At 38.6% G+C, this 72,089-nt stretch overlaps 3 protein-coding genes across 3 annotated transcripts; 2 read left to right on the top strand and 1 right to left on the bottom strand.

Moving 5' to 3' along the window:
- Positions 1-16,972: 16,972 nt before the first annotated feature.
- LOC145776372 (procathepsin L-like) lies at positions 16,973-23,944 on the top strand. Its single transcript, XM_082587770.1, has 8 exons — positions 16,973-17,145; positions 18,792-18,914; positions 20,191-20,355; positions 21,064-21,133; positions 21,490-21,644; positions 22,439-22,604; positions 22,880-22,985; positions 23,227-23,944. Exons 1-8 carry the CDS (start codon positions 17,029-17,031, stop codon positions 23,324-23,326), a joined length of 1,002 nt encoding a protein of 333 aa, XP_082443896.1. The 5' UTR covers positions 16,973-17,028; the 3' UTR covers positions 23,327-23,944.
- A 7,369-nt stretch (positions 23,945-31,313) lies between these two features.
- Positions 31,314-42,336, top strand: LOC145775571 (ELAV-like protein 1-B). The gene is made up of 9 exons (XM_082586875.1): positions 31,314-31,471; positions 38,087-38,187; positions 38,379-38,565; positions 39,920-40,128; positions 40,312-40,418; positions 40,725-40,826; positions 40,909-41,054; positions 41,620-41,818; positions 41,995-42,336. Exons 3-9 carry the CDS (start codon positions 38,420-38,422, stop codon positions 42,157-42,159), a joined length of 1,074 nt encoding a protein of 357 aa, XP_082443001.1. The 5' UTR covers positions 31,314-31,471; positions 38,087-38,187; positions 38,379-38,419; the 3' UTR covers positions 42,160-42,336.
- Positions 42,337-42,484: 148 nt separating this feature from the next.
- On the bottom strand, positions 42,485-56,861 carry LOC145775570 (uncharacterized). Its single transcript, XM_082586874.1, has 14 exons — positions 56,726-56,861; positions 53,644-53,683; positions 52,498-52,657; positions 51,380-51,504; positions 50,867-50,992; positions 49,901-50,017; positions 49,468-49,590; positions 48,915-49,019; positions 48,207-48,466; positions 47,460-47,953; positions 47,045-47,161; positions 46,580-46,676; positions 45,347-45,506; positions 42,485-44,543 (listed from the first exon to the last, which is right to left on the bottom strand). Exons 1-14 carry the CDS (start codon positions 56,834-56,836, stop codon positions 44,350-44,352), a joined length of 2,229 nt encoding a protein of 742 aa, XP_082443000.1. The 5' UTR covers positions 56,837-56,861; the 3' UTR covers positions 42,485-44,349.
- Between the last annotated feature and the right edge of the window lie 15,228 nt (positions 56,862-72,089).

Raw genomic sequence — 72,089 nt, 5'->3', positions numbered from 1 at the left:
TAGATGTAGCCTATAATTATTCCTGATGAGGACACTATGCGGTGTCGAAAACGTTGGATTTAGTAGTTTTTTCTTGTTTTTTTTTATGTGTTTAATGTTAAAATCCGTTAACATTATAGGCTACTGAGTGTTATATGTATCTGGTACAAAGCCAAGCTCTTGAGGGCCCAGGGCAGTGTTTGTTGGGGGGCCCGAAATTGTGGTTTTATAGTTTACGCGCAAAAATGTTTGGTTAAAACCATAAACGACTGATTTCAAGCATAAAAGTTGTTATTCTTTAGTTCTGGGGGGTCCGCAATCTAGCAAAAGGGCCCAGAAAGGTAATCGAGTGCCTTTCGAGGAAATTATAGGGTCCCAAAGTGGTAATTTAATGCTTTACATGCAAAAAGTGTTCTGCTAAAAACACCCTTAGAAATTAAATCATAAGAGTTAGTTATTCTCCTGTCCTGGGGGGGAGAGGCATAGTGTAGCAAAAGCAGGTTTGAGAAAAACCCAGGCAAAAAGCCTGAGTGTTCTTGTTTTTTTGTATTTTTAAAAAACTATTTGACAGAGGTAGTTTCACGCTTATTTCACTTCAAAATAAATTTCGGAGTTAGAGCAGGAGCCGGAAAATAATTTCGGAGCAGGACCGGAGCCGGAGTCAAAAAAAGTGACTTCTCTCGTTCACCTCTGCTAGTGCTGGGCATGCGGTGAATGCAAAAGTTAATGAAGAAAGGTTAGGATTGGTCAGATGATTAACTTGATTATGTTTTAACAAGATGTTATGTTTGAGCCTTGGTAGAGAGCTTGGCTATGTACCAGATAGGCTACATATAACACTCAGTAACATTAATGGATTAAACATTAAACACACAAAAAAAACATGAAAAAACTACTAAATCCAACGTTTTCGACATGACATAGCCTACCGGTAGTGTCCTCTTCAGAAATAATTATAAGCTACATTTAAGAGAAATAAAAAAATGAATTTAAAAATTTTACAATAAAGATGTACAATAAGCGACACCTCTCAACAGCAGTACAGCACCATCAATAACTGACACACGAATTCAATGCAGGATACAGAAATTGGTGAGGGTCAGATCACATGATATGCACAACACAAAGTAATAGTTTTATTGCAGCCTGATACTATAATTATTGCGCACAGATGTCCAATTCTGTTAGTTTGTTTTGTTTGTTTGTTTATCTTTATCCTGCATTGCGGGAAAGCGGACTTGAGCGCTATGCATCGGTGTACGCCTTCCGACGTACACCTGACCCACGCTGCAGCCGACGGCAATGTCTGTTTCAGGTTGTCTACTTTACTTATGACTTAAATTTGGTACTACCCATTACTTGAAATCGATCACTGGGTAGAGGCAATTATCGTAAAGTTTCTTGCCCAGAGAAACAACAGCAAGTGCGGGTGGCTGGAGTCGAACATGCAGGCTTTCGACTGCGAGCCCAACGCGCTAACCACTCGCCATTGCTGCAGTAAAGTGTTGTGTGATGTGCAATACGCCTAAGCAAACATCACACGTTTTGCCCAAGACAAAGGGGGCCCGGAGTGAGAGGGGGGCCGGGGATGACTCTTCGTACTCCTGGTGAAAAATTCTCTCAGAGGCCCTGATGACGATAGGTAGCCTATAGCTTATGAATCTCAATTTCTTTTATTTTCGTGAGTTCGGATTGTTGACAGACGATGAATGAACAGAAGAACCCGTGACACTTGAAGGCACAGACACAAGATTAAGAAGTCAAACGAGACTACGCTTGACAAACAAATCCTGATGCAAATTGACGAATGATGAGACCGAATGTCAGAACATAATAATAATAATAATCGGTATCTGATCGGAATGATGATCCGAATGATTGAAAGTCTGAATGCTGAATTACGAATGTAAAAATGATAATCTGGAATAATAATGAACTGGAATAGCTAACACTTGTTTGTCAGGATTATTTATTGTATCTCCAGATTAGAAAAAAACCATGCAGCTGTAGCAAAAATGTTCAAAAATAAAAATTGCAGTAAGTTAGAATTCAACAAGTGGTCAAAACAACTTGTTCAAAACAAAACTGAAACATAAGTTCGATAAGATCATACACAGCAAATTAGTTTTCTTCCACATTGACATTATTTACAATTCCGTGCAGACGTTGAATCTATGCAGTGATGAACGCGCATACAAAAAATATGACGCCGTCAGCGTAAACGCAAACGTTCGAAAAACCATACGCCGTATGCGTCAACGTAACTTGTAAAAAAAGTTGGCGGCGTCAGCGTCAGCGCATACACTAGCGTAAACTCATTTTGTTTGCTGGGTGCCAAACATTCACACGGTATAAACCACTCGAAACAAACAAGTTTTATTTTGAATTTCCACGAAGAAACACAAGCAACTGAAAGTGTTCATCCGACATTTTGCTGTGTTTTGATTCCATTATGTCTTTGCCCATTGAAAACATTCTTTCAACTGTTGCGTTGGAAGGTATTGGCGTGTTGTAGCGAAAAAAAGACGTTAAAAAGTTTACGTTGACGCTATGCGCTAAAAACCACGAAAACTTTACGGCGTAGCCGCGTAGCCTCAAGCGACAACTATCCAAAAAAATGTGGCCGTAAGCGTTAGCGTAAACAAAAAGTCTACGCCGCAAGTCTACGGCGTAGAATTTGCGGCGTATACGTACATCTCTGAATATATGTAAAAAGGAACCGATCCGTTGAAGCCACTTTTTTTGACTGACCAAAGTCCAAATCAGCAACAAGAAAAGTGGGTTATACGAATACCCAAAGCAAAGTAAAAATATTTTATATCCAGATGTTCAATAAAGTCGTACGTAGGTCATATACCTAGCACACTAGTCCTCTTCCACATTGACACAACGTGCGCCGACGTTGAATAAACGCAAAACGTGATAGTGATTATAGTGAGTAACTAAATATATTCCACGGTACCTCAAAGAGCTTTGGCTTATTAGGAATATGCAGGCATGGTTTTGTGATATATAGGCATGCATTTACGACCGTGCCAAAATACTTCTATTCAGTAAATTATTTTTCTCTCGAGCACGCTTTAATTTTAAAGTTTGCGTTTTGTCGCTTCGACCGTTTTCAGACCTCTGCTTTGTTATTGCAAGTAATATTTGGTTATTATTTTTATTTTGGTTATATAAATATTAAGTTATTATTTTTTGTTTTGATGGTCCAAAAAAAGCATGAATGAATTGATGAGATCATGGCGACCCTTGATCGAAATGCGTCCGACTTTGTCACGAACAAATCTCAAGATCAAGCGGCGTTGGTTCGGCTCTCGGAGTGTGCGATGGATTAATTCACAGGCAGCAACAAGAGGAAACTCCACTCTGCCAACCTCAGTAGCCGACCCTGCGTCAGTGGTTCAAAGCCTCATCAAGTATGCGAAACTGCCAGGAATAACTTATCAGAGACTTTGCTAGTGCGAGGATAAAGATTCAAACCAACCAATGCTCAATATTAAAATTTGATTGGGGGGCGATCTGCTGCGCTTGGTAGCATTCAGTGTTGCGATCATATAATGTTTTAAGGCGGGTTTTAGTATTTTTCACAGATTTTCTCGTTACCGGTACTTAGATATTGCTCTAGTTTTGTATCTTAGCAACGTCATCTTTGGATTTCCTGCCTTTGTTACCAACCGTGGCCGCGTTTGAAACACTTTATACTAGTCATCGTGACATCATACGACGACAAGTTTCTTCCTCGCCAGCTGTGACGTATATCATATTCATAGTGTTTCATTATTCAACGTAAATTGTGTGTATTTTGCGTAGATGTGTGTCACTGCATTTCAATCCTACAGCTGTCCGTCGAGCATGCTTTTAGTCCATAGTCCAAATTTATTTGACCAGCTTAGCAGCTTAATGTGGGCCTACAAGCGTGAAATCATACATTTCGTGAAATCGTACTATTCGAAATATCTCTCTCACTGCACGATATGGGCTCTCTAATTCTCTTTCAATCTTAATTTGATACTTACGTTGTTTATGTGTTGGAAACGAACTGTCTTATTGAGTGGAAACGTTGAATGTTTGAAATAAAAAATCACTTGAGAACATTTCGTTTGGCACCTGCAGACAAGAGGATCAGAGAACTAGCACGCGCCGAGGAAGCTTATCTTAGCTATTTGTGTTTGGCGAGCGACCTCAGTAGAATGAATAGATAAAATCGCTTGCTAGCTGTTGTATTCTTAGCTCATTCAATCAGAGTCATACTGGAATTCTGTTTTATTATAAAATTGCACAACCAAGATATAGTGTGAAACCTGCAAAGTAAGCCCAAAACGAGAAGTGCCAATTAACAAAAGCATGCGGATGAATACAAAGCAAAAGAGAAGACCTAAGGGAAACGAAAACAAAGTACATCGTTTCAATGCAAATAAACTAAAATACATAACACCTCCCCAATAAAATTTATGACCACCCATAACGAAGAGGTGGTTGGCGTCTTCTCTTTGATCGCCTTAATGTTTGTTCTTGATGCGATGACGATGATGGATCGTCGGTCGCTATCGGCGTCGATGAATCCTCGGTCGCATTCGGCGTCGATGAATCCTCGGTCGCTGTCGGCGTCGATGAATCCTCGGTCGCAATCGGCGTCGATGGAACCGGAAACTCGTCAGCTGTCGATGACGACGTGAAAGTAGTCTCCCCTGGGTCCCCGTCTTCCGGCGAGATGTAACGCGGACGTAGCTGGTTGATATGGCGTCTCCATATTGGACCTCGAGGGTCCACTCGAACCTGCAAACTACGACTCCCGTGTCGCTTCACCACGACGGCAGGAACCCAACGAGGGCTTCGGCTTTGCCTGGAACCAAAGTATAAGCATAACAAGGATCACCAACATCGAAGTTAATTGTTTTCCGGTTTTGTTTCCGAGGCGAAGGACTCGTCGATGGTTTCTTGATCTGAGCTGAGGAAGGAAGTAAAATATCTAATTTAGTACGTAGTTGTCGGTGGTTTAATAACTCACTGGGAGAGTAACCACTGGCATTAGGCGTACGCCGAAACTGCATTAAGAATTGAGTGGTCGCACTTTTAGGCGGTAACGACGATTTTCTCAACGCCTGTTTGAAAGTGCGCACCAAACGCTCGGCAGCACCATTCGTAGCTGGATGGTATGGTGCTCCAGTGATGTGGACTATACCCCTAGCTTTACAATAATTCTTGAAGTCTTCTGAAGAAAATGTAGTCGCATTGTCTGAGACAATGGAGTAGGGGTATCCAAAATGGGCAAAATCCTGCTCTAAAAGATCAATAGTAACAGACGTCGATACGGAAGAAGTTGGGTGAATAGAAGGATACTTACTATAAGCATCGGTAACAATAAGCCAATTAGAACCTAAAAAATTAATAGCGTGATCGACATGAATTCGACTCCAAGGCTTCTCTGGAGCTATCCATGGGTGGATAGGAGCCTTGCTTGGTGCAGCTTGATGCTCACCACATGTAGTACATGTTCGGCAGAGGTCGACAATGTCCGCATCGATATTGGGCCAGTAGACTGCTGTCCTGGCCAGCTGTTTCATTCGCTGCATGCCGAAATGACCTTCGTGTAAAAGAGAAAGAATATCATTGCGAAGTTTAAAAGGAATAACTACTCTAGAACCATATAATAAACAAAACCATAACATGTTGTTAGAGAATCAGCAACTCTTCTAAACTGTTCGATTGGATCGTTAGCATTTGATTTCGCAGGCCATCCTTCTTGTGTGAATCGAATGATTTTAGACAAGACCGGATCCTTAGAAGTTTCCTTGCGCAAAGTAGAAGAATCGGAATGACTAACCTGCGAATCCAACGGCTCAATTGCGCAGACAATATCAACATCATCTGCACTTTCCTCCCCATCAAAAATTGTGTCATCGTTGGACGGAAGACGGCTCAAGACGTCAGCATTTTGGTGATGCGTTGTTTTGCGATACTCTATAGTAGAACTAAATTGACTCAAAAACAACGCCCAGCGTGCTAACCGGTTAGCCGCCAGTGAAGGGGTAGGTTTATCTGGACCAAAAAGTGAAAGTAAAGGCTTATGGTCCGTTACCAAAATAAAATTCCTACCGTAGAGGTATTGGTAAAATTTCTTCAAAGCGAAGATGATAGATAAAGCCTCCTTTTGGATTTGGCTGTAGTTTCTTTGAGCCTTCGTCAAGATTTTCGACACATTTGCTATTGGCCTCTCGCTTCCGTCCGGGGAGCGGTGAAACAGTGTGGCGCCAATGCCCACGCTTGATGCGTCGCACGCAATTCCTAAAGGAAGCAACGGGTTAAAGTGTACGAGAACATCGTCTGCGGAAAGAAACGTTTTTAATTTTGCAAAAGCGCATTTTTCTTTATGTTCCCAGCTCCAAGGAACACCACTCTTGGTTAAATGATATAACGGTTGCGCTACCGTAGAAAAATTTGGGGGCAAAAACTTAGAATAAATTGAACCGACCCCAGAAAAGAACGTAAGGTACCAGCATTGGAAGGAGCAGGCATGTTCAGCACAGCATCGACTTTAGGACCCTTTGAAATCCCCTGTTTAGAAAGAACATGACCTAAGTACTTGACATTTGCCTGGGCAAATCTACATTTTTCCTTCCTACATCTAAGACCTTTCGAAGATAAACGATCGAGTAGTCGTTTAAGGTTCTGGAAATGCTCTTCCGCTGTAGCTCCACTTATCAAAATGTCATCCAGGTACACTGCTACACCTGGAAGGTCACTAGTTAAATCATCCATTATCTTTTGGAAATGGCCTGGGGCAGAAAAGATGCCAAACGGCATACCATTTTGCAATAAAACCCCTCTATGGGTACTTAATGCCAATATTTTTCGACTCTTTGGACCTAACCTAATCTGGTTATAAGCATCTGCCAGGTCAATCTTAGTGAATCCGTGGCCACCCCCTAGTTTACGCATTAAATCATCTGGAAGAGGCAAAGGGTGCCTGTGAGTTTTAAGTTGTGGATTAACCGTCGAGGAATAGTCACCACAAACTCTTAATTTGGATTTCTTACCTTCGGTAGAAGCCTTGCGAACTGGTACTACAGGAGTTCCCCAGTCGCAAAATTGTACAGGTGTCCAGATACCTTTTTCTATGCCGGCGTCATAGGCAAGAGCTAAGTCTTCTTGAATGGCGAAAGGCACTGGTCTGGGCTTTGAAAACACTGGTTTACAATCAGAGTTAAACTCAATCTCTAATTCGTAATCCTGAAGACAACCTAACTCAGGTTTAAATAAGTCTTCGTATTGGTCACATAACTCGGAACATGATTTTTGCAAGTTAAAATCTATGTCGTTGTGACGATGAATAGCATGTAAAGATGAAGAAAAGAACTTATCTACCGAAATATCTAGTGCTTGAATAGCATCACGCCCTAATAAGGTTAGGGATTTCACATAGCCTACCATAAATTGAACTGTGGTCGTCTTTCCCGATTTGTTGCAGCTCGCTTCGGCAGTGAAAGATCCAATAATAGGCATCGAGTGCTTACTTGCCGACTGAAAACGTAGCTGCGGAGTCTGCAAGATAGGTTTGCCTAGCTGCGACCAAACTTCAGAAGAGATGAAATTTCCCCCTGTAGCTGTATCAAGTTCCATTAAGACGGGAAAAGACTTAATAAAAATTCGAACCTCGAGTTTAGGAACTTTACACGATGAATTATGAACAGTATTTACCTCCTGTATGCAGTTGACCTTAGAAGAATGAACTTGTGCGGCTTTTTTACGACATGCGGATTGTACATGCCCTGTAAGTTTACAGAAATGACAGACCGCATTTTTAAATCTGCAGTTGTTAGCAAGGTGATTAGAATTACCACATCGATAGCACTTACTTTGCTTGTTCGCATTAGCACTGGCCACTGTAGCTTTCTTGAAAGAATATCGTCTATCGGTGCCTTTAACTTTATGTACCACCGACGGTTCAGTGCCAAACACCGTCTCCTTAGCCACTTTTGCAGCGTCTTCAGTTTCTATGGCTATTTCAAGAGCACGTGTAAAAGTAAGATCGTCAGGTTTAATTTTAAAGAGAGCTTTAAGAACTGCTTCGTTTCCTACCGAGCACATAAAACAAGTACGCAAAGCTTCATCTAAAGCAGTGTTTCCCAAACTTTTTTTTAATAGCGCCCCCCTGGACAACAAACAGAGTATCAAACGCCCCCTCGACAAAAAAGTAAAACCAAAGTTATTTTCCATTCAAGTCCAAGTCTAATGAGACAGATGAGGTTGGTGCAATGTCATCAGTCTCTTGACATCGGGCTTCAGTTGCATAGGAACAATCTTAAGTCTCCCTCTATCTAAGTATGACAAGACGGTTTCTTTTATTATCCAGAAGCGTTGTCACGGCACTGAAAGCACGCTCCACCAAGTATGAGCCGGGAAAGACTATGATAAAAAATTTGACCCGATTCCACACGTGAGGGTATTTCTCTTTGATTTGGTTCTGTAACCAGAACTATTGATGCGAGATATTGAACTTCGGTTTGAGTGCAAAATCGCCTTGCAATGTTATCAGTTCCTCCTCAAGAATTCCATGTTTGGAAATATCACAGAATGGGTCGATTATCTAGTCAGAGATTACCCAGTCAGACTCCGCAGCAGTGGCCGAGTGGTTAGCGTGTTGGGATCGCAGTCGAGAGCCTGCATGTTCGACTCCAGCCACCCGCACTTGATGTTGTTTCTCTGGGCAAGAAACTTTACGATAATTGCCTCTACCCAGTGATCGATTTCGAGTAATGGGTAGTACCAAATTTAAGTTATAAGTAGAGTAGACAACCGGAAACAGACATTGCCGTCGGCTGCAGCGTGGGTCAGGTGTACGTCGGAAGGAGTACACCGATGCATGGCGCTCAAGTCCGCTTTCCCGCAATGCAGGGTAAAGATAAAACAAACAAACAACTGAAATACATCATGGAATCGAACTCCCATGTCTTTGTGTACTTCTTGAAGATGATTGCTGTACGTCTCTTCATCAACATCAAATATGCCTCTGTCACTGGTATCAAGTTGATGCAAGCTTGAGATTTGGAAAAATTCTCGTCTAGCCAAATTTTGCTGATAGAACGCGAGCTTATCACTGAACCCAGACAGTGCCGATTTCACCTTGATTAGGTTTACTTCGTTACCGTGAAGGGATAGACTCATTAAATTTGGAAAATATGTCTGACAAGTAGGCGATATCATTTCTCACAACCAAGACGTCATTCGCAAGGCCAGGGTCACAACTCTATGGAAATTCCACGACCGTTTCAAACAGCGATTAAAATCGTGCAAGGCAATTTCCCTTGGAAAGCCATCGTACTTCGGTGTGGAGTAGTAAGCGCTCAAAAGATCGGGTTTGCATATTCGCAGTGCTTCAAAGTAAGTCATGCGTTACGACCTCAACAAACTTGTAGGGCACTGCGAAGCGACGTTGCCAACATAATTGCATGACAAAAATCCTTTGCAAACTTTTTCTTGTAACTGCCCTGGTTTACTCTCAGCGCCCCCCAATCGCCCACTTTATAGCCAGCGCCCCCTTCATGGTCGCAAACGCCCCCAGGGGGGCGCTGGCGCCCACTTTGGGAACCGCTGATCTAAAGGATTAGTAATAGAAGAAAAGTCGCACGTGGCAGCGGCTTGCCTTATTCGTGCACCCAATTCTGGAACAGTCTCACCTGGTTTCCGCTTCAAGTTGCTCCAGAAGCGAAATCGTTCACGAATAACGAAGCGCTTAGGGTCGAACTGTGCCTTCGTGTAATTAGAAATTTCCTCCATTGTAAGTTCATTGATTGGCTTTGCTGTAGACTCTTGTGCGGCCAGATTAAGGATCATCTTGTAGATGCTGGCTGACTGGTTAGTGAGGAAAACTTGAGCCTTCTTATCATCAGGAACGGATTGTGCTTTTACAAATGTGCAAAAACGTGACCAATAATCAGTCCAAAGTTCTAAAGCTGAATCAAACTCACAAAATTTAGGAATGGCTTGAGATAATCGATTTTGGTTTTCTGATTCGCATGGAATTTTGAGGGCTGAAATTAACTCCTTCAGTTGTTCTTCATGATGGCGTTCTTGCTGTTGCATTTGTTGTCGTGCCTGTTCTTCTTGTGTGAATCGAATGATTTTAGACAAGACCGGATCCTTAGAAGTTTCCTTGCGCAAAGTAGAAGAATCGGAATGACTAACCTGCGAATCCAACGTATCAATTGCGCAGACAATATCAACATCATCTGCACTTTGCTGTTGCATTTTTGAATCTGTTGCATGTTGCATCTGTTGCATGAAACTTCTTGCTGTTGCATCTGTTGTCGCATATGTTCCAGCTGCGACTGCATTAATTCCACGACTTTGTCCATATTGTAAATAATCGTAGAAACTAAAACTTGTAGAAATTAAAACTTGTATAGGAACTAAACTGAACGCTCTGCGTACCACTGTAAGTTTCTCGTTCAGACGTTCAGCATCCCATCCTCGTCGCCAAATAACTCTGTTGTGTTCTTAGCTCATTCAATCAGAGTCATACTGGAATTCTGCTTTATTATAAAATTGCACAACCAAGATATAGTGTGAAACCTGCAAAGTTAGCCCAAAACGAGAAGTGCCAATTAACAAAAGCATGCGGATGAATACAAAGCAAAAGAGAAGATCTGAGGGAAACGAAAACAAAGTACATCGTTTCAATGCAAATAAACTAAAATACATAACACTAGCCTACGTAGAAAGTAGGGATTAACATTTAAAACTGCTAGTGGGCTGTAAGTTGATAGTTTGAGTAGCCTAACAAGCTAGTTGATAAAAGTAGTCTTTGCTTAAATTTTGTAAGATTTTGTGATACTTTTGTGCTTCTTCTTCGTCGTGTAAGCCTCCTGGGCCGAGGGTCTATCCTGTTACCACCCCAGATTTACGATGTGATATTGTTAGGCTGCTTTACAAATGATAGAAAGATTTTAGCACTTGTGTTGAAAATCCGGAAAGCATCTTGCCCCCTTGGTAACAGGAAAAGATTTGTAATTTTTTGAAAGTGACACAAGGAGATTTGCAATGATCTGAAATTCAATAATCACACTTTGACGATTTGGATTCTTAAAACTGTCATTTCAACGGGATATGAAGTAGTTTAAATTTAACTTAGAGTTCAAAATCAAAATTGCTTCGGTATTTACGCTATCTGCTCAGCTCAGTTCTGATTAGGCCTAGAGCAGGGCTTCCCGATTCGTTTATCACCCCACACCCCATGGGATTGATGAAGCCAATCTCGCACCCCCTGTTTTGAAGCGGAGTGGTTCTGAGAAAAAAAAATTCAAAATGCGTACGAAAACAACGCAGTAAAGCAGCTCACCGGTCTTTATATGGCTAACGAATAGAAAAAAGGACAGCCTTCAACAGCGCAATCACACAAAATGCAACAGTGAATAAATAAAGAAATAACGCAAACTGAGAACATAATGGCGTTAATCAAGATCTTTGACTTTTCTCCTGCCTCTGCCATTCCTTTATTGCAAGGACCACCGGCGTGTAATGCCAGTTGCTACTTGCTAGTCAGGCCAATACCAGTTCTGTTTTTAGCCTGACTAGTAGCTGACACTTTCCTTTGCCTCAGTAAAAACTTCGTTCTCGCTTAAAACGCGTACTTTCCCAATGTGTACGATAAGAAATTGCCAACAACGAGCAAACAATTGCCAACAATGAGCAAATTGCTGACACAATATTATCACATTATCCGCCACCAATCGCGTGACGTTCGGACCACAGCCTTTTTGTTATCAGCAACTTGTTGGGTGGTAGGCCTACCAGTATTGTTGTTGTGCATTGTGCTGTATGGGCCAACATAGAATGCTCTGAGAGATAATCACCACCTCCCTCGTTAAACAAAATCCATCTCTATATATACGCGGTATAACTCTTCTTCGTCGGTGGATTCTCGCACCCCCAGCAACAGCTACTCGCACCCCCTGGGGGTGCGAGCACCCCCAATCGGGAAGCCCTGGCCTAGAGGTTTGCACGTTGACAAGTAAGGCCAGTGTCCTGTAGACCAAGCCCACTTCTAGACTAGGGTCTAGAAAGTAGACTACATATCTGTGTATCTAAGATGATGAATTTAATTTCCGAAAGATGATGATGTTGTTTTCGCTAGTTTGTTTTATTTGTTTTCGTCATTGTTTTCAGTGTCGTCAAGTTATAGCCTATCTATTTTGTGAGTCGTGCAAGGCCTATGGTGCGTTGCGCTTGAAATGGCTTTGCCCGTGGTAGGATTTCTTTGTGGGGTTTTCTTTGCCTGCCTTGCTCTTCTTGCTATGAGCTAAACGCATCAAGACGTGTTCCCCTTAAGACCATCAGCACTCTTGATAACGCACCATGGCCGATCTTCATAGCAACTGTCCATACAAATCTTCAATATATCAGCTAAAGTTATGTAGGCTAATAAAGTTGTAGCCTATATATGTTTATATGTTTTGTTACATTTTTTATTTTTTTTTTCCCTTTATATCTTAAATTTTTCTGAAGGTGTTGCGACCGTGCCAAATTTTTTTCAACTCAATAACTTACTTCGGTCACAAGCACGTTTTAACGTTCGCGTTTTGTCGCTTCTACCTTTTTCTCGACCTTTGCTATGTTGACGTGTATTGTTTTGATATGATGGTCAGAAATAAAAAAACAACTGAACTGAACTGATCTAGGTGGCTATAAATAAGGGGGGAGGGAGGTTAGGCCTATTTGGCAAAGTTTCTAAATTTTAGCCTACTTTAGTTTTGATTTTTGGATACAATAAGATATTGTAAGACTACTGGTATAATTTTATTTTAATTTCTATCCAAAACCCTAAAAGTTATTTTCTAAGGGCCGAAAACTTGAAGAAACCATCACGTACTCTTTGGATAGAGCCTAGTGCCTTTTTCTCAGAAGTGTCAATATGGGGCTAGAACATCTCATCGGTACCGAGTCCAAATTGTCCTATGTCTTGGCGGCACCAGGTAGATGTGAATGGAATAATTCACAGACAACAACACTTCCAATAATTGGAAACTTCAATCTGTCAAATTCGGTGGCCGGACATGTGTCAGTGGTTCAAAGCCTCCACTACAAGTATGCAAAACTGCCAAGATTTATCTCTCAATAAAGATTCAATCAATCAATATAGTTTGATGTTAAACATTGCCCTCAGCGGCATAGCAGGAAAGATTGGGAAAAATATTTAACCAAAAATTCTACTTTTGTTCAAGGAAGAATGCTAGTCTTTGATTCCAAGAATCGTGGACAGCAATTTTCAACGTATCTTGGTAACCTAATAGGCCTGCGTAATGGTGTCTTGATGTCATGCACCTATAACCGGAAACAAAAAAATAAAACGTTTTTTGTAAGCAATCAAAAAATTTTCAAGTGTCCAATCGTGCCGAAGCGACTAAATCCTCGTGCAGCAAAAAAAAAAAAAAAGAAATTTAAGACAACTGATCGGAGTCAGAAAAAACTGTTCTTGAAAAAAAGTAGGCTACATAAAATTGGGGCTCAGTCTTAACGTATAATTTCTATAGTAATTTAAGCTGTCACGCAGGAAGCCTGTTGGAATAGCGAATAGCACTGTTTCCAACTTGTGGTTAATTCGAAAAAGTTTATCTTATGACACTATTTACAAATGATATCTTTATCACTTTTGTTATGGTTTAACGTGTAAAACATATACACGGTAACCCAAATTTATCATATTACTGTGACATGCCACTACTACTTCCCAGCTAGCGATGCCTGTCGTTTTTGCATTAATTCAACGTTGGATCAGTGTGGAAGTGACGAGTTTAGCTGACTGGGGTTTAAAATTATCGCTTTATCAACGCAACTTTTATCAAAGCACGCTTGATATCTTCAAGACATAACTTCCCTGGGTATAATTGAATTTCCGAAAGATGATGATGTTGTTTAAATGCTAGTTTGTTTTATTTGTTTTCGTCATTGTTTTCAGTGTCGTCAAGTTATAGCCTATCTATTTTGTGAGTCGTGCAAGGCCTATGGTGCGTTGCGCTTGAAATGACTTTGCCCGTGGTAGGATTTCTTTGTGGGGTTTTCTTTGCCTGCCTTGCTCTTCTTGCTATGAGCTAAACGCATCAAGACGTGTTCCCCTTAAGACCATCAGCACTCTTGATAACGCACCATGGCCGATCTTCATAGCAACTGTCCATACAAATCTTAAATATATCAGCTAAAGCTATGTGGGCTAATAAAGCTATAGTCTAAATTTATTTGTTTTTTTTTTGTTTATTAACATTTTCTTTTTTTTATTTTCTTATATCTTAAATTTTTCTGAAGGTGTTGCGACCGTGCCAAATTTTTTTTTCAACTCAATAACTTACTTCTGTCACAAGCACGTTTTTAACGTTTGCGTTTTGTCGCTTCTACCTTTTTCTCGACCTTTGCTATGTTGACGTGTATTGTTTTGATATGATGGTCAGAAATAAAAACAACTGAACTGAACTGAACTATTTTCTAGTCTTTTTTCACTTCACTTTCACTTCAACTATGACGTTTGTCGTCAATCTAAAAGTCAATGCAATGACGTTTTTAATAGCCCGCTGAAAGTCGTCAACAATACTTGAACAGCTCTTTCTATGGCGTCTTTAAAAATAAGTTAATTTGAGCTTCACATATTGAAAGTCTAAACTTTATATCTAACTATAATCTACCAAACTCAGAAACTTGCCGAACAGGCATAGCGAGATGGACATCACAATTCACAATAATTCCCTCTTCTTGAATTACTCAGTTTATACGACGAAAGACAATAAAGTAGCCTATTTCACTTGCACTTACAGTATTGCAGTCGCTTTTGGCTACAAAGTAAAGGTCGTGATAAAGATTTGACGTTCATGTACGCTTTATTTCAAAAACGTTATTTTGGTTGAAGCTGATGTTTGCCTTGGAAGGAAATAGAAATGAATGTGTTGCTGTGGACAAGAGCGTAGTCAAGGGGCTAAGGGGGAAATTGCCCCCCGAAATGTTTTAAATAAAAATTCCACTCTCTTTTACAGCATCATTTAACAAAGTGTTACTATTGATTTAGGCTAAAAGTACTCTCAGAAAAGGCAATTTTAAAGTATTTTTTCAAAAAATGTTGTAGGAAGTCCCCAGATCCCCTATGGGTGCTTCCGTCTTCAGTGACTCATTATCGGCCTCACTTACATATGTAAAATACTTATTTGCTCCTTCCCCAAAATTTTGTGGTTAATTACAAAAAAAAGAATTCTGTTCAGCGGCAATCAGTTGTCATCGCGAGAAAGCTGATGTCATGTTGCATCATTGGTTTGCAGTGCAAGTTTGAGCGAGTGCAAACTTTGCACTAGCTCAAACGAAATTCGAAAGAAGGATGACGTCACATTGAAACAACTTGTCGAGGTCGTTAGCTTCCTGTACAGTGTACACTGTACATTGTCCATTGTACAAACCTACCATTGATGGTAGGCTACCAGTGCAGCCATTTAGGAGCTACTTTGTGACAAATTTTTCAATCATATATTTATTTTTTAATGCAAGGATACTAAGCCTATATTCCTTATCGATTAGTTTGTTGGTTTTTTAGAATTATTTTGAGGATATTATAAGCCACACACTACAATTGTACTGATGTTTGCAAATAAATAAAATTAAAATCTTCTTTGTAAAATGTAAATGATCTTGGATTATAGCTAACCATGGTTACGTATAGCCTAACAAACTTGGAGAGAGAAATCCCAATACTTTTTTTTGTAATTATAACCACACACAACTGTTTATATTTATACTTTGCTCGTGGGATGCTGATGATACACATTATGACGCAACAAGATCCGTTTTCTTTGCTCACGCCACGTTGCTTTGTTGTTTCTGGTTTTCCAGCTCTGTGATTCTAATAAACTACCGCTACCAGTACACATCATTGTGACATAATAAAATAACAAAATTTTGAAATTCTGTAAAACTGGAACAGATTTCTTTGGCTGCGTCAGCAACAACCCCAACAATAAAGAATTAAAACTACAGTATGTGTTGGTTGCGCCAGCAACATATCAACAATGAAAACTATCATGGGCATGAGTCTTGTGTTGGTTGCGCCAGAAACAAGAGGAAAAAACACAGTAGGCTAAGCAGTATAATATAGGCTACGGTAGCCTGTTCATAATTTTTGGTTACTCGAATCGATCGCACAAGACTTATTTGATAATAATCAAAACAAGCAAAATAACACAACGAAGTTGTCAAAATTTGGTTGTGAATTCTTGCAGTTTCCAAAATTTGCATTGCAATAACCTATAAAAGCTGTGTAGTCAGAAATTGCTGTTGCAAAGCTTCGAGTAACCGAACAGTTTGAAAACTACTTTTACAGCTCAAAGCTCACCAACAAAATCTGTAATCTGCAATCTTCGCGCTATTTACGTCGAACAAACCAACAATAAACCCGATTTGGTGAGGCATTGCCTGAGGGAATCACATGACATGTGACATCATCATGTGACTTGCGGGAACAAAGAAAAAAGAACATCTGTTTTGTCGAAATCAAACGAACTGCGTGTGCCAGAGCAGCCAGATTGCCAGTGCTTTGAGCCTTTGACAGTTTGACTTGAGTGTCTTTCTTCCTTGCTATTATGAAATTCACTGGCGAGTGGGATGGGTGTGTGAAGTTAAAGCCCGAAGATTAAAACTGAAAAATTGACGTCGGAACCAGGCCGATTAATTTTGTATTTTATTTTTAACCATCACAGTGAAATGATAATGCGTATAGCCGTGTACATTGTAAACGTGAAGAAGATGTACGATAAGAAACACCAGTTTAAAAACACAACAGGCCTAGTTGTGGGATGGTAAACTGTCGTTAGTTGATGTCGTAAGATACGCATAAGTAAAAAAAAAACTACTTGAGATATGCGATTCACTCGCTCTTTTCGCCACTATATTTGTAGCTGTCTGGTCATAGAAGTTTCTTGTAGCCAAAGAATTTGTTGGAGTGTAAGGTTTGTTAATATCTCTTGTTCCTTATACTTCCAGTCAATTTTGTACTAAGTTTTAAATATTTGTATTGTCAAGATGAAGTTGCAAGTTTTCATGTTTCTTTCATCTCTTGCGTTTGTAGCAGCATTTCAAGATGATTTGAGTTTGTTCAAAGAATGGAAGGATTTTTATAATAAAGTTTATGATGATCTGGTAAGACTATTTGTTTATTATTGTTTCTGAGCTTACAGTATTCTTACTACACTGGATATTGTTATTGTATACATATACAAAGAAGCCAAAGTACTTGATTTGTGACTCACTATTTGATTGGAGTGGTGTACCAACAACTTCTGATTGGAATTTGGCCTAGAGTGTGAAACATTGTTTATTATATTGTATGAAGTAGATATTAATTCAGCTAATAATGGTATATTCAGCATTGTTGTATTAGCCTATTGTAGATTTACCCAATTACATCATTTTAACAAAAGTTGGGCAGTAAGAGACTTTTTTGTTCTGCATAATGACAACCATGTTGCAATTATATTACTGCCATTATTGCGTTAATTTAATAAACTCCACGCTAAAATAATGCTTTTATAGTGATGACACATATCTCAACTCTTAGTATTGCAGCAGTGTATGCATGGTTAATGGCTAAAATTGCTTGGCATATATTTCTTTAATAGCCTGTTTCACCCTAAAAGGAGATCATCAAAAGTCCTTATTCGAATAGATTAATTGAATCTGGCATGGGCACTAAAATATATTCCATGCATTGTTTCATGAGACAACTGTTAAAGAATTAACACTTACAAAATTAACATATGAAAATGATTAACGCATATTGTCTGAAACTAAGCGATGTGAATATTTGTACCTATTGGTAAGAATTAAAAGATATACCGTAACAAAGTGGTTATATATTCAAAATAATGGGTGCAACCTAGTTCGTACCCTGAACAGTTCATACCCTCAGTTCGTACCCTGAAAAGATTGAGAAAAAAAAATAAAAAAAGCCGAAGTCGCTGATCACAGTTTAATAGCACAAAGCCGAAGTCGCTGATCGGAGTTTCCGCAAACAACTCGAGGGTTAGGGTTAGCGGAAACTGCGGAAAAAATATTTGCGAAAACTGCGATCAGCGAGGGTTAGGGTTAGAGATCATAGATTACTCGATGGTTAGAGTTAGGGTAAGCGGATACTACGGTTGGCGGAAACAGCGGAAAAATGTTTGCGGAAACTGTGATCAGCGAGGGTAAGGGTTAGAGCATAGATTACTCTATGGTTAGGGTAAGGGTTAGCGGAAACTGCGGAAAAATGTTTGGGAAACTGCAATCAGCGAGGGTTAGGGTTAGAGCATAGATTACTCTAAGGTTAGGGTAAGGGTTAGCGGAAACTGCGGTTAGCGGAAACTACGGAAAAATGTTTGCGAAAACTGCGATCAGCGAGGGTTAAGGCTAGAGCATAGGTGCATAGTTAGCGGAAAAAGCAGAAAAATGTTTGTGGAAACTGCGATCAGTGAGGGTTAGCGTTAGGGTGAGGGTTAGCGGAAACTGCAATCAGCGACTTCGGCTTTATGCTATTTTTCTCTCGATCTTTTCAGGGGGAAAGTTTTAAAATGTTTGCGGAAACTGCAATCAGCGACTTCCGCTTTTTTAAATTTTTTTTCTTGATTTTTTCAGGGTACGAACTGAGGGTGCGAACTGTTCAGGGTACGAACTAGGTTGCATCCCAAAATAATTGACTTCAGTTAGTTTTTTTAAAATGATGTTTCTCTTTGTCATGCAGCAATGATTTATTTTAAATCTTACTTTTTTTATTGGATATTTTGACTCGATAACATTTTGTCTTTCAGAAAGAGGAAGAGCATCGTTTTAAAACATGGCAAGCCAATTGGGAAATCATTAAGAAGCATAATTTTGAACATTCTTTGAAGAAGCATTCATACAGACTTGAAATGAACCATTATGGAGACTTGGTATATATTTGTCTTCGATTTATAATTTCAATTAACCACCATTGTTCAATGTTTGTTTAGTTTCTTTGTCATATTTTGCATGCAGTAACAACAATCAGTTGCTAAAATGTCAAAGCTATTGTTTTGTGCTAAACATATTTTAAATGCCTGCTTTCCTTTTAAGCCATTCCATAATTAAACCTTAATTACAAATATATATTATAAATTTGCTGTAAGATGAGATTGTTTACCAGGCGTTTAATTTTAAACTGTGTACATGTGAGTGTCCAGTAGGCTAAACTCCCATAATAGCTTGAAAAGATTAGTTAATGGCAACTGTTGGATGCTTTCAGTTGCATAAGCTCAGAGTTGAGAAATAGATGTAATGCAGCATTTAATTGCAGTTTTAATCCATTCTCTGAACAAGTTTACAATTGGAAATGGTTTGAAATGTAACACCCACCCCATGTGATCAAGCAGACTATAAATGTGATTTGTCCACATTTTCTTATTAATATATAATTCATAGTAACTTATTATAATATTCAATATATATAGTAAGTGATGTTTTACATCAAATAATATGAGTGTATTACAGGCCTCGAAATATCCGGCGGTCATGGCGGACATGACCGCCGGAATAACCTCGAATGTCTGCCGAAGCCGACTCATTGGTCGGTCATAAATGACCGCCGCAAAATTCTTGACAAAAATAGAGCTAATGCAGCAAAAATATATTTTAAATTTGAATTGTTACAATTGTTTGTTTAACGCGAACAAATACGGAGCTGAAACAATCACACAGTAGTACAGGCAATTGCTTTAAAGATCACATTAGAGTGGCGTGGTTAAACGAGCTGATGGCAAAAGTAGCCATTTTTACATCAACGCCTTGCAATGTTGCCTTGAAATAAAGTTGTCTGAACTTTTCGGCAGGATATGTATTCTAATTTTAACAATGAGGATTATTGCGTTACATTGATCGTTTGTTAAAAAGAAACGTCACAGAGAAGCAAGTCTCACCTGGGTTCCGCACGTGCTTAGGCCAATGTGGAGACCTTATTCACGCTGATACAGTTCACGCAAAAAATATGTCCGGTTGAGATATTAAATGTCCGCTGAAAGGGCCAGTCCGGTAGGACATGCTTGACCGCCGGAAAAAACTACAAATTTCGAGGCCTGTATTAATTATATAATGCAAAAGAATGGTTAGTTTTTTTATAAAAATCAACAAGTTTCTGCAAAATATTTATAGCAACTAACCAAATTTTTTTGCAATGGTACTTTTTTTATGCAGAACGGAACTGAATTCACCAAGACGATGAATGGTTACAGGAATGATATGCGTTCCAAGAGAAAACCTGGTCAACCTTATCTTACGCTTTTAAATATTGACAATGCTACATATCCTACTAAAGTTGATTGGAGAGATTCTGGCCTTGTCACCGGTGTTAAAAATCAGGTATCTCAATGTTTTTTAATGTAAGTAAATCAACATATCCTTCTGTTGCTACTGGCTGTTTGAGATATGAAATTATCGCGTTCATGCATTGCTTATTTTCAGGTTAGAAAGCTGCCAAAAATATGACAAGTTTGCTTGTCAATGTAAGTTTCAATGACAAAGCAAATCTTTTCAAAGAGGCGTTGCAAAATTTTTCATAGCATTTCCATTCATCAGCTGTCTTGTGACTAAGCCGTTTGGAATGTCAGTCTTCCTGTACGATTGTGCTTAAATGTTTATGCCAGTTCCAAAAATTGCTGACTCATGTTACGATGTTGCTGTCAGAAAAACATGTTTCAGCGTATTATAATTTATGGGCGGATCACATGATGGCATAGATGCATGTGGCTGTTGTGGCATAATGCATAAGCAAGCTCATTTGTAATTTTTAAAACTGCATCGTAACACGCAGCATTTTATGTCTGATGTAAATCCAAATAAGTACAGGATATGAAGCAGACGAAAACAGAGGTCTGCTTGAACGATCTTTGTGCAAACCAACCAATACAGCTGCCATCTAATGAGGATGTTTGACGAATTAGTTTGCCACTGAATTGGTTCGTCATCTGCTGATCGCATTATTCTTTCCACAGTCGACTTTGAAATTGTGAATGTCTGGTTAAGCATGTTAACAGATGAATTAGCTTAAAGTCTTTTTTTTTTCGACAGGGTCAGTGTGGGTCGTGTTGGTCCTTCAGTGCCACTGGTTCGTTGGAAGGTCAGCACAAACGAAAGACAGGTGCGCAACAACGGTGTTTCATGGTTTCAATATACTAATTGAGGTTTAAACTTTTCTCAAACTTGGGTTCAGTGCACTTGAATCTACTTTTGTGAAACGATTAACTTAAATATTTTTGCTGAATCTGGTGTTACAGATTTCATAGGCATGGCTTGTCTATACATTAGGAAAACTTTGAGGTACTAAATTTTAATTTTACGCTTCACGAATACGTTGCGTTGAAGATATGAGATTATGAGTGCGATCGTTTATTGGCTGCCTTATGGTTCAATGGTTATGGTTGTTGTGAATAATAACAAAGCATCTTTTCAACAACTGAATCACTTTTTTATATAGGTAACTTTTATGTTTTCCAGGAAAACTCGTAAGTTTGAGCGAACAGAATCTGATTGACTGCAGCACTCCAGAAGGCAACGAAGGGTGCGATGGCGGACTCATGGATCAGGCCTTTCGGTATATCAAAATTCAGGGAGGCATTGACACAGAGGAATCTTACCCATACGAAGGAATGGTTGGTGACTGTGTTGGCCGTATTTACGCGCTTCATCGAAAGTCGACTGATAAACATGTTTGTTGTGTGACAGCTTGTGTCATGTTTGCGGACGGTTGCGTTTCCAAGAATTGTATATTTGATGTACATATAGAAAACGTAAAGTTTGAGGAAATGGTTAAACGTTTTTCTTGTGAAGGCTATCAAATTGTGTGCTTTGTCATTGATCTATTATGACGAACGATTCGGAATAAGCGTTGGCGTCACAGAATCAAGTCCTATTATGCCATGTCATTATGCAACATGACATGTGATTTGTGAGAACCTATGCGTAGTCGTGGGCCCAACAGCATAAAAAAATATCTGGTAAACAAACGAGTGTGCACTGTTGAATTTTCCGGGTGGGTAGACTACCTCGAGTTCTCTTCAGATCACCTGATGCGTGGTAACTGTTTATTGATTGTGAGACCTGCGACCTACGCATTGTCATTGTGATGTAATTTCGCTGTGTTCTTTGTCTCAAAGGACGTTTGAACTTTGCGCTATTCAATTAGGTACCTTCCTTTGTCCGCTGTTATGAAAGCCGTAATTATTGCATAACTGTAGCACTGTTGAGGGATATTGTAATGTAACCTATTCACAAATAGCGAATTCGTGAATATGTCATATTTCCCTTGGTTAAGGTATCTGCCGTGTGAAGCTTAAAACCAAACATTATTTCTTAAATAAAAAAAGGGTGCACAATAGCGCTTACATAGCGGTTATTGCGAATAACGCTGCTTACAATCACAGTCAATTTATATGTTTGAAAACAGGACGACAGATGCCGATACAAGAAGTCGAAGGCCGGAGCGGAAGACAATGGCTACGTTGACATTCCCCATGAAGATGAACAGGCATTGAAAGAAGCGGTCGCCACTGTCGGACCTATTTCTGTTGCCATCGATGCCAGCCATCAGTCCTTTCAATTCTACTCCAGTGGTAATTGAGACTGACTGTTCTGTTTTACAGAATGTGTACTGAACTTTATCTCAAGCAGACGATTTTGGTGACCTTGTGGACAGGTTGTACCCTTTTTGTTCGTGTTGTGGTCTTGCATATCCAAAGTGATCAGGCGACTACCGTGAACTTCGTCGGTTTTGTTGGTTCAAGATATCGATTTGCGTGTTCACAAATCAAAAGTAAAGCTTTGCCAAATTATTATAATCATTATCCTAATAATTGTTAAGCTTTTTAATAGCCATTCACTAACTCAGGCGTGTACAACGAACCCGACTGCAGCCCTGTTCAATTGGACCACGGTGTGTTGGTGATTGGTTACGGGAGTGATGGTGGTCAAGATTACTGGCTTGTTAAGAACAGGTTGGTTGGTGCAGCTTGTTTCTGTTGTGCAAAACCGTATTGGCAGTAGCGCAACCAACGTTTAACAGAGCTTATGCAATGCATTTGGATATGGGAAGATATTGTGTCATTGCACTATACAAACGAAGAAAATTGTAACCAAAATTTTTAAAACAAATTTGCAGTTTAAATGTCCTGTGCTTATTTAATTTGTTTTATATTTCCATTTCATATTAACTAAAACCTTTTTCTCACTTTTCAGCTGGGGAACTCAATGGGGCGAAAAAGGCTACATCAAAATGGCCCGAAACAAAAACAACCAGTGCGGTATTGCTTCTCAAGCCAGCTACCCCACTCTTTAATGCTGTGCCTTTGTGGATGATGTTGCTTTCATAACCGGATGAGACATCATCACTGACAATGCAACGTTTATTGTCGATTTGAGCAGTATTCCCCTATAGCGTTGTGTGATTTGTTTGTACATGCGTTCTGTTTTATATGACACGTGTGTCTGGCAATATATTTTTGTTATACCTGAACGCTATGTATGTGCTGGTAGAGTTGTCATGATATGCGCATAATGCAAGTACGTGTACGTACATTCATCAATTTATAACGCTACATCAGTTTATTGTTTTTTCTTGTAAATGCGTGTTTTGAAAAAATTGTAGGCTACCACCGGTACGTCTTGTGATGTCGTGGATGTGGTGTCATATACTGTGTCTTTAACTTTCATTCCTACATCCAGTTAACTTTCACAAGCTTTCGCCATGTGTGTCAAAATGCTGCCGTTACACAAAGTAGATGAATTTTCGGTACACAAAACACTTTGACTGACACAGTTTTATCGCAAGTTTGTAGCGTGGTGACTTTGACTGAGTTTTCATTCTCTCATTCCAACTTGAAGTTATACGATGCCTCGGACTTGTTGTGATTCATAACCACCAGCCGCAACAATAAATTCGAGTTGGCCCAGCCTACTTGTTTGCACTGTCTTGCTGCTCTTGCTTGTTTTCCTCAGGCAAGTATCACTCCTGCGTGGGTAGCTTTGTGACAGAGGCCAGAGAGGTGGTGAAAGCAAGGGGGTCTAGATGGTACTTTTGGACCGGGACCGGAATATTTAAGGGGCCCGAATTTAAAAAATTTCCCGTGACTTCAAACATTATCAAGATCTTAATATAATCAGATCTAAAGGAATTGCCATCAGAGGTTAAAACAGCCATTTCAGCCGTCAGATGGTAAAGTACTGGGTACCGGGCCGTGCTATCCCTATTTCTACACTAAAAACTAGACCAAAACTGCTTTTCAGATTGCAGCAATCAGCAAATGTTTGACCTAGGCCCAAACACTTTTCTCACATCAAATTGAAAACTGTCTGCAGTGCTGTAAATTATCTTCTGGTGAGCCTAGAATGACAAGGGAAACATCAATGGAATTGAGAAGTAATACTCTAGCGCCATGTGACAAATAAAAGTTCAAAAAAGCAACCTCTAGATAGAGATAGTAGTCAACTGCCCTGGGTGAAAGAAGCCATTGTTACGTTGTCGTAGCGGTTATTTGCTGCCCCTTCACAACATCGCTTAAAAATACTTTCTCGCAGGTGAGAGTAGAGAACAAGATATACAATAGTGGTGAAATTCCGGATGACTTCACTAAGAGCATCTTGATCCCAATACCAAAAGTAACAAAAACAATGAAATGTGAAGAACACAGGACTATAAGTCTGATTTCACACGCCAGCAAAATTCTGCTACACCTTATCAAAAAAAGGATAACCCCAATAATACAACAACAAATTGATGAAAATCAAGCGGGATATAAAAAAGGATCCGGAACAAGAAATGCAATCTTCCTTCTAAGAACAATTGGCGAACGGAGAATAGAAAAAGGAAAACACACTTACATTGCATACCTAGATTACAGCAAAGCATTTGACAGGATAAAACATACCAAATTACTGCAATTGCTCGAAAAATTTAATGTCCCGTTCTTAGAAAGAAGACTTATAAAAAACATATATTTTAAACAAACAGCAGCAGTTCGAAGTGGTAGCAGTCTCACAGAATTTTTCCCGATATTCAAAGGAGTTCGGCAGGGATGCATACTCTCACCAATATTATTCAATTTGTACAGCGAAGCAATAATCAAGGAAACATTAACAACACTAAACAAAAACGGAGTAAAATTCAATGGTCAAATAGTAAGCAACATACGATACGCAGATGACACTGTCATACTCGCCGACACAGAAGAAAAACTACAAGAAAACATGGACAAAATCAATGAAATCAGTAAAAAATACGGAATGAAACTCAATTTGAAGAAAACAAAGACAATGCTCATCGAAAAAAGCAATGGAAATAATAAAATAAACATTAAGCTGGAAGGAGAACAATTGGATCAGGTCACCACATACACATACCTAGGGTCCCTCATTACACAAGATGGAAGATGCACCAATGATATAAAAAGAAGAATCGGTCAAGCAAAAGCGTCATTTTGGAAATGCAAGGAATTTTTAAGAGGAGAAATAAATTTACAATTAAAACTGAGACTTCTATCTTGTTACATCAAACCAGTCATGTCATATGGAAGTGAAAGTTGGACCTACAGCAAAGAAATTCACAAAAAAATTAATGCTTTTCAACTCTGGTGCTACAGAAGAATATTAAAAATATCATATAAAAAACATATTACAAACGAAGCAATTAGGAAAAGAATTGGAGTGCAAGACACATGGGCAAACGACTTGGCAAAACAAAAGATGAAATTCGCGGGACATATTTTGAGAGGATCGGCAGGACAGCTACATCAATTGGTTATTGAAGGTATGGTGGAAGGAAAGAGGTGCAGGGGAAGAAGGAGACGAACATGGGGAGATGACGTGATACAGTGGGCTGATTTGTCAAGCATTGGAGAAACAAAAAGAGTAGCGGAAGAACGTGACTTGTGGAAGAAAGTGACAGCCAACCTCCGGATCGGAGACGGCACGTGATGATGATGATGAGAGTAGAGAGGTCTATACAACGCCAGAGGAACTTTAATCTTGAACGTGGTGGAAAGACACCGAGCAAGCAAAATTGTTTTTCATGTTAAGGTAACAAGAACCTTGCGAGTTGAGTTTAGCCAAACTTCAAGCTAGATGCAAAGTTTGTCTTTCAATGTTGAGCGGAGTGTGGTTTTCGTTTGGTTTGAATCTTTGTCCTCGGAAGTATGTTATTCCTGGTAGTATCGCATACTTACAAAGGCTTTTGGCGCAAGGCCGGTCACCGAGATTAATAATCAATAATAGTGTTTTCACTTGTGCCCATTGCGATATGCTACAGTAGTACAGTACACTGCGATCACAGAGTTGTCGAGATTGACAGGGTAAAATTTCCGATTGTTCGTCTTGTTGCCGGGAAATTATTCCATCCATTAGGTGCCGCTGAATGGAGAGCAGTCCGTAGAATGCGTTGCTCAAGCGCACACCCCGAGAGTCGAACCAGCGCAGCTTGAATTTGAACGTTCACGAAGTTACGCACTCACCAACTGAGCTATCGGGGCAGACATGTTTTTGAAACTCCATGATATCTGACTTCAAAATGACAAAATTTCATCATGTTAGACTCAGAATCTATTCTAGCCAATGTACACAACACGAAATAGTTGAGGGGTAAAGAAATCTTTGACCAATTAGGTAGCAAGTAAATGTTTTTAGTAGCATTACGCTACATCGAAACTTATGGGGACTGTTTTCATTTTTTGCCTTTATGTACAGAGCTATGCGGCACTTATTTAATTCAATTAAACAGCAAAGTTGCTAAACTCCGAGTCCACTTCAAAACTTCTGAGAAAAATGGAACTCCGAACTCACTCCATTTTGTAAAAATCGGGCATACTCGAGATCCACTCCATATTCAACTCTAGCCTTTGGCACGAAAAAGTTTTTAAAATTGTATGTAGCACTTCTAGTGTTGAGGACAGACGAAGGCTTCTTATAATGACAAATTATGGCGTTTTATTCAGGGATATCTAAAGAAGGGGATACGAAGGCTTTTATTACGTCTGACAATAGAAGGGCTTTTGTTTATCGTAAAGAATCTGTGTTTATCGTTAAATGACAATTGGCACCGATAGTAGCTTGATAAATCTTGTTATGATAACTTGCATTACGCTATTAGCATCAGGCCTGGATATTCACAGCCAGGCCGGGATTTAGGGAGGGGCAGAGGGTGCAGGTGCCCCACCCCCCGACTTTTGAAGAGCCCCCCTATGTGGAAAAAATGTGATTTTGTGATTTTTTTTTTCTTTCAGCCTTTGAAGTTTCTGAAAAATGCTGTGCAGTACTGGATTAATGCTACTGTAGACGTAGAGGTGGGTTTTCGCGCCGCAGGCGCGAAAATTTTTTTTAGCACGGAAGCCCCCCGATTTAAAAGTGCCCCGGGCCCCCCATCAGCTAAATCCGGCCTTGTTCACAGCATGCTCATGGTTGCTTGTTAATTCAACTACTCATATATCTGCTTTACATCTAGCCTACTGCAAGGCTTTGTTAAAAAAAACAGCTAACTGGCAACTTTTCAACTAACTTTGTAGCAAGTAGGTAGGCTATTCGTTGAATATGGTCTAGCTACGTAACATTTGCTAACTGTCTTCTGTAGCTCATTGTACTAGCTGCACTACAAAACTTTCTACGATTTTAAAAAGAACCACATGTTTAAAGCACTACAAACTACCGCCCTGGTAGTGTCACGAGAATAAGGCAATCGCTGTGGGCCTTCATATCCCCTTTTCTAGATATCCCTGGTTTCATTAATGACCACAACCACTCTCTTCCTGGTAGCCGTGCTTAAATTTACTTCATCGACGTAGCCTACGGTATCCTTTGAATTTACATCGCATGCACGTTTTAAACTTCTGTGGTTTTGCCACCGTTTCCTTCCGGGACTACGGTTTCCTTTTGCTGGTTTTGTTCCTGTAAACTATTGCATTGGTAACTTTATCATTGCTGTTGTTTTCCGACAAAGAAAAATAAATTGATTTGAATTGTCAGACCAGTTTTTGGGAAGGTGACTTGGTTTTGCTCAGCAAACTCGAAAGCTAGCATTTTTACTTTATCTATAAATAAGCCATGGTTTTGTTGTAGGCTACTAAATTAATGCAGAGTCCCTTAAATCTTTCTCTATTTCATTCGTGAAAATTTTTCTGTGGTTTGCATAGGCTATCCCATTTTTTACGTTGCCTTGTGAGCCTTTGAAAACCTTTTTAAATAGCCTACCGTAGCCTGCCATCAAAACGTTGCTTGGTCTATTCCAAACTACTTTGCAGAAATCCGCCTAGTGTACCAACACACATGGCATTTGCAGTTTGTTCAAACACGTGTATTGGAATTTTTTTTATATTAGTTTTGCTTATCCTTTTTTTTCATAATTGAGTAGCAATACAATAGATTTACAGCATTAGAATATTAGATTTTGTTCACCCTAAAAAAGTTTTATGTAAGTTCAACATCCCGATGTGCTATCAGAGCCACTATATTAGTGCTATTACAAATGAATAAAAGCTATTTCGCTTTTAATTTCCACAAAAATATGCCATGTTCTGATGTTGCCTGCTGTAGAGTCAATTGACTCGCTGAGTCAACTAGGACGATCGCCAGTGAGTCAACTAACCTTTCGGTGCATTAATCAGAAAAAAAACTGAGAAGAGAGCAACTAAAATTATAGAGAATCATACTATACTTATGCAATAAATGCTAATAATACTACAAAAAGTGCTCAATGCTAAGCAAAAAAGCTAAGCAGAGCAAATTCTATTTGAATAAGAACCTTCTGATGATCCCCTTTTTAAGGTGAAGCATCGTGTCTAGCATGGCAAAACATTGAACCATGTTGCTGAAATCAACTAAACATGCAAAATAAAAACTCAACTTATAGACAAAAATTATCGCTCACAAACTTTGATCTAAAAAAAAAGAGGGTACTAAATGTTGACGATCAACAAGAGACTTAAATAACGGCAGAGAAGAGATTGAACGGTATGACCGTATGACTCATGATGAATCGAATTGTGTATACGCACTACTGCACAGTTTACAATCAGCATGAAACCAATTTAAGAACGTCAAATAGGCCTAAGCACTTGCAGTAGTTTTTTGTAGATAGCAGGAAAAGGGATGCCATCATTGCAATTCATTAGGCTACATGAGGCTTTTGTTTGATAAACCAACTTTCGGAAAACATTTGTTTTTTATAATCATTTTCAACTTTTAGAATTTTAGAATTGCTCTAAGTTATTTTATGATCTGAAGTTATGGCATCAGGCCCGTAGCCAGCCGGGGGCCAGGGGGGCCTGGCCCCCCTGAAAAAATTTCCCCCCCTGGCAAAATCCCAACATTCTCGAGCAACAGCTACAATTATAATGATTTTGCCCATCTTTCCCGTTGCAGAGCTCCAACCTAGGCCCAATTAACTACAATTGTTTTGTTTAGTTAACAGCTAAGATGATTAAACAATTTCGCCCCTCCGGCCCTATCCCCTCCTTTGGCAACCTCAACATGTTCAATTCAACCAAGGCCAACACGTGTTAGGTTGGTAGAAAAATTGTCAGATACTGTGCAAAATAAAAATGTTTTCGAAAAGAAAGATAACCTAACAAAGAGGGAATGGTTTTCCAGCAGGCCTACAAACCGATACAAATTAGGCTATTTGATATCAGCTGTCGCTATTCTCGGTACCATACCTAATTCTAAGGATCAGTGATAACCAATTTGTGCAGTGATAAATCGCAAAATGTGCAGTGCTAAAACAAGTGCAGTGGCCGAGTGGTTAGCGCGTTGGGCTCGCAGTCGAGAGCCTGCATGTTCGACTCCAGCCACCCGCACTTGCTGTTGTTTCTTTGGGCAAGAAACTTTACGATAATTGCCTCTACCCAGTGATCGATTGCGAGTAATGGGTAGTACCAAATTTAAGTCATAAATAGAGTAGGCAACCGGAAACAGACATTGCCGTCGGCTGCAGCGTGGGTCAGGGATACGTCGGAAGGCGTACACCGATGCATAGCGCTCAAGTCCGCTTTCCCGCAATGCAGGATAAAGATAATCAAACAAAACAAAGTGGTTTTTGAAGACAACGCATACAAAATATAAACCCGTAATCTTTTAAGCAATTTTTATTTTTTCTCTTCAATCCAATTAGTGTAAATAAATTTTGTTTCTAGTTTTCTGATCTGTGAAGTGTTCAACCTTGCAGCAGATATTGCTATATTTGGATCTAGCACTGCCGTTTGTGAGTGTGGATTCTCAGTGTTAACAAGGGTTGACGCTCCCACTAGACGGAACATGTTACAACCAAGACAGGCTAAATTGGTGCTTATGGCTTTTGAACATTCTGTATCGAAATCTATCGATTTACACTTGTGTGTGAGGCGGTTTGCATCCAAACATCCGCGACTGCAATTGCAATAGACTAGTTCACGGGTGTATAGGCGGAATGTAATCATATATATATCAAAATCCTCGGCACTAGCTTCTTCGAGCCAGTTTAAGTTTTTGCTCATAACAAGTAGCCTACCGCTATTTATACAACAAGTCAACAATTGCTGTGTTATGTTGGTCATTGTAATATGATTGCCGTGATTTAACTAGCGGATAAAATAAGAGACCAGTGTTGGTCTCTTATTTTACTACCAGATCCGCTAGTTTATCCGTACTACCAGATCCGCTAGTTTATCCGTTGGTTAAAATGCCAAAATAATTCAAATTTTTTCGGCTCTCCCCCTAACAAAAAGTTGCCCCCCCCTTGCTCTGCGGTCTGGCTACGGCCCTGTATGGTATGCATGCAAGGAGCAGATTATTCCGGGCGTTGATACTTGAAATCTCTTTTGTTATTATTATTGTGAGATTTAAGATCTCGTTTTGTTTGGCCAACATAAATTGAATTGCAATCATCACAACGTACTTGGTAGTTGGTACAGTACAGTAGCCTACACTAAACCTGAGATTTCGCTATCTTTAAAGGGATCTTTTGAATACATCAAAAATTTACTTATGGTCTTGGAAAGGTTTCAAAGCGACTTTTACACTAATTCCATTTGAGATACGCTGAAATTTCATGATACCCAAACAGGACAATCAGTTTAATATATAGCACGGTCTGTCAGCACACTATGTACAGAACGGTTAACAAAAAGATTTTTTTAATATTTGTGACTGTTTCAATAAACATTTTTGCATGAAATAAACGACTTTTCGTTATCACTGGCTCAGCCTTGAAATTTGAAAATTTTAAACAGCCTGCATTGAATTTTGTCCCCGGTGGAAAAGAGTTAATTTGTTTTTAAATTAAGGATTGGTAACTCTGACAAAAGTGGCCACCATTTTTAGCAAATGTTAGAGTAGAATTAAGAATAGTTGTTCCTAAAAGTCGAATTACTTTCGTGTTGGATGCGTCTTAGCTGCGTCGCAAAATTTTAGGTGCTATACTTATCTGCGAAAACACATCTTTTCTCTAATCTCGGCTAATCAAATGGTAAGAAAGTGTTTGTACTTTTTAGTTTTTTATTGGAAAATAGCCTAGTGTTTGTATTTTATGGGTTGCTCATGTTAGTGACAATGCCTTTATATGACTTCTGTGATAAATTTAAAGCATCAATGTTACCCAACAATACATTGGCTCTATTTGAATAAGATGCTGAAAAAGCCTCCTTCATGAGTCATGACGACGAAAGTTTTTTCAATAAATTGTACAAGTGTTTGAACCTAGCTAACATTATTTAGCGTACACTTATTGTCACTCGGTATTTATCAAGTGGTTATGAAACTGTCCCTATTTATATCTGAGAAAAATAATGCAAATTCTGATTTATTGAAAGAGCGAGAGGCTATAGTTACCATGCAAAGGAACTGTGTAGCTTCTGAGGCTGGGTTTTGTTTTTCGCTGAGACTTTTCGGCAGTGGCGTACTCTCCATGCATGCAAGCCAAGACATGCACTGCATGCCTTACAGAAATCAGAAATCTTTCAGGGACAACAAATTTATGCGTAGAAATAGAAAATGTTAATTGCAGAACCTCCTCTCTCTCTTAATTTCAATATTTGAAACAACTGTTTGTTTTCAAACTTTGGCAACTTTACTGACCCTGGCAACCCTGCATGCTGTGGAGAGCTCAGCATGCGTTGATAATACAGTTTGCCTATTTGCCGCTCTTTTATCAACACTGTGGCGTAAATGCGACCAAGGCATGCAGATTTGAAATTGCATGTAGGGTTGCCAGAGGTTAATATAAAAAAGAGCCCAAGCTTATGTAAAAAGTAGCCCAATTTTTTTGGGGGTTCTAAAATGGAGCCCAAGCAAAGAGATAGGCTATTATACAAAATTCTTCCAGAGCGTTTGATCATCAGTCCCAAATTATAAGTGTTTTACCAGTTCTTCACATCTTTCAGACAGATTGGCAACCATACATTCACTCAACTTTGTTAAAACAACTACAAACAAGTACGGTACCGGTACCTAAATACAAAAAATGCTTTAATTGCTTTTTGTGATGAGCTAACGCATCAAGAGTGTTCCTCTCAAGACCATCAACAGTTTTGATAACCCACCAAGGTCGATCAATGTAGAAACTATCTTTTCTTTTCTAGTAGAAACTATTGTCTTGTTTTTTTACTCATATAAATTGTTAAAAAAAATTTACTAGCCTTTTTTATCTTATCCTTCTACATTTGTAAAAACTATTTTCAGGTGTTGTGACCATGCCATAACTGATTGTCCTGCTTTGGCATCATGCACGTTATAGCGTCCGCGTTTTGTCGCTTCTACCTTTTTCTAGACCCCTGCTATGTTTGACATATATTGTTTTTCGTTGTGATGGTCAGAAATAAAAATAAACTGAACTGATGTCCACTGCGTTTTCATGAAAACCTGGATCACTTAAGTTGCCAGGATTGCCAGATATCAAAGCCTAAACATTAGGGTGAGTCAAAACTTGGACTTTTTCTCCGATTTTATTGCTACAAACTTTTTTTCTTGCGAATAGTCATAAAACGACATTCCTGAGAGTTTGAGCTTGATCGGACATCGTCTTCATTTCTAAGCGATTTTTCGAGGCTTGAAAATGCATTGTTTTAAATAGGAAGTTGTTTTCACGAGTTTTGAAAACGTCATAACTTACTTAATTCTTATTGTAAAAAGATGATCTATGCGTCAACAGATTCAATATAATTAGGAGAATCCAATTCATCATGTACTGATTCCAAAAAATGATGATGTCATCAATGACGTCATTAAACAGTCATTTGCAAATAGCGATAAAACTGATCATCCTACATGTAGGGATGGGCAATTCAGAATAATTCACTATTCCAGAATTATTCCGGAATACTAAATCAAATCCAGAATCGAATCCAGAATACCGAATCCTAATAACTTCCAGGCTCCAGTAACGCAAAAAGTAAAAAAAATTTATGCAATGTTTATTTGCAACTTTAGACACAAAAGCAACACAACCATAGTAAATGTTTGTTGCAGTGCAGAACATTAAGGCATTCTAAATGACTGCCAGTCAAACGGGAGCAGTGTTGCCAGATGCTGGAAGTTCCTTGGCAACAAAAAGTACAGTAACTAAAATTTCATCCAGGCCAGGGGGGCCTAGCCCCCCTGAAAAAAATTTTCCCCCCCTGGCAAAATCCCAATATTTTCGAGCAACAGCTACAATTATAATGATTTTGCCCATTTAAATTTTTTCGGCCTACCCTAAAAAAATGTGGCCCCCCTTGCTCTGCGGTCTGGCTACGGCCCTGATTTCACCAGATATTTAAAACACCTAAATAAAGCAATTTCGCCTAAAAAATAAAAATAGTTTTTAAGACATAAGACACTGCCATCACGCATACGCAAACCTTTTGCAAAACGTTTTTTATACGAGCACCGAGCAGGGATTATTTGCTAAAAAGTATAAAAAATTGTAAAGACTTTCTTGAAAAAAATAGAATGGGGAAAATTTCACCAAAAAGTTGTCTGGTTGCAAGGTCAAAAAGCTTGGCACCAAAGACCTCTAAATTTCACCAGAATTTTTTAATTTGGTGTTCTACTTCCCCATCTGGCAACGCTGAACAGGATCGCAGCTTAGTTGCCATCAAGACCGCACTGGAAAAGCATCGCTCGGAAGATGCTGATGTGGCAGGTATGCTGAGATATTTCAGAGCCAACTCCTTTAGCAGGGGCATCTGCTCAATGTTGCGCCACCAGTCAAACTATCGCGGAGTCGCATACGCACGACGCACGTGGATTGAAAAAAAGCATTGCACGATTGTGCATGTGTACAAAGCGTGAAGAAAATTGCGCGCTTAGTTTCTTTCATTGCTCTTGCGAGCGAGTGACGTAGAAGGCATGCGTCGTGCGCGCACAACGCATGCAAAATGTTTTGTAAGTGCGGATGATGTCAGTGGAAAGAAAAAAGTGAGTAAACCACACTTTTTTTCAGTTCACTGTTTCAAGTTGACAGCTTGCACATCACTTATGCATAGCTTTAAACCGAATCTTATTACCCGGTTTTATTGCCATTTTGGATTCGGATAGTTTAGGATCCGAATCCTTCTGGATTCGTTATTCTGAATTGCCCTTCCCTACCTACATGCGTCAACAGATTCAATACAATTAGGAGAATCCAATTCATTGTGTACTGATTCCGAAAAATGATGACATCATCAATGACATCATTAAACAGTCATTTGCAAATAGCGATAAAACTGATAATCCTACATGTTTCATCTCCAAGTTATTTCATAATGAATTAATGTACTTTCCAAACATAAACATCATGCTGGTACTTAATCATTGCAGTGCTGTTCACTTTTGCCTGATAAAATTCGAGACATTGCGTTGAAATATGTTAAAAAGAATGCCTATTTTGCACACCCGGAAAGGCAGTGTGGAACAAATCTTTGAAGAGCAATATTGTTATTTAAAATCAAGCGAATCATAACTAACTAATAACGATCCATTATTTATCACAAACACGCAATATTTTCCATAAGCCATCATACTGAAATGTAATTTAATAATGTGTATGACGTCATCAATTACGTCATCAAGTACCAGCATGATGTTTATGTTTTGAAAGCACATTAATTCATTATCAAATAACTTGGAGATGAAACATGTAGGATTATCAGTTTTATCGCTATTTGCAAATGACTGTTTAATGATGTCATTGATGACGTCATCATTTTTCGGAATCAGTACACAATGAATTGGATTCTCCTAATTGTATTGAATCTGTTGACGCATAAATCATCTTTTTACAACAAGAATTAAGTAAGTTATGACGTCTTCAAATCTCGTGAAAACAACTTCCTATTAAAAACAATGCATTTTCAAGCCTCGAAAAAATCGCTTCAGGTACCTTTACAAATCGCGATTTTTAGAAATGAAGACGATGTCCGATCAAGCTCAAACTTTCAGGAATGTCGTTTTATGACTATTCGTAGGAAAAAAAGTTTGTAGCAATGAAATCGGAGAAAAAGTCCAAATTTCGACCCACCCTACTAAACATGCACATTTTTGAAAGTTGGCATCTTTATGCCAAATTGGTGACCCTGCCTGACCGAGGGCTCCAAAAATGCTGCTCCTCAATGAAATAACTAAAAATTAGGTAAAGATTTTAAACATGATACAAATTTTACATAAAAAGTTATATTATATATATTTAAAAAAAGTAGCCCAATTGGGCGCCAGCCAAAAAAGCGCGCCCAACGCAAATTTATTGCGCCTGGAGAAATCAAAAGTAGCCCAACTGGGCGTAAAAGTGCCCAATCTGGCAACCCTAATTGCATGCAAAACAAAAATCACTATCTGTACTCTGTAGACAGGGTTGCCAGATTGGCGTTTTTATGACCTAATTTAAGAAATTTGAGTTTTTTGAAAAGTGTTTGGTCGGACAATTTTTGTTTGGCCACTGGGCCTTTTTTAGTTTCCCGATTGGCGTTTGTTTGCCTTTTTTTCTTTTGGTTTTCATAGTTTAAGTCCTTGCGGCTTTCTACTGTAGATACAGTAACTCTAGGCCTATACTGTATCAAAGTTTTCGGTCAGATTTAGGCATTGGCGATGTCACAGAGAACCAGGAATCTTTCGGTTGGTTGGTCGGTAATCTAATCCTATTTCAGCTGGTCAGGTTTAAACTTTAAACTGGTATTCGTTGTATTGCATTGCAAAAGCTTTAGCCTAACTGGTTTTGAATGTTAAACATGGTATATAAAATTCAGACATTGGATTCATGATGCGTTTCAAACCTCATTTTTTGCAAAACAACTTAAACAATTATCAGCTAAGTAAAGCTCAGATTGCAAGAAAAGCTATAAAACCTAAGGCAAATTTGCAGAATTTTCCTGGGGGAGCATGCCCCCAGACCCCCTACATTGGCTATGACCCTCCCTCCATTGCATGCCTACAAAAACCAACCAGGATACGCCACTGCTTTTCGGTCATTTGTCCGAAATGACTTCAAAAATTTCGGTCATTTTTTATTTATTTCGGTTATTTTTTTTGATGAAAATATTTTTTTTTCAAGTACCTGATACAAACCAAAATTTGCACTTCCCGACTAGCTACAACATTAAGTTTTGCTGAGAATCGTTTTTTTTTTCGGACATTTTAACCGAATTGACTATATATTTTTTCGGACATTTTAACCAAATTGACTATATTATATATTTTTTCGGACATTTTAACCGAATTGACTATGTATTTTTTCGGACATTTTGACCGAATTGACTATATTTTTTTTCAAACAGTTTGCTAAAAAATCGGTCAATGACTGCTAAATGACTGAAAAAAAAACCCCAGCTCTGAGGTAGTTATCCCTTTGTTACTTCCAAGAGCAGAACGTTTGTGTGCCCAAGCCATGGCCACAGCATATCGTTCTGAGATGCCAGTAAAAAATAACCTATGTAAAAGATAGTTGTGTGTATAGGTTGCTAAACTCGCTATCTGTTGCCACAATACACAAAATAATTTCATTGTTGCTTCATTTTACAATTTCTAAATTAACCTTTTTTACAATGCTCTTTCCAGTTGTGTTGAAAATTAAACAATGAAGGGTGCTATCTGCGCATGGCCACTCAATGTAAATAGTTTTATATCGATTCTCCTCAATTGAGCATGCACACAATCACATCGCCATGGTAGATTCACTGGGAAGGTGACGTCAAAATAAATATAACCAGGGCTGTGGAGTGGAAAAAATTTTGGCATGTCAGGAGTCGGCCAGTTATAAACCGAGAAGTCATACATTTTTACCTTGACTCCACAGCCATGGATATAACGGTTATATAGGCAAATTGTTCATAAAACAATTCTTTGTAAACAGTTGTTGGTAAAACAATTGTTTGTAAACAGTTGTTGGTGAAATGAAATCCGTAAAACAATTCTTCGTAAAGCATTTCATCGTATAACTTACATCAAATCTCAATTGCATGCACGAAGAAATGCTTAGGGAAGAATTGTTTTACAAAGAATTAATTTTACAAAGAATTATTTACGAAGAATTATTTACGAAGAATTGTTTTACGAAGAACTGTTTACGAAGAAAACGTCGGACACCGATATGACCACTTCCTACAGAATTTTTCTTGGGAAATTTTCGCTCCGCAAAATAGGTTCTAGCCACATTGTTTCAATGAAATTGGAAGCAATCTTTGTCATACAATTGCAAAATTCTTCACTCCGTTATTTCACTGGCCCAGTTTAAAAAATAACTAATTATATGCACTACATTTTTACTGTGAACAATTAGGTGTGTTTTCTTAATGTATATATTTAGCATTTTAGTTTTGCTATTTTTTTCTTTAATTGAACCAATGTTCAAGTGTTTGTGTTTCATGCGTGACCTTATGATTTGCAGATACTGTAATACGTCTGAGCGCATAATTTTATGTTTGTGTGATTCCGGTAATCATAGCTTCAGAAGCTATGGTCAGTGGTCACCATATAAGGTAACTATAGCCTCTGCTTAAAAAAATAAGCAGTGCAATCAGTCTTGTTTAGGTCTTTTTATTCAAGTTTTTTAGTTTATCTACTTAACATTCAGTTTTTAAAAAAATTGTTTATTCAACCTAACCATTTATCTTTTTCATTTTTCTTTTTACAGTAAAGATTTTCAAAGTCAAGTTAGGTTTTCAGCAGTTTTGAACATTCTTCAAGCCACTTTTTTTCATTCTCTGTTCGTTTAGTGGTTATCATTCATTTTTCGTGAGTTCCAATTTTTTTGATTTTTTTTATATTTGAAAGTTGTGTTTTCATAAGGATGAAAAATATGACTGAAGTTTTTTATTTAGTATAATTATGAGTAGCATCATGATTAATGAGTTGGTTTGGTTGTTAGACCACGAAAACAGTGCACTGCTGATTGCTGAAGTACTCTTTCAATTTGTTTTATATAGGCTGTCAATTGGATTGGCTCAGCTTTATTGGTCAATACACCATGGCAAATGAAGGTGTTAACAAATGCAACTTGATTATCAACTATCTTCCCCAAACTCTCACTGATCAAGAGTTTCATGATCTTTTTGAGTCAGTTGGTAAGACTGTTTCAACGCGAATTATTCGTGACAAGTCAACAAATTACAGGTAAATCACTTAGGTTTGTTACTGAAGTTTTCAATGCTTGTGCTGATAACCACACCTTGGGTAAAAACTTGGATTGATTATGTTATTTTAACTTAATAATTATAACTTATGCTGTTGTGAAAACTGTAAAAAAATGTTCACCAAGATTTTCTATTTTTTGATGATGTATCAAATTAAATTCACCTGAATGTTGTCACCAGGGTTGTCGGTATTTTACCCGACCCAAAAAAACCCGGGTGGGTTTTTTTTAAAAAACCCAAATAAAATAAGAACTGAGAAACCTCAGTTCTTATTTTATAATCTCTGTCACTTTTAGCTTACTTGGAAAATAAATTTGATATTTAAAGTATCTAACAACATTTTTTTAAAAAACCCACTTAAAAAAACCCAAAAAAACCCATAAAAAAACCCAGAGCATCATATTTGTCCAGTTTTTATTAGAAAATTAAAAAAATGGAACAAAAACACTGCAAGGAACTTAAAACAATCTTTAAATTAGGACTTAAGGATGTGATTGTGAAGTAAATTTCCAAGAATAAACTGAAAACGCAGTGGATATTGTACAGTATACAAAATCAAGTAATGCCACTTTGTGTATACCGTACTACACTAAAGCTTATTTATGCAAGAAGGCCTTATAGTTAAACTGGTGAAAGTACTACTCTACTGTAGTCTGTATATATGATGTGAAATGCAATTTAGGAGGCTATTTACCAATTACAGATTCTGGATTCTAACGCATGGCTGTTTCAGAGCATTTGCCTAAATGGCCATTGGCCACGCAATCACTCAATTGCTCATCCATTGCTATATATATAATATATTTATATAAATGATAAAAAATGTTTAAACATGATGGCATAAATGCTCCTTGCCTTCAAATCTAAAGCAAATGATGCAATAATGTGATTTCTACCACGGTAGCATCAACTTGGTATAGAAATCAGTGGATGATGCAACATCCAACTTGATCTTGAAATTAATGGATGATGCAACATTCAAGCAACAACAACCCTAGTGCATTATTTTATTGAGTTATGCAAGCATGTACTGTGCGTGAAAGGCACTTCATTCGTAAAAAGTAGTTTTGAGGTGAAATAAGCATGAATCTACCTTTTTTTGCGTCTTTTTTAAAAAAACCCAATAAAACCCAAAAAAACCCGGGCGGGTTGGGCTTTTTTAAAAAAACCCGGGTTTTTCTCAACCCTGGTTGTCACTGACTATTTTCTTTGAGGTGTAAAGTTTATCGAATTTGAAAATTATTGATTGAAAAAGCATTTTTTACTTCGTACATGAAAAAGGTTTTTACTGGCCTTATTTATAGTGCAAAATTGCTTTTTTCCATTCCTGCCAGCTTTGGATATGGATTTGTCAACTATGAGAATGAAGGGGACGCAGCAAAAGCTATAGAGCAACTCAATGGCCAAACTCTTCAACACAAAACTATTAAGGTTGCATACTCCCAACCATCTGGTGCCCAAACGAAAAATATCAATCTCCATGTCGCAGGACTACCTGATTACACCACTGATGAAATGCTGAGAACATTCTTTGAACCGTATGGTCAGTTCTTATTTTATAATCTCTGTCACTTTTAGCTTACTTGGAAAATAAATTTGATATTTAAAGTATCTAACAACATCTGTTATCCTCGTCTGCACGAAGTTGGCTTTAGTTAAGTTTTTAACAATTTTTCAAAAACTACCATCGTTGAGTTACCGTAACTTAATCTTTGGGATTTTTCAGGCAACGTGACACAGTGTAGAGCTGTGAAAGAAAAGGGATCCAGTAAATGCCAAGGATTTGGTTTTGTGCTGTTCTCCAGTCGCGATGAAGCACTTGGTGCTACCAAAGTGAGCGAATGATCATGATTTGCAACTTTGCGTAATGTGTGGGGAAATCGCTGGTGATTTACTTCACTTCACTATGCAATGAATGTGCATGTACGAATTCACATTGCATATGTATTTAGCGCATGAAAGCTATATTGGCAGTTAAATGGTTACAAACACCTTGGTTTATTGTAATTTTATGTTTAATCATTCCGTAGTGTTGAATGTTTCATATTGTAAATCAGCATACGTTCCAAAAACGTTCTACCACAATCATTTAAGGTTTCTTTTCACGCATCGTATTCAATGCTATTACAATCAATGCAGGAACTAAACGGAACCATTGTTCCTGGAACCGAAAATAAAGTCTTTTCGATCAAATTCGCCAAGACAGAGCAAAAAGGTCCACCTCCGTCATTCTTGAAAAAGGTATCTTGTTCTTTTTCCCGTCAAACGCTGTCATTCCAACTTGTTTTGAACCCCTTGTCAGCACGTATACGTTGTCTTGTAGACAGGAGGAATGAATAAACCGCAATATGGCTATGAAGCTGGTGGCTACGGTAGCAATGGCATGGCACCCAAGCGAGGAAGAGGTGGTGGTCCTATGAGGGGGCACTCATTTCGAGGCCGCTATTCTCCCATGACATCGCACAATAGGTAATTTGATTTTTTTTTAAAAAGCTTAATCGATTAATTAGGCGAGAACTTTTCTATTCTTTTTTTTCTGTTAATTTGAAATAGCATATCACAGCATCAACTTTAGCTTTTGCTCTCTGCACAATCATTGCTCGACTTGTAAGTAAACTTTAACATCAATTGAACGTCGTACGTTTTGAAAAGACTGTAAAATTGTGTAAATTTTTAGCCAGCCATTTTATAAACCGATCGGTTCCATCTTCGATGTGTTGCTGCTACTAGCTATTTTGCGCAAATAACAGCAACCTTTCAACGGACGTTTTATAATGAGGTGAATAATCAGCAAAGCTGTGTCCCAAGCTATTTGGTTGCAGTTGACGGTCGATGGCATGCATTAACCCAATTCTACTGCACTTAAGAAGTGGTGCCTTTTTGCGTTCATTAATTTTATAACGTGACACCGGAACGATGTGAAAGAAGTCCAGAGCTTGAGCAGTAATATTGTATGTATTGCCTGCTCAACCCGACTTGCTTTGAATGCGGGAAAGAATTTGTTTGCAACGACTTTAGTATACGTCATTTTCAGCGGTGCTCCCAGTTACAACGCGTATGGCTACAGCAATTATAACGCTTACAACACCAACAATTTCTATGGTGGTGGTGGCGGAGGTGGGGACTTCCAATTCCAAGAAGGGTCAGAGACGATTATTTTCGTGTATGGAATCGGCCCCCGCACTGATGAAGATGCGTTATGGAACATGTTTAGTCCTTTCGGAACTATCCTGGTAAGTTAACTTGCCAAGAAAGTGTTTTCAATCAACAAGTCATCTAGGTTCCCAGACAGAAAATCAATGCAAAAAACCACTGATTTGCTGTCTGGGGAGACGTTGATTAATTTACTGGAACATTGATTAACAATATGCACTAACTTAATATCGGTAATGTATTGCTGTTACCACAGAAAGTGAACGTCATCTACGACCAAGCCAAAGGCATCGGGAAAGGCTATGGCTTCATCACATTCTCTTCGTACAGTGAAGCCTCGTACGCCATCCACAATATGAACGGGACCAAGTTTCACGGCAAAGAGTTGCAAGTGTCAATCAAAACCGATGCATCCATGTAAATGCTCACGGTGGCATCGCGTGACAACTCTTGCGTGACTGCAATGGAATCCATTTTCATGAACTGTTGGTCCTTCGTACGTCGATTTTAAACGAGGGTTGTGGACGATTCGTTTTTAATGTAACCGTAATGCATTTGTCGGATTCGTAACAACGATAAAAACCAAGAAGCATCAGTAGCATTGTTTGCGTTTTAGTTTGCTGTCACACGGCACTGTACGGATTCGTGTGCGGGATGGCCTTGCAGTACGAGTAGATCTTTCGTTATAGCCAACTTCCAAGCTGTCATGTCAAACAGCCCTCAATCGGATCTGCAACAGCCGCCAGTGTGTGTGTGATTCCATGTATTGGAAGATGGGAACATATTTTTACAACTACATTGCAAGAAGGCACTTCATACAGAAATTGCAATGAAACAAAGATAAATACGAGAAAACTGCATTAATTGTAGACGCATTCCATCAATCTCTTCGCATAAAGATCTAGCAGCTTTAACTGCCAATCAGGCACAAAAAGTGTCATTGTTAGCATCACAACACCACCATCTAACAATATCAATAAACAACGCAAAACAGTCTCATTCTAAGGGGGTATCCCGATTCTTGTTATGAAGTTGTGCGAATCTGTTGTGGAGAGGTGAAGCGTTATACCTCTCGAATGAAGAATTAGGAGTTTCGATAATTGATGAGTCTGCATAAATGCGAGCGCCACTTGCATGACGCGCACACCTTTTGCCCAATCTGCAGTTGGGCAAAAGGCATGCATTCCGCAGACAAAATTTGTCATTTTTACATTGATTCAACGTCTGTAGAGTCGTGGTCTGAAACATTTGAAAAGCAAAGGGAAGATTAGTTTTATTCGAAAAATGATCTTAAATGCGATTATCGGGGAACGTAAACCTCTTGTGTACAACTGATAACGACGCACAATAGAGCTCAAAAGCAAAAGAAACATTAAAAGTATATTATGTCATGATGAGTAGGTAAAGCGGCGACAATGAAGTGCAGAATGGCCTGGGTAGGAATCATATAATGGCATAATCAAAGACAGGAATGCAATATCAATAGATTGAACTTTGTACGTCTGTGCTTATTGGTCATTCGAACAAACGGCGGAAAAGACACATTAACGAAATGGAATGATTTGTTCTTACAAACATCACAACACTGGTGCAAGAACAACCCAGGCAGTAAAATCAATCATGTTTACATTGATTCGACGTTGCATCAAAGTCTGATCAAACGTCTGTAGACGTTGAATCAATGTAAAAATGACTAATTTTGCTGTCTGGGAAGAAGTTATGCTTGCGACAGCACACTTTGAGACAAGCTTCCATCATTGCAACAGATGGACCATTTTTACCGCACAGTGCGAGAAGCCAGAGAGGAACAGATTTCTGCACATGATGAGTGTTGAAAATGTTTCTCTACGTTTTTACAGTCCATTCTGTGCTTGGTTTGCACGACAATACCGGTTCAGAGCAAGCTCCAAAGTAAACCGTACCTAAATATTGATAATACTGAACTTGATAAAGTCACACAATGATGCATTGTTTTAACCGCCACCCTGGACACAGCAAATAAAATTCACGAAACGTACTGGTATTAGGTGGCAAACTTGAAAAAAAACTACGGTACTTCAATCTGACTTCAATAGGGACAGCGTGCTTTGAAACTTTTAACTGCAAACAAGCAAAAACCTTTGCAATATAATCTTAGATTGCCACAAGAAAACAAAATTCACATAATAAAACAAAATTTGCGAGTTATTTATAAAATGATCGATATGTGCAATCTATGTTACAAGGTACCATTAAGATTGTTTTAAACTTTTCTGCAGTTAAAAAACACGAGAATGTGCTTCAGCTATTAGGTAATATAAAATGTATCAGTTCAAGCAGCATGAAATATGAAAACATGGCAATACATCAAAGAGAAATCTAGCAAAGGATGTCCAGGGCAATCGCCTAAAAAATCGATATGCAGTTGTTTTGTTGGAAGAACTCCCTAAGACAAACTGCTGGTTGCAACAATCGCAAAATCATGGATACAGCTGAGATGCATGCACACATTGAATGCGAGTCGTGGTATCAACGTTTCACTAGTACAATGGCACTGCGACAAACTTATCATTAGTACAACAGCATTAAATGCAAATTCAACACAAGCGTGGCAGTGTTTTGTTTCGAGCCTCTACTGTTTTGGTGGAATGATGTGTGCGAGGTCATCCCTTCCTATCATGATGAGCATCTCTTGCAAGTTCTCTCGGCTGAAGGTAACTGGTGATTGGGTTCGACTCCAGTGAAGCAAGAGCACATTCAGCGCACGCAAAGTGGGATGAGTGCGCATCAAGCCGGCCAGTTGCTGGATGTGATGAAAAGTCAAACCTATAAGAAAAAGTCATGATGAGCAACAAGAACATTGCTTCTTTGAACGGGCACCTACTGTAGAGTCTTATTGAAATGAATGCAATGCGATCACATGCACTTCCATTAATTGTGAGATTCTTTATCTGAAAACTGGCAAGTCTTTCCGTGAAACAAATTCCTGGCGCTTCTGTATACTATACAAGCATGGGCTTTGAGTAACTAAGCTAAACCGGATCACCGATATTGGCAGCAAATTTTCCGCCCTTTGTCGTTCCAGTAAATTGTTCGATTCGATTTATTAGGTTCCGCTCAACGGAGATCTGTCTTTGAAGTGTGTTGGTCAAATGCACACACCCAGTGTTGATTAGTTGTGAAAATCTTTATCCTCACACTAAGAAAGCGTCTTTCAGAGCTCAATTATGGCAGTTTCGCATACTTGAGGACTGAGGAGGCTTTCAACCACTGACGCAGGATCGGTCACCGAGTTTTACAGAGTGAAGTTTCCGATTGTTGAAATGTTGTCTGAATTATTCCGTCTGTTGAACCGTCGTTGCTTGGTATTGTTGTTTTATTGTTTGCTGACGACGTCTATTCAGTTTAGCCTATTGGGTAACAGCAGGTGTTTGAGAAAAAAGCTTTTAACTGCAGCGTGTTCTCGTTTACATAATAGCGTGTAAGACAAAAACACGTATCCAGTGCACACGTGATCAACCTCACGTCAACACAGCTTTTGTCGTGCGAAAAATATTTCTATCGACTGCTTCGGTTTTGCTGTACAAAAACAACGCGTTTTTCAGCAAGTGATGACGTTTGAAACATACCCAGTTTTTCTGCAAACGCTTTCCAGTCCCCGACCGTAATTCCATCTTTCTCGAGGGCCAGAGCGATGCGGATGAATACGGAGTGGGGCAAGTCAAGCCATCGGCCACCGGAGTTGGTCAGTTGGTTTCCCTGCAGGACCTCGTCGATGGAGATCTCAAACTGCACAAACAAGTTCGCTTTAGTACACAACGTTACACGATCGAACTCATTGCCCAACAAAATTACCATCTCGTTAAGGTTGGAACCCAAAATGACGTTTCAATAAAATCGTGGAAAATGAGTCAACAAGTGATTCGATAAACCAAGACGCTTGAACACAACATTGGTGACATGAATGGGCAGGTTAGTGTAGTTACAGCATCACAGCCCTCTCTGTGATGAAAACCACAAGAGGTGTCACCAACAATGCTCCGATACTGCGTAATAAACAATGAACAGTTTTTAGAAAAAACGGTCATTTAGGTTCCACATTCCACAACATACGTCACCTAATTCGAACTGATATACAGTGCTTTTGCTAAACGTTTTTGTATATCCAGTCCACGCTTATGCCTTAAGATTTCGATTAAGTAGACAAGAACAAAAAGTCAATCTCTGTGTTCCTATTTAAGGATATCATACGCCTGGCCACCTCACAGTCGCATTCCTTTGATAGGTTTCACACTGGCGTCCTTGGGTTTACATTATTAGCCCGGGCAGTCGTCTAATCTAGGGATGGTAGAAGTAGGGGATTGCTCACTCAAAAAGAAGCTGGACAACTGGAGGGTCATAGTGTTATGACAAAATTTGGTGCAACTACATCTTGAGGTCTACCGCCATATGTCGCATACCCAGGTGCAGCGTGTTTGACCTGTCTACGAGTGTACAAAGTGTGTATTGTCAAAATAAACGTATGAAAATATGTGATATCATGCTTATGTAATGCTATACTAGTTATACTAATGCAGCAATAGATTTCACGCTACAGTGGTAACAGTAGTTAACCTCACACTGCTGTAGCAAGGTTCTGTCGATGTTCTAGCATCCTAAACCTCACGCTAAATATAGCATTTCATTTGTTAAAAATGAATTTGCGTAAAAGCAAAAAAACTATTCGCAGTTTTGCCAATTTTTAATTTTTGCAGTGACCCTCCAGCTGTCCATATCGCAAGAAAAATCAATAAAGCGAGTCATCCCTTTATTCCACTGTCCCTAGTCTAATCATTGGCTTCATGCAAACATAGGCAACTTACAGCAAGGCTGTTCTCGTAAGGACGCTGTTCGTCCCCAGTGTTGAGAGGCGGAAGCGTCCCCTGCTGGATGGACGACGCGACTCGATCAACACGAGACCTGCAAAATTACGGCGACGTTTACAATAAGGTACAACAAATCACACATTCCACAGAGATAGTGTGGTTGTTGCCTATTTGAAGTCCAGCTATAACTTATTAGATATTGCGTGTGAAGAAAAAGATTAAAATCAATTCTCAATCATTAGCAATTCTAGTATTGCGACAAATATAGACTCGATCGCCGAATAGCATATTTTTTTATTTTTCAAAAGCACTGTTGTGGTACTGCTAATAATTTTTTTAAATTTCGCTCATCAAATAACACAGTCGTCAAAAGTCGAGTAATTTGAGCACCAGACAATGTATCCTAACCTTGTTGCCGTAAAACTACAATTAATATATACACTGACCATCAAGCATACTTACCTTGGGATATCTTCATCACTAGCAGTTTTTCTTCCAGGTACAGGTGGTGCGCGTTCACCGCCGTCTTTACTTCGACCCATCACCTGATTGGTAGTTGAGTCGATGCTTGGTGGACGACTAGAAACACGTGACAATGACTCAGCTTTGTCACATCAGTAAATAAAAGTCAAACTTTATCATGTGATGGACAAAAGTAACTTTTCAAATAATATTTACGGCACTAGTGTCGCCAGATAAGAAATTCTGCACATACTTGAGAAAATTTGAAAGCCGAGAAAAAAACTTGTGATTTGGAAAAATTTAAAGTCTCGGGCAGACAACAACACGTAGTCCTAACAACACTTGCCATGAAAAAATCCTTTTTCATCGCAACAAGTAGCTCAATATAGCCACTTCAAATAAAGAAATGTCATACCTGAGCGGCTTGGGGGGTCGAGGAGGGGCCGTGTTGGCAGAAGGAGTCGGAGGTTGTGAGCTTGTGCGGTTAGCAATGTTCATGTAGTGTTGAGAAGTGATCTGCTGGTCCCGTGCAGGTATAGCGGGCGGTTGCTCTTCTTCTGCTTCTTGTACGAGGTTCTGATACACGAGACTTTTCAAGGTAGTAGGGCGCCGTGGAAGGCTGCCGTTCGAAGGAGACTCGGAGTCGGAATTGTTGCGTTGCACATTTACATAGCGGCCTTGCGCAAAGTCGCTTTCCGTGAGCAGGGTTGACATGTCGCCAGTCTGATAATCGGAATCGAAACTTTGCTGAGTTGCCAAGCCCGGCGCCTTTTTCAGGTCGTTGTCGTCAAGCCCCACTGACGGGAGCCGTGGGGGAGACTGCGGCGGCGCAGCGGGAGAGTTCCATCCGTTTGAAGGCAGCAGTGAGCGCGGCATGGGTCGAGTAAACTCGGGTTCAAAGCTTTGAGTCTTTGTAAAAAAAATCACGATATGAATATCACATGTGAATATCACACATGAATATCACGATATAAAAATCACATGTGAATACATTCAAATTTGCACACAGCTTACGGTTAGATGGTTTTCGAAGCAAATTACAAAAGAGAAAATAAGTATATGCCAGTTTTACAATCGTCTTTGCTCTTAACAAAATTAAAAAATTTACGTGGCTCAACAAAAACACATTATGGAGTCAGCGACAACTACATTTTACACTCACTGGAGAATAATTGGCAAGACTCGGCGCAACGCGAATGCGTGGGTCCGGATTATGAAGACACGGTGCTCCTTTGCGTGAGGTTGATGGCTCGTCCACATCGCCGTTATATGAAGCAAGTGGGTTTTCACTCGGCGGGGGCTCGGTAGGAGTGAGTACGTTGTAATAGGAAGGAGGGTTCGATTCCTCTCGTTCCAACTTCACGTATAAGTTTCCCTGGCTGTGACGGTCCTGCTTCTTCGCTTGGTGCATGTCGAGGTTCTCTGCAGAGCAAACAGAGAGTTTGTGGTCAGTTATATCATTGGGTCTATTCTTTAAAACTCTAAAATGTCAATGTTTGCAAAAAATAAAACTGAAAGATGACGGTAATTAGGACAACGATTGAAATCGTTTTGTCATTTTACAAATTCTTTTTTTTTAATTAAACATACAAGTTATGCTAGGCTTACAATATAATTGTAGATATACGTGAGATACAGTAAGTCTGCATTTGTTTGGCGATTATAATTCGCTCAGTGGAGACTTAACAGACGCATCATACTTTAAAAAAGAGCCGGATATCTACCGCAAATGAATCCATACTGAATTTGAAAGCTGCTTTTTAAGTCACTCATATGTCGTTCAATAATGGTCGTGGCTGCTACAGACTTGTCGTTTCAACTACGGAAACAACCCTCAATCTTTCATACCTACGTTTTCGCCAGCACTGACCTTGTGAGGATTTCGAATTACTTAATGTTTTATTAAGAATTTTCCTGATTCCTTTAGGCTGGCTTTGCTTTGGTAGTCGAACTAGATTCGGATGACAATTGAGATCTGACCACAAAGAAGGAGAAAATTAGGGCACCTCTCAAGATGGCGTGAAAACAAAAAATCACCTATCGCAGATTTACTTTTATAATAACATGATGTTTTGGTGTGATAATTTGCTTAAAGCTAGTGAGTAGTGAGGCGTAAAACTTGCAGAGTATGTAGGCTACCTCAAAATCACTGCGTGATTATTTTAACACAAATGACTACAAAAAATATTGCTATTTTGTCGTTTCGATTTAGTTGTGTTGATGAGCTCTAATGGACGAAAACCGGTTCTGCAACACAAACTATAACTTTTTTTTTATGAGAGTATGGATTTATCGGAGTCGTATCCCAATTAATCAATAATCATTTTGTGTAGCGTCCGCAGACGTTATGCAAGGCAAAAAATGACTAATTTGATAGCTGGTGTAGTAAAACGAAGCAGATACGAACGATATCTAATAGTTACCATCAAATCCTGGACACACTGTGGTTGTTTTTCGCGCCTCTCCGTTGCTGCGTTTAAATTGGTTAATAATTTGTTGAAATGTCGGAGTTCCTTCGACTGTGATGTTCACCGTTTCCAGGTTCCCTAATAAGATGAATAATAATTGAATATAGTCATAGAACTGTGACAACCATGCAGAGTATATTGTACAAGCGAAAAATAAATACTCTAAAAACTTTCCAAGTTTTGCCAGTGCCCAGTCACATCAAAACTTCTTTCATGGAGGTTAGTATTAAAACATTTTTCTGACAAGTCAGAAAATTGAATTCCGCACAAAAAAGTAACAGTTTTCAAAGAATTTAATTCAAAACAAAAAAGAGAGTCGAAGAGTAACAACCGAATCTCCTGATAAAAACGCCTGTGGTTTGCACAAAAGCAAAATAGCAATAAGCACCGAAGTTGTCGTGGATGCGAAACGATATGTCTGTGATTGGTTCATTGTCTCCCGTCTGTGTCGTGTGTTCTGTGATGTCACTGATGTCCTGCAGTTTCCACGACCGCAAGACCAAACCTGTCAATCAAACACCTTTGAATTGTTCAGAACAGTAAAGTACTAATGGAACATCGCATGGGTAGTGGGTACTAGGTAGGCAACATCCAGTGTGCAAAGTTTAACTAACTTATTATTTTAAGAACTATCGTGGCTAAGTGGATAAAGTGTCTGCTTCTGGGTGGGTAAACGTAGGTTCGATACCCTGTTAGACCATACTAAAAACGGAATGGCCCGTTTCGGTGAGTCCGATTCGGTGATTCCGATTCGGTGAGTCCGATCCCTTAACGGGGGATTTTTTCAATTTTTTTTTTTTAATTATCGGGTACCGTAGCCTAATTATCATTGCCGTTTTAGGGTTAGGGGTTAGAGGTTAGGAACTCACCAAATCGGACTCACCGAATAGTAGCAGACCCTACTAAAACGTTATAGAGATTTTGCTAATTTTTATTGCCAATAAGAGAGTCAGCATAAAGGATTAGATTTGGGATAAAATATATCTGACAGCAATGAAACTGTATGTCTTGAGAATAAAACATATCTGCATTTCACAAAAGATACAACGGTACATAAAAAAAAAAAACCCATTACAGTATTAGTAATTTACACATCCACATCAAGTAAAAAACTAAACTACCTTAAAACCATTTCAAATTATGGTGAAGAGTTGTAATACGTCTAAAACTTAGCAGCCCAAAATAGTAACATTTTTGCAATAAGAATGGTTGCATGTCAGATTTTCGTAAAATTGTTCTGGTCGGCAATTGTGATCACGTGATGACTGTTGAGAAGCCGCGTCTTGTCATTCACGCATTGGACAATTGGTGCATGCGCTTACGAATGGAAAAGCAATAAACACAATCCACTTACAGTTTCGGTTCTCCCTTGTCTTATCTTCAAGGCTGTGGCATTCAGAGACGTTCTCAGAACTGACGTGAAAATAGCAAACTTTCATAGCAAGCTTCGGGTTACACTCAACAACTTTCCAACGATTGACTGCAAAAAGCAAAGGAAACGGTGACAATTACTAGTCAAGGGCAGCACCATAGTTGAATTTCAGAAAAGCTGGCAACTCCTGTAGACATTCTTTGCATCACAGAAGGGTTTCTATAGTTTTTGCAACTTCAACAGAGAAAGCTCTAGCAACATGTTCTTTGCACGTTCTTGCCTTGAAATGCAACAGTGTTCACGAAAGTAATTTAATCAGCGTGTTGTAAGTTGGTGTTCTTTCTCTGTCTTTCACAGAAACTAAATTGCTCTCAAAGCTATTTGATATAAATTTTTCATCTGTGAAGTAAAGATATCAATAAGATAAAACAAAACGAATAATTACAAATCAAACTAGTATAGTAAATTCTAAGCAAGCGAAAGACTTGGACTCACCATAGTTCATTACTTGTGAGATCAGCTGATACCACGTTCCAAGTACGTTGTGGTTTATACCAGCAGCCGTCATGACTGCATCTTCTATGATTAAATGTTTTTCTCGAGTGATTATGCAAAGGTATCTAGAAAAACACAGCAACGGTTAAGAGAATAAATCCTTGCGCGACATTGGACGTATTTCCATGCAAAATGTATACAAGTTTTATCTTTGCATTGGTTTAACTTAGAAATTCTGGAAACATAACTGTTTCATTTGAACCTTGTGCAGAACAGTGCACTGAACATGTTGGTATTGTTATTACAGAAAAAAACTGCATGAATGGGGGTAATGGCGCATCCAAGCAATTGACAAAACTTCGGTTCGACGCCTATAAAAATCCGAGTACACGTTGTACCTTGGCAAGACAATTAATGACATGCTTGGCAGACACAATGTTTCACTTCCTTTTCTTCTAGCCCAATTAACCCAAACAATCAACGATTAGGCTAACAGTTTGAATAAAAAAAATAACATAGAAAAATAAAGTTAATTAGCGACTGTGTGAAAATACGGTGAGATATTCATCTGGAGAGGAAAATACAACACATTTGTTTCTCAGCATAACAAAAATAAAAGTTGCTTGAAGATTTCATGAAAGAATGAGCTACCATTCAGTTGCAAGTTGTTACAAAATCATGACTTTAATAGCGAAGTCTGCAAATAATGCACGTGTTTAAGAACTCACTAAATAACAACAAAACTGCTTAAATACAGAAATCGTGCACAGACATCAGGTCGGGTAGACTCTCTCCATACATCCTGCTCTTGCTCAACTTCATCTCATTTAGCTGAAATTTTACGTTGAAACGACGTGATCTAGCCGAATAATATGAATCACGAAACAACGCAACAGTCTGTTCGATTTCCATTTGCTTCAAAAAGCGATGAGTCACCAAAAGTTTCATAACAAATCCATTGAACGGCTAATCAACCCTGTGTTGCATTGATTCAACGTCTGCAGGATGTTCATGTGCATACATCTTTTCAAAGTACGAAGTTTACTACCACAAAAAAACTAACAACAACTAAAGTTCGAGTCCTTGTCATGTACAAACACTACAGTATCCTAGTGTACCTTCTCATTCCATATCGATCAAAATGTTCGCCCTTTTCCAAACCACAGAAGTCTTCTCTTGAAAATTCAATTTCAAATTTAAGTTTTGGCTCTTTCGACTTGCCAGTGTCTTGGCTCACATTTGCAATGTCATGTTTGTAAAGTCGAATGACACAACGACCTGAAAACGTCAAATAAATATGAAGTTTGAGTACAACCATAACACAACCAACACTTGTCACAAAATTTAAGCATACCGGCATAAAAGACTAAAATTGATGTTCTATTAAAGATTAAGCAACATCAAACAACATTTAAAAATTTAGATGGTCGTGACAGGTTGTTGTATGAATGGTATGCATGTGAACGTGAAACTTGTATTCGAATGTCTTCACTTGTTTGCAGAATGAAGTGCGAGCATCTACTGCACACAGCTGAAAGCTGACAAAACTATTTCCAAAATTATTGCACATGAAAGTCTATCAACACAGTACACATGCACATTGTTTTTTTTTTTGTTCTAGCGAGAAATTTACAGAAAACATGGACTGTATGAAGTGAGGCAATATTCCAATCAACGTATTTAAATTAAAACGTGTCACAAAAGAAGCACAGTTTCACATTTGAACATAATTGCATGTTTTAGTTGGATGATTGTCAGAAGTCTTGGTTATAAGGTTGGTAGAAAAATTTTGTGTGGAAAAAGTAAGTACATATTACGGCATATCATTGGTGAAAATATCAATAAACTTATACAAATAATAGACATAGATATTTTAACATGAACTTCAATCATAAGTTGGATATTTATGGATTTATCAATAACATTTGGGTAAAGGAAATGTGACAAAAATCTGCTGCACTGTAAACCGGTCACACTTTTCTGAGAAATTATCTTGTATCTTCACGATCAAATATTGAAAGGAGTGCAGCAACAGAAAAAAATAAAAATAACTTTTTTTGTGTACATTGTCAACATACCCGCTTTGTGCTTTACATATACTATGCACCACAAGAGAGTCATTATCATAGCAAACTAGTTTAATATATACCGTACAACTGATGCTTACTGTGTATGATGATTAATCAAAAAATAAATCACCTTGTATGTTTTGTAACCTCTGCAAAAACCCTATAATGTCAACTACCAATCTGACAAAAACTCACCCGTCTTGTTTTTTGCTTCCACTCTTAACTGTCCCCATCTCTAAAATACACAAAGGTTGGGTTTGGTTTAATTGCAACTTATACAGTATTTACATCATAAAAAATTCTTATCAACATGTTTTTTTGTGAAACACATTATAATAGTGTAAAATACAAACGGGCTTGTGTCTTGGGTGATGATACTAAATATTGGATGCTCTCTGGTAGCCTCGCTCTGTAATCTGAGCAAACTTCAACAGTCAGGGGTGGTTAAAAGAGAGACCCTTGCCTCTGGTCCCTTAAAGTCAATAAAAAAAAACTCCTGCTGTTAGTTCCCATACCATACCAAAAGCAAGGTAAGATTTTGGTAGGGCATGAGGGCAAGACATAATGAACCAATCTATTAACCCGTCTAATAGCTATCAGTATCATGACAATTGATTTCAATTGGGAATTAAAACTGCAAACGCACTTGTTCCGCATCAACTGATTGGTAAAAATATCAAGCCTATTTGCTTGTTTTATTAAATTGTGTAGATAGAGTACTGCTGTTGAAAATAAAAAATAAAACTACAATACTGTGCTTTGTATTGTATGATATTTGCAACTTGCAGACCAATGTATATAATTCGTTGCTTGGCCGGTAGACCCAAATTATCTGCTTCATTCCAAACCATTTAATATTCTAGATGTGCATCCACACCAATTGGAATCAAAATTCTCAATTGTGCCAGTGCCTAAACTTCTACTTAGTGGAGCTGATAAATATGACATCATTGGGACAAATTTGGTGAGCTGTTATAAAATGCAGAAGGGGGACCAAAAGCAAGCAGCCTCTATTCCTTTATTCTTGACCTACCAAATACATAGACATCAGCAGGAATTGTGACATAGAGTATGTTGAACTAGCCTTTCCAGTGGCGCGGGAACTATTTTTCTTTAGGGGGGCTGAAGCTGTCGTACTGTTGTCAGCTTCTGGGGGGCAAAGCCCAAAGGGCAAAGCCCCCCAGACCCCCCTTATGTGGGACTGCATTTAAAACTAGTAGTAAGCATTTGGTCAGCCTACTGAGTAAATCATGACGCCGCCGAACAAACACACATTGTAAATTGTAACAAATGAACAACAGCAACAACAAAGCAGCTGTTCAGGAAATTAAAATGGATACGAACAAATTAGAAAGTGATATGAAAACGACAGTTTGGGGAAATGAGTTCTCACAATCTCACACGCTTCCGAACATTGCTTTACGCTGAGGTGTTTTCTCTATGAACTGTGTCATGAGTTCTTTGACATCGACAGTGTCCAAAATGTTTTGGTGGACATGCATCAACGCAGGATGAGTAAGTCTTTTTCTGTGTCATTGAGCTTCTCAACCACGTTTTCAGGCGTCTTGGAGCAGAAAAAGAACGTTCTGATGATGTAGCTAAAACCTGGAGGCAAAGGCAGAGCTCCACTTTTCGCGTTTCTTTGAAAAGATCTAGTTTTTGAGGGTTTAGTTGCGATAGTATCTCAGCAACCTTTGAACGGAGTTTGCGGTTTTTCCACTTACAACATTGCTGGGCAAGGTAAGTTCCGTTTTTAGGCAATCTTTTCTGATGGCATCGGGTGAGTTGATCTTAGTATCAGATCTTTCCTCACTGTTTGCTCAGCTCAGAAGGGCCTTCTCTCTGTTACTGTTGTAAGCAGATCCGCCTGGTTGAATCTTCGATCAAGCTCAGCTTGAACCAAATCAAGGGCTTCGATGTATTGTCGTTTCCACGCTCCTCCCGCAGACGACAAAGCATCCGATTCTTCTCTGTTTCGAACTCTTGCTGGAGTTTTGCTCACTCAGGGATCCTTTGGCGTCTTTAGGTTATTGGCAGACGCAAAGACGTTTGCTGCTTCCATAATCTTGGAAACGGATCTATGTTTTCTGAGTTTTTGATGCGTTCACGGAGAATGGTGATGGATTCCAAAGCTGAAGCAGAGATGTTCTTGTTTTGGAGCTGTCTTGCGACGGCTTCTGCAGGCTGAAAAACTTCACCGCTGTAGGTAACTGCAAAATAAAGCCGCATCGTGCGTGCTTGTCTTACCAAGCCGAATATCTTTTCCCATGCGTCTCCTCTCATTGCACTAACGAACAAAACAAGACGAAAAAGCAATATCATGTATTATTGTAATGTTCAGAAGTACAGTGTGAAATGTAGATATTGCAGAATGGTGTCCAATAAACGATGGACCACAGTGTTAGTAGGGAGGGTGGCTAGTACCGCTACTGCGAGGTATGATTCCTTGCGATCGACAACTCTCTATTGCGAATGGTGAGCGTGACCACACGTAACAGGAACTCAATTCTTTGAAGCATTTATTGTTCAAATAATTTTCTGAAAATATGTTCCGTACCTTAAATTGTCAGAATTTTCTAGGGGGGCAAAACAATTTTCGAAAATTCCAGGGGGGGCTGAATTAGCTCTAGGGGGCGCTGCAGCCCCTTGAGCACCGCTACTTCCCGCGCCCTTGAGCCTTTCCACAATCAATTTCCATCATTTAGCACATTAGCAGTCTAGTGCAAAAGCATCTTTTTTAACTTGCAAAATTGTGTAATAGATATATACTCATTCAAATAGAAGTGGAGAAATTTTACACGGTTTGTTACAAGTATGCATAGACGCAACTTTTGTGCAAATCCAGTTAATGTTACAAAATGGTAATTCGGCCTATAGTTTTCTTTTTAGTTTTAGCCAGCTCTTTCATCTAGTATGAGAATCAAAAGTCTTCAATTTGAATAATGTGAGAAAATGTATACAACTAACAAAAGTTGAAAATGTGCATTTTCCATGTCTGGTCTACATTAATAATGTTGCCAGATGCTTCTCAAATGTTGTCTTAAAAATTGCCAAAATGTACCTGCAATAAAGTAATGAAGTGAGGATGAGGTCTACATAAAAAGGTCTACATGAAAATTGAATTCTTCAATAGTTTAGCATTGAAATTTATTCATCTTCAGTATATTTTAAGTTTCCATTCCGAGGTACTTTCAATTGTAAATTGACTAGTGATGCAAATAAGGCAAGAAAACCATTTTTCACAAAGCATGTGACAGTTTTTAGATACAGTACTCACTCTTTTCCGTTTATAACCCTTATACCGGTGCATAACACATCCCCCAGAAACATCTTCAATTGTATCATTGGCTGTGGAAAATGTAGATTGTAGTTTGGGACGGAATTCCATTTAGGCAGAGTATAATTAAATATTTTACAATTAATTGAAAAAGTATGCAGCATATATAGTTAAAATACAAGTCAATTGAGACATCCTGAAAAAATAGATGAAAGAAAAGTGGCTATTTAATCAGAATATATATTTAAAACAATCTTCTACACCCTTTTAAATGTTGGGCATTTCAAAACAGGAAAATGCTTGGCCTCAACAGTCTGGTCTAGACATCGAAGCGAAATGTCAAAAGTTCATCTTAAAAACACATTCAAAGCATAATCTGCTTCAACTCATAGACAGGTTGCTCAATATCTCACACAAAATTTGATGTATAAAAGCAAAAAATAAATAAACCAGAAGATAGACACATGCGATCAATAGAATAAACAGGTGACTGAAATTGCATGTGCATTTGTGCAATGCCTTTTATATCTTGTGCAAAAATCCATTCTTTGCACTGCTGGGCTTGATTAAGGGGAAAGAATGAACAAATGGAACATCACATTCATGCTTTCAGAGTTTGCATTTTGCAATGAGAGACAATGAAGACCATTGTCGATAAAAAGAAGTATGATTACTGCACTTTGCGAAAAAATGCTTTAATTGTACTACATGAGGAGAATGATTGTTGATAAACTCAGTACTGTACTAATAAACACTCTCAAGTTTAACCAAACGTTATACATATATATTATATATCTGTAAACTACAGTACGGTATAACAACACAAAAATTAAATGGAAGTAAATGTAAGCTGTGTTAATTTATATTTGACTAGTTTGTAGCTGCTCTAAATACTGCAGTACCATAATTATTCTGTAATATAATTATCATAGCAGATTTTAAAAAACATTAAAGTAAGTTTTGTCATAGATTTCACATGTTATTGGAACAACCAAGTGCAAGTAGGTGTGAGACCATCTTAATGTAGCAGTGCCATTGTGCGCAAACGGGCTACTTCTCCTTCCTTTCTTTGGTCTAAGTTTTTGACGCCATGAAAATAAATAGAAACAATTGCGCACTTTTCGTTTTATTTCTTCCTTTTTTCAACTCTCGTAATAAGCAAAATAAACGACCATTCGGTACCTCAACCAAACTAAAAACTGGTGAATTTTGCTCAATGTGGTCAAAAAATGAAACGTGTAACTTACAAAAAATGTGAGATCATCTGAAGGCAAGCACGATACTAATTTAGTTTCTCGCGCGAGCTTAAGGTGATCGAAGCCAAACGTCACACCATTACCATCTTAATATGTTTACCAAAATCATAGCCGTACGAGCCAGGGGGGCAGCCGCCCCCCCTGTTGTTTCAGAACGTCGTGAATTCGGGCAAAATTTTGCAATTGTTCGGGCAAAAATTGCTATATGAAAAGCTACAAAATTGCATGAATTAAGAAAAACTATAAATTAATATCTTTTACCTATCAAACTAAGTACAGCCTCTTATTTGCACAAGAAATGTGCCGAAAAATTTTCATTTGGCACACCCGTATTGATGTATTGTATTGCATGGTGATCAAACTGTAGTAGCCTACGAAATGCATTTAACCAACCGCATCATGCCAATTTGGGCAGCCACCAAAATATGTCTGTAATACTTTTGTGAAACTGCCTAAATCAAAACGCAAAATTTGCTATATAGCTAATTTTATTAATTTTCACAAATGCATCGTGTCGATTTGGGCAGCTGAAAACATGAAATTATTTGATGAAACTGATTAGTCTATTTATGCAAAGTTCTGCCCAAATTACCGTGAGGCAGTTTCCCCAAAATGAACAAATTGATTAATTTTTCCCATTTACATAACTGTATCATTTAGATTTGGGCAACAAAAAAATATGAAATTATCTGATCATAGTCTATTTATAAAACTGCCCAAATTGACATGATGCAGTTGTCTCGCATCAAAACTTACAAAGTCTTTAATTTTTGTCATAATATCCATAAATGCATCATCTTGATTCTGGGCAACTACAAAATATGAATTTATATAAATCTGGTGAATACTTTTATAAAACAATTTGGGTGGAGAGGTTACAGTACTTTTTCAACCATAAACAGACATAGCTAAGCAACACCACAACATTTAACAAAAAAATGTTATACCTGTTAAAAGTAATGCTTAAGGTGTTGCTTAGCTTTGTTTGGTTACTTTTATGAAAGGGTCTGCTGCTATTCGGCGAGAGCCTTTTTCGGCGAGTTCCATATTCGGCGATTTTTGGAAAATCCAACAACGCCTTCTGCAAATCCGACGATTGAATATTATTCAATATTCAGACATTGAATCAATGTAAATATGAACCGTTAGACTAATTGGGTTCTTTGAATCCTACGTCACCGTCTGTATGCAACCTTAGAATAATTAGTTATTTTTGTCATCAAATTACCTAGCCTAGCCTAACTATATTTTTAGAAGTAGTGCTGCCAGACCTTTTTTTTTTGTACTAAAATTTGTATCATCAAAACTACTTTAATTGATTGAACCACAGTCTACAAAGTTTATTTGAACAGAAGTAGTATGTTTGTGTTTTATTACATTAATTATAATTTCTCTATTGTTATGTACTTTTTTTCTGAATCCGCATGGTCACCCTGAGCCGGTTTCCTGCAATGTTTATTTTTCTGAGTCTTTTATGACATCTCAACTGAATATTTAAGTGGGGTTGTTTTTTATTTGTGGTGTGTAAAACAATATTTGTTACTCCTACCTACCATGCCAAAGTGCAGAAGCATCGAGCAATGCACAAGCAAGGTATCTTCAAAGATGAATTCAGTTGTTCTATTTTGATTCCTTTGGTAAGATATTCTAGCTAGCTGGTGATCAGTGGCGTAGCCAAGGGGGGTGGTTGGGGTTGCACCCCCCCCCCCCCCCTTTGGCAAGCGTGTGACGCCACGATATTGAGAATGATGCTTTCAGTCTATGCCTCTAAAACAAAGTTTGCCTTATTTTAAATGAAACATGCAAAGAGCGAGTTTTGCCATTACCAAACATTCAAATATCTCAGCCAGAAATTAGCAACAAGAAAACATAGAGACTTGTAGCTTTATTTCTGAAAAATGCCGAAGAAAACATGATCTTATCCTTTTGCTATGCCACCGGACAGCACCATTTTACAGGAATACTCATACCCACATTTTTGTTGAAAATACTCTCAGAATGCACCAAATTCAAAGTAATTTTTCAAAATTTTCTGGGGGATGCCCCCCAGACCCCCCACCGCTTGGTGTCGTCATGAGCGAAACACGCCGTTAACCTTCCCCCCCTTTCAAAATTCCTGGCTACGCCACTGCTGGTGATCTTGTTATGTTAGTTTTTTGTTGATATCATACACCGCATATAATACATTATATTTGGGCAATTTCTATAAAAGCGTGCACATTTGGGAAAATTTACGTTCTGCCCTCCAAAATGGTTTGGTCTCGTACGGCTATGACCAGAATTGTTTATTATGATAAATGTATGCCACCAAATATTGCTTTACATTTATGTTGAGTGCAGCACTAGCGGGATCTCTCAGGTCAGATGTGTCAACATTGCAGCACAGCCGGGTCAACGTAGACCTACCTTTCTTGTAAAAAAATTGTTAAGTGTGACTTTTAAACTCTGAACATGGACTCTGCCAATCCAACAGACAGCGGGGTGTGGAGAGGAAGGCTTCACTCTGGACAGACGGGCCACACCCTCAACACGAGGATTAATTCATGAAATGTATAATCAAAATTGGTTGATGATGATTGTGTGGGTCAAAAGTTAAATAACCGTTGATGAAACATACATCATGCACTTTTTGTTGTAAGGAAAAAATTGACTTAAAAAGCTAGTGAGCAACTACACCAATATCAATGTACATTTACATATATATCATATATATAATATATACTGTATTTACTCGATTGTGAACTGGGCCTTGTAAAGTTGATTTTTCCATCATTTGTGCAGTTTACATTAGTGCACATGTTACATTTTTCGATCAGTAAACATAAACTTTGTTACCGTACAACATTATATGATATACAAGCATATTAGGTATTAGCATAACCATACCTGTACTGGATTTAGAAGCTTTAAGATTACTCAGTTGCCGTTTTGAAAATAGGTTAACAGAGGTTCAAGGTTCGAGTTAAACAAGGCACGGTTTGTTATGATTAGGAAGCATTAATTAGATTAATTGGAGCTGGTATTATATACAAGTCCCCCCCCCCTTTTGGTAACTCATGACAAATACAGGACTCGACCAAACATATAGGGTGAAACTACTTTACCTTTGCTTTATTGTTCACACACTTCAATTCACATGTTTTGGTCAATTCCTCTTTGTCATAAGTTACCAAGGGGGGGGGGGGGGACTTGTATACCAGCTCTGATTAATTAAATCAACAAAAAGTCTAGAGATTGAATGATGCTATTCACTAGGCCAGTGCTACTCAAGCGCCAGCCGGTACGCGAGCACTTGGCTGCTGGTACGCGGTCAATTAGGAAGTGCAGTTAATTCAAGACTATTTGCCCTCTCATGCGACGATATGCAAGCAGATCACAGGCAACTATTATTTCATTCTAGTGTGCGTTGGCTGTCGAGGGGAAAAGTTGTATATGAGCTCCGAAACAAACTGGCAGTATTTTTGCGTGACAGAAAACCAGATTGGGCGAAGCTATTTCTAGATGAACAATGGCTTGCTTTGCTAGCTTACATAACTGACATTTTCGTTATTATGAATGGCCTTAACACTTCAATGCAAGGAAAAAAGGCTTCACTTTTTGCAACAGCAGATAAAATTGATGGCATGCAACGAAAGCTGAAAGCATGGAAGATTCAAGTCTCAAACAATTGTTACAACATGTTTCCTAAGTTAGCTACTGTTATTGACAATGCTGGAGACAATTTGGACGTAAAATGCGTTCAAGATACTGCCACAGAACATTTGTCAAATTTGGTGGAACGTATTCAACATTATTTTCCGGAACAATAGGATCCACGAAGAGGAAATGAATGGATTCGAAACCCATTTGCACCAACTGTAAATGTAGAAAAGTTAAATATAAATGTCAATTTAAAAGATAAATTATTTATTGGATCTATCTGCTGATGAAGGTTTGCGAAAATCTTTTGAATCAAACTCCCTTGCAAGCTTCTGGGTCAAAATAAAAGCAGAATATCCGAGACTGTGTACCAACTGTACCATGGCTATTAAAACACTGCTGCCATTCCCTTCTACATATCTATGTGAAGCCGGATTTTCTATCATGAGCTGTTTAAAGGAAAAACACAGAAACGCATTGGATATCCAATCCCATGCTCCTCTTCGAGTAGCATTGTCTTCCATTGAACTGCAATTGGATAAGCTGGTTGCAAATAAGCAAGCGCACACTTCGCATCAAAATTCGAAAGACCATTAATAAAAGTGTTGTTTATTTTTTATTTTTTTGTGTATTTGTTACAAAAGTAATAATGACTTTGCTCTTGTCTTTTTTTCACAAATTGACCGGGACGCCAAGTGATGGAAGGTGCTAAGCCGGTACACGGCATAAAAAAGTTTGAGTAGCACTGCACTAGGCAATTAGTTAAATAACAATAACATGATACGTTCTGCTGGTGCAAACTAAGCTGAACTGTCACAAGGTGGGTGATGATCTGCTAGGGTGGAGTGAAAAAAAGTTTTTCTGTCATATTAATGAAGAGGGCTGATAAAAAGGTGTCATAAGGTCTAATATTGACTTTAAAAAATTTTTTTGATGTGGCACCCAAAAGCGAGCGTTTTGACCTTTGCGAGCCCCATGGGTCACGCAAAGGTCAAAATCCATAAAAACAGCGTAAGTTTTTTTTATAGTGCTCCTAGAAATCTGGGAGTAGGCATAAAAGTTGCAGAACAGCTATGTTCCTATATGCTCTAAAAGAACATTTTGTTCTAAATGCATCTATTGGGCAGATATTCCAAGGAGTCAGTCTACATATTTGGACAGATGGGAACCTTGGCTATTTTAATTGAATGCTTATGGTTGGTTACCAATAGTTTGTTGGTAGGTAGGCCTACTATACCATACCGTCCTTAGCATTAGCATATTGTAGCAGACTTAAAAGCAAGCAAATACTATCTTTTAATTTGACATTGTTATATATTCATCAATATTATAGAGAGTTACTTCCTCATTGAACAGGATATTTAGAAGAGCACATATCTAGGTATTTAAATCGAAAATGCACATCAAACCATAGCTAAGCCACAAGGTTTAAAGATGTCAGCCACGTTTAAATTGACCATTTTAAAATGTTTTTTTGCTTTAAAGTTTAGCTTTGGCACCAAGAATCGTCGCACATCAACATTATCGTTGCTTAATTCGTCTTCACCATCTGATTGATCAACAAATCCACCTTCAAAATCACCAATATCTATATTTTGAGTTGCCACTACGTCATGTTTGTATAGCTTTGGATGGAATGACAAAAAGCCTGGATACCTTTGCTGGAAAAACTGGAAAGGAGTCAAATGGAAGTGTATCTGATTGGCCAGTTATTAAGTTTAAGCTCATTTTAAACCAAAATTTTCCGTTGCTCACAAATGAAATTGTTGATAATCTCAGCACTGATCAGCAATTTCATTTGTGTACAAAATGCCTACAAAATATGTTGGGCGGTTATTCTAGGGCAGGGTTTCCCGAACTATGGTCCGTGGACCATTAGTGGTCCGCGACGACTGCACAGGTGGTCCGTGGCGATATGACAAGATATTAAAAAGTCACACATATAGCCTACGTTGTACAGTACATACCCTGTCAAGAATAATTGCCGCAGTTCTTTACAACTTAAATGATTTCGAAAGCTTTTGCTATCCAGTAGGCCTATTGTAAATTTTACTTGTTGCACCTTCGTTGCAGTTAAAAAGTAAAAAAAAAATTAAAAAATGTTGTGGATATGTTTCCTATTCTGTGTGAATACATTACCAACAAACCCTTAATTAATACAGAAATGGTTTTCTCTGACGTTACACAACATTTGGAATTGCTTTCTGCACATTCTAAGAAGTACTTTTTAAAAGAGACTTATGAGAATTTTGACTAGATTTTAAACCCTTTTGTTGTTACCAAGACATCTGTCAGGACGAGAAGAAGAAGAATTAGCCGAATTATCATCTGATCGAACTTTAATGCTTAGTTTCAATTGAACAGCTATTGCATGTTTCTGGTTGAGTGTTGTGGAGGAATACCCATTTCTATCGCAAAAGGCAACTAAAATTTTATTGTCTTTTGCCACGACCTACATGTGTGAAACAGCATTTTCAGCTCTTACCAACATGAAGACAAAATACAGGTCCAGAATTTCAACTCCGAGAATTGATGACTAATGCAATAAGAAGCAATCCCATCCGTTCCATTGATGTTGTCAGTTTTTTAAATAAATAAAATTCGGTTTGTTCATTTTTACCTTTGTATTGGGGGTCCGCGAATAAACAGATTTACAAATAATGGTCCGCGGCCCAAAAAAGTTTGGGAAACCTTGTTCTAGGGCATGTGGACTATGATTTAGAACTTCTGGAAATAGGGCCTGGTGATTTTGAAATTTGGGTGATTTTGGAGATGGATTTGTTGATCAATCAGATGGTGAAGATGGATCAAGCAATGATAATGTTGATGTACGACGATTCTTGGTGCCAAAGCTAAACTTTAAAGCACAGAAATATTTTAAAATGATCAATTTAAACGTGGCTGACATCTCTGAACCTCCAGCAATCACACATTGTTGGCAGCAGTGGCCGAGTGGTTAGCGCGTTGGGCTCGCAGTCGAGAGCCTGCTTGCTCGACTCCAGCCACCCACACTTGCTGTTGTTTCTCTGGGCAAGAAACTTTACGATAATTGCCTCTACCCAGTGATCGATTTCGAGTAATGGGTAGTACCAAATTTAATATCATGAGTAGACAACCGGAAACAGACATTGCCGTCGGCTGCAGCGTGGGTCACGTGTACGTCAGAAGGCGTACAGTCGTACACCGATGCATAGCGCTCAAGTCCGCTTTCCCGCAATGCAGGGTAAAGATATAACAAACAAACTTGAATAATGTTCAGCTTTTAAGATCCACCCCATCGTGTCTTCAATATCCATGTCATAGTCAAGCTGTTGAAAGGCACATTAAACTTGTTATCGAGGCATCGTCTTCAGTTGCTGGCTATGAAAGACGTGACGGATTAATCAGGCAAAAAATTAACTTTCGGTGTTTAATGAAACGTTTCGACACCAAAAAACATTTTGCTTCTTAATGGACTAATATTATGATGATTTAAATACCTACTATTCTTGTAACACTTTTTTATGATTTTACTGTACAATAGTTTTATATGCATGTATTTGCTCGATGCTGGCTACTGTTGCTTTAAATTAAACTTCCTGCAGATTGAACAATTATGGACTGGGGATGGTGGCAGGTCAGTCGAATTGTGGCTTATCTATGATTTGATGTACATTTTCTATTTTAATTTAAATACCTAGTCCTAGATATGCGCTCTTCTAAATATCCTGTTCAATGAGGAAGTAACTCTCTATAATATTGATGAATATATAACAATGTCAAATTAAAAGATAGTATTTGCTTGCTTCATTAAGTCCGCTACAATATGCTAATGCTAAGGACGGTATGGTATAGTAGGCCTACCTACCAACAAACTATTGGTAACCAACCATAAGCATTCAATTAAAATAACCAAGGTTCCCATCTGTCCAAATATGTAGACTGACTCCATAATAACACCCAAAATAATTGAACAAAGTGTAGTAAAAAAAATGTATTTAAGCATCAAATAAATGCAATTTTATCTAAATTTGCCCCCGAAAAAGGAAAAAATCCGTTTTTTTGAAATATCTGCCCAATAGATGCATTTAGAACAAAATGTTCTTTTAGAGCATATAGGAACACAGCTGTTCTGCAACTTTTAAGCCTACTCCCAGCTTTCTAGGAGCATTATAAAAAAAGTTACGCTGTTTTCATGGATTTTGACCTAAGGTTGCTTGACCCATAGGGCTGGGTGGCACGCTCGATTTTGGGTGCCACGTCAAAAAAATATTTTTAAAGTCAATATTAGACCTTATGACACCTTTTTATCAGCCCTCTTCATTAATATGACAGAAAAACTTTTTTTCACTCCACCCTAATGATCTGCTTTTATTTCAATGTTTTGTCAATCCGACACAACTGACTTCCTCAGGGGGGATAATCAAGTAGTGACAACCTGTCTAGCATGGCAACGCATTGGCAATTTTTCCATGCTAGACAGGTAGTCACTAAGTGATCTAGCCTTTTGAGAAGTCAGCTGTGTCTGATGGACGAAGCATCTGAGTTTCTTAGTGTTTTCTTTTTTAAGTCTTCTGCTTTAAAACCAAATAGCTTTGGCTTTTTGTAGGATTTTCATACTCTGTGCTGCAACTATCTTCGTAATCCTTGCCAAGTCTACTTACCACATGAGTTTTTAGCAAACATACAGCTTTTTATTTTTCAACATCTTCAATCCAGCTGTTTTTAAACAGTGGAGCAAGTAGGAGATGCGAGTTTGTTTTCTGGAAAATTCAAAAATGGCAACAATCTTTTGGAAACAGAATCGTTGAGATATGCTGCCACTTTTCGGCATAGTAGAGATCTGAGTTTTTCAGTTGCGCTATTGCGTTTAATAAGCCAAGGACCACCGGAAAAATACAAGAGCAAGAGGTATGAGTTCGATACTACCCAGAAGCATTTCACTTCAAACTAAATTGCCTGCTAAAAAACACTGCCTAAAAGTAAACTTGACATTGATGAAAACATTTTTTTTAAAGAAGTATTGTATATAACTGTTTACAGCCACCAAACTAACTTGTTGAGAGCAAAAATGTAATGCGTCGTTCGGCAAACACGGTCACATCCTCTTATGACGAACGAAAATTACCCAGGGAAATTCTCAAATTCCAACAAATTAAAAAAACTTTAACTTTATTACTCATATTTGAAAAGACATAAAAAATTGGGCTGTAGGCTACTCAAATTAAAGATTGACCACAAAAATGAACGATTGAGTTACTTCGGGTCAAACTTTAGTTAAAAAAAAAGAGTACTCTTCCAGGTAGTATGGAACTCATTCCCTCTGGAACACCATCCTCAGAACTATCGTACGTGCCACTGATCCAGTTGAATATAATTGTCGAATTTAGAACTTATATAGGCACTTTTTTTCTCTTCTTGTCTTTTGCTTTGAAAGAGAAAAAAGTGCCTATATAGTGAAAGTGACGTCATGACCGGTCAAATAGTGTTTCAGATTAAAAGACCGGAGCCGGTCAAATAGCCACTGCCAAAAAAACACTTCCGGGTAGTATCGAACTCATTCCCTTGGAAACACCAACCCGACAAATATCGCACGTGCCACTGATCCAGTTAAATAAAATTGTTGAATTTAGAACTTATATAGGCACTTTTTTATTTTTCTCTTCTCGGCTTTAGCTTTGAAAGAGAAGATGAAAGAAAAAATACGTCATGACCGGTCAAATAGTGTTTTAGATTAAAAGACCGGAGCCAGTCAAATAGTCACTGCCTTTTTGTTTCAAACAAAAACAAAGCAACTTGTCTAATATACAATAATCACATGAAAAGAGCAGCATACAACATAAAACCAAAGTTGCCACAATGAGTGCAAGTTGCTCCATGTAGAAGTACTGGTACATAATTGAAACATTGCTATATTGAAAAGCAATCAATCTATTTGCCAAAGTGGACCGCATGCAAAAAAAGGTTGACAACTCCTGATTTAGTAAATTATTGTCAATTTATATCATTGACAAAAAACAATACTGTTAAACGTGATTAGCTACTTTGTGCTTTGTTTATTTAGACCTAATTGATTGTGGGAATCTTTATTCTCGGACTGGATTTTAACCACAATAGGTAACCTTAGTGAGATTACAGAAATATAGACAACATGTCTCCTGTTAGGACACTTGTATTGGTTTAGCTATTTTGTTCTCTATAAAACTTCAATGGTAATGTGCAGGGCTGGATTTCAGCCAGAACGGTCCGGAACGCCGCTCCGGAAGCTCGATCAAACAGTTGACTTGTCCGAAACGGCGTTCCGGAAGCTCAAATATTTTATGCTTTTATTATGCTTTGCCCTGTTCAGAATAGCATTAAGATGGTGTTTGTAATTTGTATCATTTGTTTGATCCGTTATTGTGCAACCTTGAGGCAGCTTGACTGTCCTAACGCCACACACTGAAGTTTACACTCCGATATTTTATTGCGCACCTTATTACGTCACAATTAGTTTTTCCTGTATTTTTCCACTTTTATTACTTACTGTTTCCCGCTGCTTAGCACCACTCTTAGTAATATGCCTTGCTCTATTCAGAGTAGCCTTGTATGTCTGAGCAGTCGTGGTACCAACAGGAAAGAGTAGCAATAAGAACAGTCATTCCGCGACCTACGGTATTGGTCAAGATCCCCACAGAAGTACGCCGTGGATGTTTAGTGCCGTCAAAGTCTTGCCCCTTAGAACAAAGTCTTTGAGCTATGTCCAGTGTCAAAAGTTTTACGACATGGCTTCGGCTTTTTATAAAACTTTCAATACCAGACGGCTAAGTGTTCCAACTACTTGGCCAGAGGCACAATCATAACACATGGAGAAAACGAAATCATTGAAGTGGCAGAAATATTGCGCTTAGATGAATGCGAAGCTGTGAGAGGACTTCGTGAAGATGTACTAACTAGGTAAAAAAGATCCTAGAGTCTTCAAAATTTGATAACGTCACTGTAAGTGTTTCAAGTTTACTCTTTATACGAATGGTCGGTCCTCCACTGAAAAAGTTTTCACCAGCGAAATATGTTGGATCCTGGTTGTGCCAGGGACGTAACTCAGCAATTGAGACCCGAAGTCGCCAAAGATCTAATTAGGGTTTTGAATACGATGAATCTTTTGAAAATTTGTGGAACTTGTTGTAATTTTTTGTGTTTCACTAAAATACGAATATTTGCATTGAACAACGCTATATCATCTATAGACTATCATACTTGCTTTAGCAACATTTCAAACACGTGCATCAAGTGTGTTAAGTTTCAAAGTCTTATAAGGGCATATTTCTGAATTTCTACGGCACCTAGCACATTTGGAAAGTAAAAAACTAATGTTACGGAAGCTAATCTTCTAGAAATCCACCACTGGTAATTTGTGTTATCTTGGTGGTACACTGTAAATCACAACATAGACAAATACAATCAGATTTTTAATACGATCTGACACAGCAAAAAACATTTTAACATTGTAGCTTGTAGGCTGCTGACTGGTCAGCTAAGCTTCAAGTTCATGGTATAAACTACAAATTTTTCAGTTTTTCTCTTTTAAATTTGCCAATCCCTTCTCTCAAACTACCATAAAAGATATTGTTTGCATACACGTCCAAGGCCCAAGTCATAAGGCCTAGGATAGTGCTTCAGCCTCTTTGATTGGATAGGAAAAGTAACTAAAACCGGAAAACCGGAAGCCTGACGTAGGACTGCCTGTAGTTTCCGGACACATTTTGTCCGTTTTAAAACCATGAAAACTATTAATACTACAAAAAGTGCTCAATGCTAAGTAAAAAAGCAAAACATAGCGAATTACACAGTACCTTCCATCCCCACACACCATCAAAGTGGATGAAGCCTACCAGGACTTCTGTGATGCAATCATATCTGCGGCAAAAGACTCCATTCCGCGAGGTCGACGAAAAAACTACATACCTTGCTGGGATGTGGAGTGCGACAGACTCTACAGCGACTTCCTCCGTTCCCCCCAGGGCACCGCCACCACCAACTCAGCAACAGCCCTGCTGACAAGATTAGATTCAGAGGAAGAAGCGCTGGACAGAAGGCACAGCCTAGACTCAATCGACTTCACGCACTCCAGCCGCACAGCATGGAGTACACTCAACAACCTCACTGGCAGATCACGTGCCTCTCGTCGCCAATGCTCCATTTTAGCAAATGCCATCGCCTCACAACTTGTGAAAAATGGAGTGCACAGAACGAGAGACCGTGAATCAGACAAGTCCGTCCTCAAGGAAATGACGGTCCTCTGGAAGGTCCCAACACCTGTCGAGGGCAACATCTCTGGTGAGTTTAGCCCAGAAGAATTTGCCTCCGCCCTCCAGCACCTAAAGCCAGGCAAATCCCCGGGCTTTGACCACCTATGCCCGGAACTAATACTCCAAGCTACCCCTTCTATGAGGTCCCGGTTAAAAGACTTCCTTTCCTGCTGCTTGCATCACCTGCGCATCCCAAGAATCTGGAGAAGAGCCCTAGTGGTTGCAGTCCCAAAGCCGAAGAAGCCCCCAGGGGATCCGAAGAGCTACCGCCCCATCTCTCTGCTCTGTATCCCCTTCAAGATACTCGAGAGACTTATCTACGCCCGTGTCGAACCGATAATAGACCCTAAGCTCCCTCGGGAACAAGCCGGCTTTCGCCACGGAAGATCAACCGTAGACCAGGTCACTCTGATGACCTAAGACATCGAGGACAGCTTCTCGGCAAAAAAGAAGGCTGGCGCCGTGTTTGTCGATCTCACGGCTGCCTACGACACTGTATGGCACAGCGGCCTTACCTGCAAACTATTCCATCTCCTTCCTGACAGGCACATCCCAGCTAGAAATTTCACGTGTATTACACGTAGATTCTACGTACCTTGGGTCGTGTATTATACGTTAATTTTCACGTATAATACACGCATATGTGTAGACACTATTTCACGTGCATTACACGTATATTTGGTGGTGGATTTTACGTGTTTTACACCCGCATTACACCTAATTTCCTCGTATCTGACACGTAGATTCTACGTACTTTGGGTCGTGTATTATACGTTAATTTTCACGTATAATACACGCATATGTGTAGACACTATTTCACGTGCATTACACGTATATTTGGTGGTGGATTTTACGTGTTTTACACCCGCATTACACCTAATTTCCTCGTATCTGACACGTACATTCTACGTACCTTGGGTCGTGTATTATACGTTAATTTTCACGTATAATACACGCATATGTGTAGACACTATTTCACGTGCATTACACGTATATTTGGTGGTGGATTTTACGTGTTTTACACCCGCATTACACCTAATTTCCTCGTATCTGACACGTAGATTCTACGTACCTTGGGTCGTGTATTATACGTTAATTTTCACGTATAATACACGCATATGTGTAGACACTATTTCACGTGCATTACACGTATATTTGGTGGTGGATTTTACGTGTTTTACGCCCGCATTACACCTAATTTCCTCGTATCTGACACGTAGATTCTAAGTTCCTTAGGTCGTGTATTATACGTTAATTTTCACGTATAATACACGTATAAGTGTCGACACTATTTCACGTGTATTACACGTATATTTGGTGGTGGATTTTACGTGTTTTTACACCCACATTCTACTTAATTTCTGCGTACCGTATCTGAAATCAACAATATAACACATTTGTATTTATTTAACACATTTGTATAACTCATATTGTTATAAGAGGCTACTGTCCAATTGTGACCCTTCTAGCACTCATCCGGAGAGTTAACGCTTGTTTTGAACTTTATTTGAAATTAGAGAAGAAAAAGAGCAATAGCAGTGGTGGGAATCGAACCCGCGTCAATGAAAGCCAACCAGCTGACAAAACCCCTAAGCCAACCAGCTGACAAAAAACCCATCACTTAATTTGCTTTCTATCATCTTCTTTTCGCCATTTTTACGTCACTTAAACCGGAGCTTATGATTGGTTGGCGGTTTCATTCTAGTCATTTTTAGTGGCAGAATTTCGACTTGTTAAAGTGGCTACCGTACCAAACCTTAGTAAGTAATTGTTTAATATCAGTAAGCGAGACCACTTAAATTTACACTAAGAACTATCGTTAAAGGATCACATTAATTTGCGACTAAAAAATGTCATGAAGTTTCCTTTTTACATAACGTAATAAAAACGTGTAAAGACACCTACAAAAACACATAATCTAACTTATATCCTAAAAAATGCGGAGGAGCGTGGTTGACACCATCCACTTGAGTGGAGAATTCTTTCTGTTTATACCGTCCTTGGGAGGTAGTTTTACCTAACACAGATTAAAAATTGCCCAAATGAACGAAAGAACTTCAACACGTTTAATATACGTGGAAAACACGTGTTACTTTTCAACAGATGGAAACGTGCAATACACGTGGAAACAACATATAATCAAAATACAAAAAATTTCGATAAAACATCCTTCTGCTCGGGTAAACATTTTTTCACTTTTGT

Source organism: Aplidium turbinatum, chromosome 8 (assembly GCF_918807975.1).
Source record: "Aplidium turbinatum chromosome 8, kaAplTurb1.1, whole genome shotgun sequence".
In the NCBI taxonomy this organism is placed as follows: domain Eukaryota; kingdom Metazoa; phylum Chordata; class Ascidiacea; order Aplousobranchia; family Polyclinidae; genus Aplidium; species Aplidium turbinatum.
This window is presented reverse-complemented; position numbering and strand designations above follow the sequence as displayed.

Coding starts and splice junctions, on each gene's coding strand:
- LOC145776372 (XM_082587770.1), top strand. CDS start 17,029: ATGAAGTTGCAAGTTTTCATGTTTCTTTCATCTCTTGCGTTTGTAGCA. Junction 17,146..18,791: donor ATAAAGTTTATGATGATCTG/GTAAGACTATTT, acceptor TTTGTCTTTCAG/AAAGAGGAAGAGCATCGTTT. Junction 20,356..21,063: donor TCACCGGTGTTAAAAATCAG/GTATCTCAATGT, acceptor TTTTTTCGACAG/GGTCAGTGTGGGTCGTGTTG.
- LOC145775571 (XM_082586875.1), top strand. CDS start 38,420: ATGGCAAATGAAGGTGTTAACAAATGCAACTTGATTATCAACTATCTT. Junction 40,419..40,724: donor AAGCACTTGGTGCTACCAAA/GTGAGCGAATGA, acceptor CAATCAATGCAG/GAACTAAACGGAACCATTGT. Junction 41,055..41,619: donor CCCATGACATCGCACAATAG/GTAATTTGATTT, acceptor CGTCATTTTCAG/CGGTGCTCCCAGTTACAACG.
- LOC145775570 (XM_082586874.1), bottom strand. CDS start 56,836: ATGGAATTCCGTCCCAAACTACAATCTACATTTTCCACAGCCAATGAT. Junction 48,467..48,914: donor TAATTCGAAATCCTCACAAG/GTCAGTGCTGGC, acceptor TTTGCTCTGCAG/AGAACCTCGACATGCACCAA. Junction 47,954..48,206: donor GTCTTGCCAATTATTCTCCA/GTGAGTGTAAAA, acceptor TTTTTTACAAAG/ACTCAAAGCTTTGAACCCGA.